This window comes from Jaculus jaculus, chromosome 18 (genome assembly GCF_020740685.1).
Source record: "Jaculus jaculus isolate mJacJac1 chromosome 18, mJacJac1.mat.Y.cur, whole genome shotgun sequence".
NCBI lineage: Eukaryota > Metazoa > Chordata > Mammalia > Rodentia > Dipodidae > Jaculus > Jaculus jaculus.
Genome location: NC_059119.1, coordinates 3,696,464 through 3,768,552, shown reverse-complemented (window position 1 = coordinate 3,768,552; position 72,089 = coordinate 3,696,464). Strand labels below are relative to the sequence as shown.

Genomic DNA, 72,089 nt, shown 5'->3' with positions numbered 1-72,089 from the left:
GTTTGGTGTTATCTGTCACCTTAATTCTAATAGTGTTTTTTTGATGAATTTGGAAGCCCCATGATAGGTGCATATATGTTTAGGATTGTAATGTCATCCTGTTGGGATGTTCCTTTAATCAATACAAAAAGGACCTTCCTTATCTTTTTTAACTAATGTTATTTTGAAGTCTACCCTGTCAGATATTAGGATAGTGACCCCTGCTTGTTTTCTAGGCCCATCTGCTTGAAATACCATTTTCCAACTTTTCACCCTAAGATAATAGTGTCCATCTTTTGCGGAAAGGTGAGTTTCTCAGAGGTAACAAATAGAATGGTCCTGCTTTTTAACCCAGTCTGTCTTTTGGTTGGGGCATTGAGGCTGTTGATGTTGAGTTATTATTGAAAGGTGTGCATTTATTCTTTCTATTCTTCTATTATTTGAGAATGTTTTGTTTTTTCCATGTTTCTTGTGTGTGTGTTTTTCTTTCTCTTCAGTATGGAGGATCCTTTCGAGTATTTTCTGTAGAGCTAGTTTAGTTGTCATATATTCCTTTAGCCTGACTTTGTTGTGAAATGTCCTTATTTCTCTATCAATTTGGATGGGTAGCTTTGCAGTATAAAGTAATCTTGGTTGACAATGTTATCTTTTAGAATTTGGAATATATCTTTCCAAGCCCTTCAGGTTTTTAAAGTTTGTGTTGAGAAATCTGCTGTAATCCTGATGGGCTTGCCTTTGTATGTGACTTGATTTTTCTCTGTAACTGCTTTCAATATATTTTCTTTGGTTTGTGTGTTTCGTAGTTTAATATGGTGGTGAGAGGTTCTTTCCAGATTTTGTCTGTTTGGCATTCTAAAGGCTTTCTGTATGTGCATTGACATCATTTTCTCTATTTGGGGGAAGTTTTATTCTATGATTTTGTTGAAAATACATGCTATGTCTTTGGGGTGAAAATTTTTTCCCTCTACTTTACCCTGAGTACCAAATGTCTTGAAATTCCCATTCATACCTTCCTATTACCTTATCTTTCTCTTTGTTGGACGGTATTAGATCTGCCACCTGGTCTTCTAGTTTAGATATTCTGTCCTCTGCTTGATCCATTCTATTGGTGAGACTTTCTACAGACCTTCTATTTGACTTACTCTGCTTATCATTTCTAGTATTTCTGATTGGCATTTTTTCATTATTTCCTTTTCCTTATTCATCTCTTGTATTGACCTCCTTATTTCATTAAGTTGCTTTCCTGTGTTTTCTTGGGATTCTTTCAAGAGTTATTTTTCCTTCCTTGATTACTTTGATTTCTTTGAGCATAGATATAGTCATTTTTCTGAGATATTTTTCAGACATTTCATCTGAAGTAGTCTCACTGGAGGTCATTTCTGATGGATTTATAACTTTTGATGCGATTGTATTGTCTTGATTTTTATGTGTGTTTCTTGTATCATAATGTAGCTATGTTTGCAACATGAGTTAGTTTGATGCTTGGGTTTTCTAATTATCTGAAGTGCTCTTAGCTATGTGAATCCAACTTTATATATCTTCAGGGTAAGAGTTTAAGGTGCCACGTGTGGCTCTTATACACCAAGAGAAACAATAGAAGTGACCCTAGGTGTTGAGTCTGCCTGCTATTCATGTATTCTGGTAGAGTGGGTGGAATAAATTACTGGCAAACTCTAAAATTCAACTGAGCTGTACACACATGCACTCAAAACCAGCACAGAGTATTTATGTAAGAATGGGGATTAAAACAAACAGATAACCTTAAAAAGCCCTAGCCCCTAAGGGTGTGTATTATCTACACCTTCAATCCTGTCAACTGGGAGGTTGAGATTTCTAGTCTGAAATGGGTTCTAGGTCAGCCTGGGGCCAAGTAAGACCCTGCCCCAATAATTACAGATGAAAAAGACAAAAGCCCTATAAATCAGGAAACATCAAAGGCAACAATAGTCAACACCAAAATACATCTTATTTGAGAATGGTAATGCAATCCATGCAAGGTGACATTAGCACTTCCAGTGCAGGCCTATGTACTTGTCTTTGTGGAAGTAGGCCTTGTTACCTTTTGAGATGGCTTTGAATCTCACCAATGCTGTGTGCACACCTCGATCCCTCTTTTGTGCTGTATTTTGTTAGGCTGCTTGGGTCGCTGGATCTGGTGTTCTGATAGGCTGTGATAGATGCTGTGTAGCCAGGAATGAATGAGTACTCCAGTGGTTTATACTACCAGGTGTTGGGGGATGGGAGGATGGAAAGGATGCTTGGAGTTGTACTGAAGCTGCTCAGCTGTTTCTGTTCATGTTAACCTTCAGCAGCTGCTCAGCTGGTTTCTGCTGTCTTCCTCTTCAGGTTTCTTGACTTTATGAGGAGGCTGATGTAAGTGGAAAATCCTTTCACCTGGCTTCTACTCCTACAGCTCTGTGCTGGCCAGGCAGGTGGGCACGTGGATTGGGGCTACCAGAGCCTTGTTAGGATTCTTGCTGGTCTCTTTCTTTCTAGAAGATCTGAGTTTCTCCTGCTTCTCTGTTATGCTTGATAATAACTTATACCTTCACTTCTTGGTAGAAGGTGTATTTTGCTGTTTTGCTGGTTATTTCCCTCCCTAGGCTACATTGGAGTGGCTACTATGCCACTATCTTACCTGGAAGTCAAAGATATTCTTATTTATCTATTTACAAGCAGAGAGAGAGAGAGAGAGAGAGAGAGAGAGAGAGAAGGGGATATGGGTGCATCAGGGCCTCCAGCCACTGCAAATGAACTCTAGATGCATGCACCACTATATCTGGCTTTACATGGGTACTGGAGAATTGAACCTGGGTCATTAGACTTTGCAGGCAAGTAACCACCAAGCAATCTCTCCAGATCAAGGACAAATAAATTACTTTTAAATATCTAGAGAAGAATGAAGACCAGTCATCATATGATTGTTTTGTTAGTATCTGAGATTACAGTGACAAAAGCCTTGTAGCTGAAAGGAATTAATACAAGGATCAAAGGGGAGAAAAATTATCCATGGTCCTGTGCCCAATCTTACCTAGTGTGAGCACTATTGGCACGAAGTTGATGCCTACACACAGAAAGGCACATACTACTACAACCCAGCTCTATCTACAGTTTACCAAATAGTTTAATATGAATGCTAGTCTAGCCAGTACATAGGAGAAAATGAAACATGGTGGGAGTGTCTCTCTGTCCCTCATAGTAACCATTGGACTGACTTCAAGGCAGCCATGACAGCTAATCTTGATCTTCAACTTGACGGGATGTAAGATCATCTAAGAAGCATGCATTGGAGCATTTCTGGGGTGGGTGTTTTAAGAGAGGTTTTACTGAGGGAGGAAGGCCCATCCTGAGGGTGACCAGCAACATCCTATGCGCTAGGGTTCTGGACTAAACGAGCAAGAGAAAGCAAGCTGACCATTGGCATTCATCCCTCTCTTCTTCCTGACTGCAGATGCAATGACCAGCTGCCTCACATGCCGGCTTCCATGCCTTCACCATGACAAACCATGCCCTTCAGACCATGGACCAAAGTAAACCCTTCCTTCCTTAAGTCGTTTTTGTCAGGTGTTTGTTACATACACAAGAAGAGTGACTAAACAGTTTCCAGTTCCCTTCTTCTCTAATGATTTACCTTTAACACCACTGCCACCCACATATATACTTCAGAAAGTTCTACTACCAAACTACCAACACCATGTGTTTTCTTTTGTAACTTGCTTTTGAAAGTTCAACGTTCTCTTCATCAGGTGCATCCTGTTTTTGTTTGTAGCTGTACTTTGATTTTCTTTGTTGTGCAGATATATGATAATGCCACCATGTACCTGTGTCTCCTGGGTGTTCATGAAGAGCATTATGATGTATGCTCTGCCTCAGGAAGCCAGGGTGAGTGCACGGAGGGTCACACATAGAGTTGTAATCATATCTAGGCATCTTTTCTAAGTGATGTTTTCATAACTGAGTATTTGTCATAACTATCATTTTAATAGATAAATTATACACCATCTATGGCTGAACTATGGCATACTGATGAGTCACATTATTTTCATTTTTCCTGTAATGAACATGATACAGTGGTCCTACTGGTAGTTTATGTATATGTACTTATTTTGTAAAAGTATTCTTAAATCTGTGATTTATTTCCCAATGACTTTTACTTATTCACTTGTGAATTACCTACTATTTTATGTGTATGATACACAGATTCCTAGACCAGAATTCTCATGTCCAAATCTGGAAATTTCTGAGCACCAACCTGACCCATGCATGGAAAATCCCACATCTGGTGCTGGTGAGATAGGCTAAAGTAAAAAATGCACACTAAACACATTGTATAAAACTCCCTTCAGACAATGTTTACAAGGTTTATACATTGAATCACAAATGAACTTTGTGTTTAACTTGGAGCCTACACCCAAGATATTTCATTGTGTATATGTTAAAAGAGGTTCCAAATGCTGAAGGAAAAAAATCAGAAATTGGAAACACTCTGGCTCCTGTCATTTTGGACAGGGGACACTGAACCTGTCCAAAACAAGCATCTTACCAGAGAAACAAGATGCAGTGATAGGATTAGGGCAAAGAAAAACGACAGTGACTACTTCTGACCTATCTCTGTATTTAAACAAGTATCATTAGCAAAAAGTGTGCAAAGGAGTACTATTAAGGGTGTAGCAGCCATGGTTTACTGTCCATTTTCTTTATGTTGTTGTGGATATAAATCCACTTCTCCATTTATATAGTAAGTGACACAAAACCTTGAAACTTGTTAGAGTTAAAACTCAAATGTGTAGTCGCACAAGTCATGATCACTCACTGGAGAAGGGTTCTTAGTGTGAGTCATTTTCTCATAAAAGTATTAATGCATTTGTTGAAAAAATTTTGATGGAATTGTTTCTTTTTTTATGGCTTACCATTGTGTTTTTTTCTCAATTTTTAATAATGTTTTCCATAATTATAAAAAATATCCCATGGTAATACTCTCCCTTCCCCGCTCCTTTCCCCTTTGAAATTCCGTTGTCCATCATGCCCCCTCCCCATCTCAATCAGTCTGTCTTTTATTTTGATGTCATGATCTTTTCCTCCTCTTATGATGGTCTTGTGCAGGTAGTGTCAGGCACTATGAGGTCATGGATATCCAGGCCATTTTATGTCTGGAGGGAGCACGTTGTAAGGAGGGAATTGTTTTTTTAATAAAAGGTGTTGATAGGTTGGGGAGACAGCTTACCAGATAAAACACAGGAGTGAGGACATGAGTTCAGAGCCCCGAGCTCCAAAACCCATGTATAAGCGGGACAGTGAGATGGGAGGCAGAGTGAGGAGAAGTGCCTGGAAGCTTGAGGGCCAACTAGCCTGGTGAATACAGCAGTGAACAGCTAAAGACCCTGCTTCAAACAAAATGGAATGCAAGGACATACCTGCGGTTGTCTTATGACTACCACATGTTATGTGTGCGTACACACACACACACATGATTAATGTTTGCTCTACCAAGAAAATAGAGAATTCAGCTTAATCTTTTATTTATTTATTTAGAGACAGAGAAAGAGATAGAGAAACACAGACAGGGCCTCTAGCCACTGCAAGCAAACTCCAGGTGCATGAGCCACTTTGTACCTCTGGCTTTATGTAGTAGGTACTGGGGAATTGAACCTGGGTCTTTAGGCTTTGCATGCAAGCCTCTCCAGACCATAAATTTTTTTTCTTTTTTTGAGGAGGTAGGGTCTCATTCTAGCCCAGGCTGACAGGGAATTTCACTATGTAGTTTCAGGCTGGCCTCAAATTTACAAAGATATCCTCCTACTTGAGCCTTCTGAGAGCTGGGATTAAAGGCATACACCACCACACCCAGCTCAGCTTAATCTTTCTGTTAAGTTTTCAGTTTTCAGCCATATGATTCTGTCTTAAAATGTTGTGTTTTCCAAAGTCCTCTCTTCAACATCTCTTTCCTGTCATTGTGGAAGTAACAGAAGAGTTTCTCTGTGCAGGCTCTGCTTGCTACATTACCTAGCAATCCAATTAAACCTTTCTATGTGCTTTGATTCAGGAACTGAGGTTGCCAAGAGACCACCTGTACCTAAGAACTTTGGTCAAGCAAGAGCAGAGTAAGAAACTCCTGAGGAGCTGTTACTAACTCCTGGGAAGAGTCTCCGACAGCTGTTTGGTTCTCCCTCCCACTTCACTGCATTGGGAGAGATAGAAAGGTACCTCAAATTCCCTGACTTTCCGAGGGGAAAGCTGACCTCCAAGAGGGAGAAAAGTCACTTGACAAACCTGTGTATTTTTCTTATTCATATGGTTGGGATACAAAGGATGGCAAAAGAAAGCACTGGCTGAGGGGTGACTTCCTGGTGCCTACTTTGCCTGTGACTGCCGCGTATCTAGAGGAAGCCGTTCCCTTCTTTCATAAAGGAGATGCCTCCAAACAGGAGGAGACATGAATATACTTCTCTCTCTCTCTCTTCAATGTGCCTTTCTGGGCTAACGTGGAAATAGAAATGAACTTTTTTACTGTTCCAGTCTTTCCACCGATGCTCCCTATAGTCTGCACTGAGCATCGCGGAAGACTTTGGAAAGGTCTTACTTGCTAACCCCCCACCTGACATTCAGTAAAAGCATTCATGCAGAATAGAAAACAGACCATAAATTAATGCATTTTAAGATTTCCACTGCTAAAAAAAAAAAATACTTGTTTTCATAACGCAGAACTACAGAGAAAATTAAACATTTGGTGTTTTATTTAGTGACCAAAACACATAAGAAAGGATCTTGAGGAAAGATCAGGGAAATAAACAGAACCCTTTGTTATTTATTTTGAAAAGAAATTGTTGCTACCCGCTTTTCCCATTCTTTTCCCATTCTTCCTTCTTGGAAACCCCAGTTGTGCGGGTTAGAGAACATGGAAAGAGAATGATCACTGTGAAAGTTTCTTGACTTTTTTTTATAGAAAGAAAGGCAATTTGATATACAGCAGAAGCTGTGACTGTGATGTGAAGTCACAAAACGCGTGGGAGTGAAAGTATGTTAGGTCACTGGTTGACGACAAGTAGGTGCAAAGTACTGCCTGGAAGGAGGCGCATCTTCACCTGAGAAAACCAGAAATGTGCGTGCGTCATTTGAGAACATTTTCCTCTTCCTTTTTTTCCTCTTTAGGGAGGAGAATCCAGGATATGACTGGTAAAGACTGGATATTAATTTCTACTACTACCCCACAAAGTCTGGAAGATGAAATTCTGGGAAGACTTCTGAAAATTCTGTTTGTTTTATTTGTTGACTTAATGTCTGCTGTATATGTCATTGTAACTTCATAGAAACATGACTTCTTTTTCTCTTCATGTATATTTCAGATCTAATTTCAGTGAATAAAATTTGTATTCTAATATTATGAGTGATTTTAACACAACTTCATCAACTTATTCTACAAACCAACAAGATGTTATGATAAGAAACATGGTATATTCCTTAGTTCTTTTTATTTTTATTCATTTATTTATGACAGAGAAATAGGGAGGAAGAGAGAGAATGGGCATACTAGGGCCTCTAGCCACTGAAAACAAAGGCCAGACTCATGTGCCACTATGTGCATCTGGCTTATGTAGGTTTTAGGGAGTTGAACATAAGTCCTTAGGTTTCACATGCAAGTGCCTTAACCACTAAGTCATCTCTTCAGCCCTTCTTTATTTCTTTAAAAAAGTATCCATTTTTCATCTGTCTATTATTTGTTTATGCATGTGGACACACGTGCCACTACACATATATGGAGGTCAGAGGACAACTTCAAGGTGTCTGTGCTTCATGTTCCTTGAGATGATTTCTTTTGTGCTGCAAATGAACTTCCAGGCTGCTAATGACCATCAGACTAGCTGGCCCACCAGCTTCAGATCTCCTGTTTCCACATCCTATTGCCATAGGTGCACTGGGATCACAGATGCATGTACCACTTTGTATTTGGCTTTACATGGGTATTGGGAAATTGAAAGCATGTCATCAAGCTTTGCAAGCAAGGACATTTAACTGCTGAGCCATCTGCCCAGTTCCTACCCTTTACTTCATTATGGTTTGCATATAATATTTATATAAATTGAAGTGGACTTTCTTTTTCTAAAACATCTATGTTGTTAAGTAAAAAAATTCTTGAGTTTAACATTGTTGTTATTTAGAGTACTGATACTTGAAATTTGTAGGTGAAAGTATGAGTGAAACTGATAAGGATCTGTTTAAGGATATATACCTATGTAAAACTTTATAACATTTGAGTGTGTGTGTGTGTGTGTGTGTGTGTGGTGCATGCACATCTTTTGCCCTTGTGGCGCACCATGCACTCCTGTGGCAGGGGACGCTCGTCTGCAATGGTTGCAGAAGAACTTTGGGGTCCTGCTGCACCTCTCTCCCACCTGTTCTGATTTGAACCAGAGTTTTACCAATCCTGGAATTTGCTGTTTTCATGAGCCTGGATGGTTCCCTTGTGTCTGCTCCTCTTCGCAGGACTGGGGCTACAAGTGCAAGGGGCATGTCCAGCTGCCCATGTGGGTTCTGGAGATTCCAACTCAGGACCTCATGCTTGTACAGGAAGCACACTTGACCACTGAACCACTTCTCCAGCCCATATCATTCTATCTTTAAGACAAAGCTTAGCATCCAAAGGCTTTATACACTATAATAGTAGTCTAAATCCACATTTTCTTAGATTTACATAATTTTCAATTTGTAGCAGGATAGTTTTTCTTTACTGATAGCAATTAGAGAAGAGAAATCTTTCTACCAACAATGATTTAAGAAGTAGGAACCGAAATATTTAAGATAAATTATTTTAGGAAAATAGAATTTATAAGAAAAAAAGGAAATTGGACAGACCTGTTACTTCCTATTTGAAATTAAATGCTCACTGTATGTTATTTAACATAAAGCTTTTAATAATTTGAAGAGACAGGTGTGTGTTGTCCACATTTATATTCATCCAGTGAAGAACCAGAATCTTGCAGGAATTATGCCAGCTTCAGACCATGACTAGGAGGTGGCAAGTCTAGGTCTTAATTCATAATATATTCCCTGTAAAGGCAAATATTAGCCTAGCAGTGCTATAGTGAGCTCCATGTTGCTGGGATGAATTGCCAAAGAGACAGTTTATGAGAGGAAGGGATTTGTTTGAAGCCTGCAGGTCCAGGGGAAGTTCCATAATGGTGGAAGAAGCTGGCCCCTTTCACAGATTCAAGCAGAGAGACACCACCAAATAGCCAGCATCACAAGCAAACACAAAACTGACAGCAAACAGCATGCTTTGCATATCTTCAGGCTGGAATTAGATTCACCTCCAAATGCACTTCTTCCAGCCAGACAGCTAGAAATCCAAGTTACAAGCTTTAATAAAACATCTGAGTCTACTGGGGGACATACGTTCAAACTCCCACAACTAGTAAGGTAAGTGTAGTTTAAAGCAAATCTGTAGAAGTAAATTTGAAAAAAATTCTAATGTTGGGGCTGAGGAGATGGCTCAACAGTTACAGCCACTTGCTCTGCAAAGCTGCTAACCTCATTCAGTTCCTAGAGCCAGACAGAAATTAGCACGTGTATCTGTAATCCCAACACACGTATGGCAATGGAAGCCTGAGCCAGAGGATTCCAAAGCTCACAGGACAGCTAGGCTAGTCTCTCCGGTGGCAAAACAACAAGAAAGACCCTTTCTCAAGGAAGGTAGTGGGAGAGACAGACAGCCTGAGGTTGTGATGTGACCTCCACATGTGGGCCATGGCAATGCACACAAATGAAGAACACCCAGTAATGCTCGGCTCAGGTCCACGATGCCGCATGTAGCATAGCCCCCACTTTGATTTTCTCATTCTATATCTTAAAATCTTTCATAAAGAAAGATTAAGTTTACCCTTTTCCAAACCTGACAAGATGTTCTCTTTCCCTGTATTCCTCGTTCACTCATTTACTGATAGCTAGTGTTAAAATATAAGTGTTGAACCACTTTTTAAGCTTTGGAAAAATAGAGGTCTCTGTCATTTAGATGCTTTGTGTTTTTATGTAAGACACAAACAAAATTTACTTATTTGACAAAATTCTTATTTCTTCCAGGTGGTAGCTATCTCCTCAAATTTGTCTCAATCATTCATGCATAGTTTCATAAGCGACCCAATGAAGTGTGGAAGGAATTGGACCTTTGAGACATCTTCCTTAACAGACTCTTACCTAAGCTTTCTGAGATGTTGGATGTTTAACCAGAAACCAAATAGAGTCAAACTGAGCATTAATTGAAACCTGGAACAGAAAGTCCTGCTCTTTCCCAACACAATATTTTCAAACCCTCCCTTTCACATGGAAGGGCCACCTCCTGTGGATAGGATATGTTTCTCCTTAACCCACTCTGACGGGTTTCCCAGGGCCTGTAATCAGGGCAGAGACAGAGCAACAAAGTCACTGCCATGTTCAGGCTGGGCCACTGTTCCCCGGAGCTTCCATGTCATGGGAACCAGGGTGCAGGCACGAGGACCCGAGTTTGATCCTGAGAGCCCTTGTACAAGGACCGGGTGTGGGATAAGGCCTGTGATCCCAGCCACGGGAAGGTAGAAGCGAGGGTTCCAGGGCTTGAGGGCCAGCCAGGCCAGCCTAGTCGGTGAACTACAGGACAGTGAGAGACCCTGTTCATAAAGATGGACAGCACCTGAGCGCACCTTATCCTTTGGGCACCTAATGAACACACATATGCACGCAAATAATGAAAAGAAAGAAAAAGGGGGCTGGAGGGACAGCTTATTGGTTAACGCATTTACCTGCACAGTCAAAGGACCGAGGATTGATTCCTCAGGACCCATGTTATCCAAATGCACAAGGGGGTGTCTGGAGTTCATGTGCAGTGGCTTGAGGCCCTGGCGCACCCATTCACTCTGTCCCTGTCTCTGTCTCTCTAAATCTGTCTCTGCCTTGCTCTCTCTCTCCCTCTTTCTCTGTCAAATAACACTGTCAAATAAAAAAATAAAAATAAATATTAAAAAAAAACTTAAAGAAAAAGGGCACCTGAAGTTAGAGTGCATAGGTTCATGCCCTGGCTTCAGCTCTTGCTTGATGATGCCATGGAGAAGCTCATTCCCTCATGAGCAAGTAAGTACCTGCATCCCAGGTGGGCAGACAATGTGAGGTGGGCAGGTGAGAAGTGAAGTGCTCAGTGCAGAGGTTGGCACATAGCAATCTCTAGTTGTGTTTATAGGTTGTTGTGACTATCCTCAAATGAGAAGGGACTCAAACATATGCTTCTGAGTTCGGTCACCCAGCCTAGTCTACACTAACCCCTCATGCAGAATGCCCCCCTACCTGTGATCCTGGAGCTTGTCTCCTGTCTAGTCTACACTACCCCTTCATGCAGAATGACCCCCTAACCCATGATCCTGGAGCTTGTCCCTGTCTAGTCTACACTACCCCTTCATGCAGAATGACCCCTAACCCATGATCCTGGAGCTTGTCACCTGTCTAGTCTACACTACCCCTTCATGCAGAATGACCCCTAGCCCATGATCCTGGAGCTTGTCCCTGTCTAGTCTACACTACCCCTCCATGCAGAATGACCCCCCTAACCCATGCTACTGGATCTTGGTCACCTGTCTAGTGTACACTAGCCCTTCATGCAGAATGACATCGCCCTAATCCGTACTACTGGACCAAGGCCCTGACTGATATACGCTGGACATGATTCTCCTTGCAGTGCAATTCCTCACTGGCTGATTGGAGAACTTCATTGTTGTTATTTTTGGACCTAACCGTTACAATGGGCATCACCATGTGACTTGAGAGAAGAAAACAAAAGCATGATAAGCATCCTTTCCCAGCCAGCAATGCATCATATTATGGAAGCACCGTGTCTTTGTGACTGTGGACAGATATGCTTCCTTCATTCTTCAAACATAGCCCATCTCTTTTATGGCTTCGTGCAACCCAGTCAAAGAAACACCGCATTTTTCCTTTTGTCATGGGGTCCGCAGTGGAGGGGAGTAAATAAATGAATGTCAAATGGAGCCACTATGAGTGGGCACTATTGGGAAGGGCATGCTGGGGATTGATGAAGAACCCGTGAGGGATGATCTCAGCCTCTTCTGGAAGCACTTACACACCTACGACCCCTGCACCACGAGACCTCCTGCCTCCCCTGTGTGCACTGTAGCTGCACCTGCCGCGAGCCTCGTGCATTCTTGGAAGGACACATACTAGATGTTCTGCTGTCTCGTTGCTCTGGCCACTGGGCAGCTATGTGACCTTTGGGAAAGTTGTTTAACTTCTCTGGGTCTGCAACTTGTATGTTGTATCTTCCAGAAATATTGTGGCTACTAAGATAAACCCGTTTGTGTTGAGACTTGTATGAAAATACATCACTGGACACATCGGTCAATCAAGTTGTTGATGAGATGACAAGAGTAGATCCAGGAGGAAAGGCACCGATGCTCTCTTCAGAAGAACTGGAAAAGGACTGTCTTCAGGAAATGTACTGATACTTACAGGATATATGCAAGTGAAAGCCTGACTAGGAAACTTGTTTTTCCTGGTGGACATTTCTGTGGCATTTCATAGGACTTGATGTCCCTCTGTGTTCCCATAATCAAGTCATTACTCAAGAAGACAGTGTTCCCTAACTTGCCACAGTTAAGAATGAATTACCTGGCCATACGTTAGCAGGGAACTTGCATGCTCATACCATAATCTCTTATCAAGTCAAGGACCTTGGAGGCTTCATAGCCCTGTGATCTCTGCAAAACAACATCCAGAATTTGAGAAGATAGGGCAGAAACATGCCCGTCAGAATCCTGGTTAATTACAAATGTCACTCTCTAACACTGAACTGCACTGTGCTGTGTGTTTTGCATAACTGATGAGATTTAATCTGCACTAATAAGCTGGTGAGGTATTTCCAGTTCATGACTGAGGAAACCCAGATCCAAAGGAATTAAGTCAAAAGCTAAGCTCATACCACCCTTTCTGGTCGTGCAGCCAGAAGATGAGTGTGCCAAGAGTCCTAACTCCAGACCACATGGCCCTCTCATGATGCAGCCTCCCATGAAACCAGAGACTTCCATTCCCTTACTGTTGTCTCCTTTAGAAGATAAGAGGTTGTGGTGATAATAAGGGACTCAATCCTGAACTGAAGTATGCAGTGAGTGAACCTGGAACATGCTGACTAGCTACTGGACAGATCATGCTGTGCTGCCCTGAGGCTAATGCTTATTGGTAGTAAAATGACCCGTGTGCTCTCTAGTCATCAAGCAGCATTGCCTTGTGGGAGCAAATATGAGGAAGGGACCTTACAAGCAGGGATTTCTGGTCTGCAGTCAGCATAGAAAGAAATTCAAGTAGCCATAAATTACTTTTGATGTGAATTTTTAAATACAATTGAAAAGTCTCACCTACTGTTCTTTTCTTGTGGGGGGGATGTGTATGTGTGTATGTGATTGTGGTCTACATGTGTGTATGTGTGTTGATACACAGGTGGGTACAAGTGTGGGTGCTGGTGTTTGTGCATTGTTGTACACATGCATGTGGAAGCCAGAGGTTGATGTTAAATATCCTCTTCAGTTGCTCTCCATCTTATTTTTTGAAACAGGGCTTCTCACTGAACCTAGAGCTCACTGATTTGGCTAACCTATCTAGTCAGCAAGCCTTAGGGATCTGCCTGTCTCAGCCTCCCCAGGGCTGAGATTATAAGCACCTGCACCATGCCCAGCATTTTATGTGGGTCCTGGAGGATCCACACTTAGGTCCTTGTGCTTATGTGGCAAGCACTTTACCCACTTAGATACCTCCACAGCCACTAGGTACTATTCAGAGCAAGTTGTTTCCCAAGATTTCACAGGTGACACCTTGGTGCACACACCACTCTCTGGGACTGCGGAAGCTCCTGAGGGCTAGCTCAAAGCCATGAGGTTCTCAGTGGCAGCATAGTAAATGGCCTCACTCAAGCGTCTACTGGGAATGTCCCCAAGCAAAGAAAGCCACAGAGGCATCCCAGTAAACACAGACAATTCCAAATCCTGGGTGTGTCTGGGATTAACTACTCCATAAGACTGGGAACCACGGTTTTTTTTTTTGGGGGGGGGAAGACCCTGTTATTGTTCTGGGTTGTTCTCTTATGGCTGTTTGCTGGTCTAACCAGAAGCAGTCCTTCCAACTAAGAGACAGTAGGCAACATGCCATATAGGCCAAGCCCAGACTTATTTATAAACCACAGGAAAGGCCCCAAGTGTGCTCTGTCACCTGATGCAGGGCTGGGGTGAGGGGAGGTTAGTGTAAAGGCCTGGGAAGCCCTTGGTGGCCAACTAGGTTTCCAGTGTGAGCCACTTGCCCTTCTGCCCAGGAGGTGGCTGAAAACAGAGCTGTGATGTGTCAGTGTCCAGACTCTGCAAAGGTGTGCTCTCCAGACAGAGTGACCAGTTTATGAAGTCTATTATGACTCTGTCCATGGTGGCTTGCATGCATGTATGTCCCCATAGTCTCAGGGAGTTTGGATTAAGGCTAACCTTCCTACTTAAGTCTCCAGCAGCCTGCTGGAGGAGGTGTCATTGGGGGCGGCTCTTGTAGTCGATCCTCAAGATGTGTTCAGAGCCAGTTTGGAGCCCTGGTTACTGGTTTGTGCTGGCTATCTGATGTGGTCTCTCTGCTATGAATCTGGGAAAGTGAGCCAGTTTCTTCTGCCACTGATGGTGTTTCCCTTGGATCACGTAAGCCTGAAATATATACGTGTATAAGTGTATAAGCTGTTTGTGGCCAGGTGTTTGTTCAGCAATGAGAAGGAAACTGCAACAGCCATGGAGATCATTGCGCCAGTAAGTTCTGCCTGTGCCACACTATAGAAGCTTTAGTCACAGACTGGAGAATGAAACAAGCAGGCTCACTGTCCACATGGAATAGGATTTCTGATAAGGAAGACCGTAGGCTGATAAGCACGTGAGAATTTTATGTGCTATGTGGAAACAAAAAAGCACGGGAAGCAGAGGTTTCTGTGGGAGAAAACTATTTTAGCTAGAGGGACTAAAGAAACCTTTCCTGAGAAAATAACGCTGGAGTGGAGATTTGATTTGATAAAATACTGGCCAGATAGAGCTTGAAGGAAGAGTGAGGGCTCAAAAAGCCTAGCAGGTACAAAGATGCAGAGGTAGGTACAACCCATCGAAATATTAGGGCAATATGGTTACAGCTTAGTGACTGAATGAGGAGTTAATGTTTCTGGATTGAGAAAAATGAGCTTATGTAAGTTCTCTGGTATCTCTCCTACAACCAAGCTAGGAGATGTTTCCCTGGCAGGAGGTAGAATGAGCATGAATTCTATGTGGTGGTGTATGTCCTTTGTGCCAACAGACATTACAAGTCAAGTTAAATGGTGAACATTTTTCCAAGGGTGGCAATTTGTCCATGGTTACAAGGGTTACCATCTCTGGCCTCTGATTTGGCACTGCATTAGGCAGCTTTGTTATTCTGGAATATGAGTTAAAAGCATGAATTACAGTACCTTCCTGACAGCCATAAGCGTAGCTGGAATTACTTCTGCCACAGTTCCTTAAATAATAGCTGTACTGAGGTATATAACTCATATACCTTCAATGAGCACATGACTGACATGTAATTTAAAGTACAGTTGTACAGCTGCCACCACAATCAGTTTGAGAATACGTCATCACCCCACTAGGAACTTTGTATATGAGTACCCATTAGGGTTAGTTCCTGTCCTCTCCCAGCCTGCCTCCTTCCCTAGCCCTACAAAACCACTAATTTGCCTGCCCCATGTACCTGCCAACTTTGGGATATTTCATTTGAATGGGATGATGTTATATGTAGTCTTTTCTGCCTGGTCTCTCTTAGCATAACATTTGCAAAGTCTACACATAATGCAGCATGTGTCAACATTTTCTTATGGAAGAATAATATTCATTGGTGGGTATGACATATTTTATTTATTTAATCATCAGCCAATATCATTTGGGTTGTTCCACTGTTGGCTATTTTGAATACCTCTATGAACATCTTATGCAACTTTATGGAAAGGAATATGTTTTTCTTTCTCTTGGTAAGTATTTAGGAGAGTAATTGCTGGGTCATATGGTCCCTCTACCTTTAAGCTTTTGAGAAACTGCTAGACTTTTATAAAACAGCTGCTCCATATCTATAGTTTTTAATTTTTTTCTCCTGATTTTTATGGGAAAGGGACATTTGTGACACTCTAATAAACCTTAGGACTGCAAATGCTAAATAGGGAGATTTTGCAGTACACTGTGAAGATTCATGCATTTACCTTCTTATTTAAAATATATATTTTTTTATTTAAGAGAGAAAGACAGAAGAGAGAATGGGTGTGCCAGGGCCTCTAGATACTTCAAATGAGCTCCAGACGCATGTAACACCACATGCATCTGGCTTATGTGGGTTCTGGGGAATCAAATCTGGGTCCTTAGGCTTCACACACAACCTCCTTAATTGCTAAGCCATCATTTCAGCACTGCCTTCTTTTTAATTCAGTTTGAATTCTAAAACTTTCAGCTGTTGTCTCTGAATCTCTAGTTTATGACATCCAGAAATTATTTCTTCTTATTATTTGTGTTCCTCATTTCCCATGTCATGGTGACCAGTTGATTATGTAAGACATTCTCACATTTCCTTCAAGTGATTGGGTCAGGTGATGTTGTCATAAGATTGTTTTCCTCAGATGACGTTCAGGTTCTTGATCTAATGGTCACTGGGTTCTGTTGTGCCATAACTTCTTTCTGGATAAAATATCCCACCTAGAAGGAGCCAGAAGCTCATGAATTTCATAAAGTTATAGAAACTTACAAAAAAATTAGGAGTCAGTAAATTTGAATTCCTTTCCCAATGTCCTATGTGCAGAAACAATGGCTGGTCGTGGAGTTTCTTTGGTGGAACTACCTGTAAGTTGTGCAAGGAGCTCGCATGATGCATTGGTCATGAAAGGCCCCCTATGCTGGGATGGAGTACCTGAGCTGCCTGTGTTCCTGCACTCAGCGCCTCGCCATGCTCCCAGGGATCATGCTCAGCCAGCTAGACTCAGTGAGATAATTTCTTTGGTCTTTCATCAACGCCATATCCAGGGTGACTAGACACTTGTTCATGTCTAAAGAAAAGTCACGTCACACAACAGGTACCTCATCTGGCATGTGTGATGCATTGGTCATTTTTCTTGCCATTTTCTTGTTTAAGTGGCTCATATCATTAGTTGTGTGCTTAGAAAAATATTATTTCCTGCAAACAGCTCCTATAAGAAGATATCATGCATATTGACTTTTTGGCTTTTAGTAGTCACTAAACTTCCCCATGTAAACTATACTGTTAAGCCTCACTTTATAAATAAAGTATATCTCATATTATATTATTGTTAGCATCACAAGAACTCCACTAGGCATGTCTTTTCCTCCCCCATAGCAATGTTCTTTTCTTAATTTATTTTGTGGATATGGTTACACTGTTGGATAGAGGACCTAATGAAAAATAATCCTGACCAGCCAAAGAAAAGTTGAAGTACAAGGCTTTCCCAGGATTACATCTAGAGTCAGAACCCATGAAGACCATAGTTGACAGAGCATGTACTGAGTTGTAGGAAATACTAGTGCAGTGTGGAATTAGGGTGATACCTGAGGAGTAATTCAGGTCTACTTGAATCACTATCTTTAAGACACTGATGGAGTCTGAAGGCCTGGGTTTGATTCCCCACTACCCATTTAAAGTCAGATGCACTACAGTGGTGCCTGCATCTGGCAGTCACTAGAGATGACAAGAAATCCCGGTGCTCCCATTCATGTGCATGCACTCATGTACACACGCTCTCTCACTCTCTCTCTCTCTCTCTCTCTCTTACACATAAGTAAGTAAAAAAAATGGGGGTTGAGAGATGGCTTAGTGGTTAATGTGCTTGCCTGCAAAGCCTAATGATCCGGGTTTGATTCCCTAGCACCCATGTAAAGCCAGATGCAGAAAGTGGTGCACGCATCTAGAGTTCACCGCAGCTGGAGGTCCTGGTGTGCCCATTCTCTTGGTCTGTTTCTCTCCTCGCTATCTCAATCTGCTTGCAAATAAATTTTTTAAAAAATTAAAAAAATTTTTGAAAGTGAAAACTTCAGACTGCCATACGTGCTTGATACCACAGAAATTTATGGTGTTGAGGATTCATGTTAAAGGATGATTTAGACAACATCCATCTATAGTCATTGGAAATGTATTGTATGAATTGTATGAAACAATTCCTTTTTTTTTGTACAGAAAAAGTAGAGCAGAGCCCAAGTTCTTTGGTATGTGCATGAAAGCAAGAGCTTCTTGTATTTCCTGTGTGCCAGGTTAAGGTAAGCACCTTTCCTACACAATTCATGCCCTATCTCCCCCTTTGCAGATGAAGAAGCACACAGACAACAGGAGACCTCGTGAAGGGCACAAAGCCAGCAGGCAGTTTTGGCCTCTGCATCTGGGCTCCTGTCCTCTACACCTCTGTTCTTCAAGTTCTTGGTATTTCAGTTTCCTCACCTAAAAAGTTAACAGATTAGGGGCTGGAGAAATGGCTTAGTGGTTAAGGCACTTGCCTACAAACCCTAAGCACTCAGGTTTGATCTCCAGATTCCCCATAAGCCAGATGCACATGGTGGCACATGCATCTCTAGTTCATGTGCAGTGGCTACAGGCCCTGGTGCACCCATTCTCTCCTGGCCCCCATGTGTGTCCAGTAAACAAACAAAAGAGCAGATTAAATCCTTCTTCGGGTGTGACATTGTGCCTGCTAAACTCCAAGTTTCTGGTTCAAATCTGGTGTCTGAAAATAAAGGAAGAAAGCCAAGTGTGGCAGCATATACTGGCATACTAGCAATCTCAGCAGTTGGCGAGCTGAGGCAGGAGGATCAAGAGTTTGAGGCCAGCATGGGTTGTATCAGGAGACCCTGTATGGAAGAAGGAGGAAGAGGAGGAGGAAGAAGAGAAGGAGGAGATGGAAAAAGAGAGGGAGAAGGAGGAGGAGAAGAATCAAGGTACAAAAGATCCTGGGAATTGAAGTAGCTAGAAGTGGCCTCATGGAGCTTCCAGAGGTTGCAGTGGGCAGGTTCAATGGAGTGAGGCGCCTCTACTTACTTTGTTCGTGAGGTTGATGGTTCATTCAGGCTTCACTTGGTGGGTACCAGAATCTGTGTGATTGATACAGGTGTTTGTACCACTCTGTAGATTGAGAAATGTGGTCATTTTTTAAAAAAATCTAGGTCCTAGTGGTGGATTTGTTTGAAGGTTAAAAGGCTGTTGGCAGACTTCTTTCCGAGCTGGCTGTACATCTGGGGTTTGGTAGATGTCTGCTTATTACTACTGCCAAAAGACAGCACTCTGGTTTTTAAAAGGCTTCTTTAGCTTGATCATCAGCTCTTGAGCGTTCCTGGCTAGGACAGACTTGTTTCCAGAAACCCCTTAGCATTTTGTTTGTCGGGCACCATTTTCACTGTCCTGGAATCTGGTTAAGTTTCGCCACCTTTCTTTCTGCTGCACATGCTCAGTGCTTGGTTTAAACGGCAATGCAGGAAAACTAAGTCTGTTGAGAGAATTTGTACCACCTTCAGCTGCAGAACAAATCTGGAGTATTTTTAGATTTAGTAATGCTGAATTCGGCTTCTTAAAAGTTTTTATGCCTTGCTGGAACAATGAGAAACAGTATTATTAGCTGAGCCTTGTCTCAAATGGCTTGCAGCTGTGAAGCATGCCTGCTTACTTGGCCAGAAGCACTTTGTGAATTTTTACGGACACCCAGAAGCTGGCCTCCACTTGGTGCCCCGCATACAAGTCTCTGCTTCCTGGCTGCAGACGGAATGTGACCAGCTGCTTCATGCTTCGGCTCCCATGTCTTCCCCACCATACACGACTGTATCCCCTGGAACTATAAGCCAAAAATAAACTTTTTCTTCCTTAAGTTTCCTCTTGTCAAGTGTTTGTTTTAGCAACAAGGGGATTAAGTAATACAGTAAATAGTTTAAATAGTATTTTTAGAGGATCTTGGTTAAATAGTGTTACAGTGAACAGCAAAGAATCTGGAGCCAGCCAACCAAAATGGATTTAAATTCTCCACTTCTGTTTTCCCATCTGCAGCATGGGGAAATCGTACGATCTCATAAGGTTGTTGCTATAAAACTGTAAGGATAGGGTGCATATGAAATACATAGCTCAGCACCTGCTGGTTCTGCGCATGACCCATTTTCCACACCCCGTCACCGAAATCCACTATGAGCCCTTCTCTGTCTCTGTCCCTTCTGGGAGGGGACCCCTGAGGGCAGCAGTCCCTAGGTTCCCTCAGTGTCTAGCTGCTGTTTGGATCTGTCCAGTGGTGGGTGCTATCAAGAGATCTGAGAGCTGGGGAGATGGCTTAGTGTTTAAAGGCACTGGCTTGCCAAGCCTGCTGGCCTGAATTCAAGAGTTTGATTCTCCAGCCAAATTCTAAAGCCACATTCAAAGTGGCACATATGTCTGTAATCCTAACATGCCAAAGGCAATGGGAGGTTGGGCTAGGAGAAGCCAAAGTTCTCAGGCCAGCTATACTGGCACACATGAAGCAGTAAAAAGAAAATAAAGGAAAGAAAAATAAAACCAAGAGAAACCCTGTCTCAAGCAAAGTAGAAGTAGAGTACAAACATCCCGAGGTTGTCCCCAGATCTCCACACACGTACTGTGGCATGAACGCGCGCGCGCGCACACACACACACACACGCACACACACATGCACACACACACACATCCCTCAAACACATCCTTTAAAAGAAGATAGATTTGGGCTGGAGAGATGGCTTAGCAGTTAAGTGCTTGCCTGTGAAGCCTAAGGACCCCAGTTCAAGGCTCGATTCCTCAGGACCCACGTTAGCCAGATGCACAAGGGGGTGCATGCGTCTGGAGTTCGTTTGCACTGGCTGGAGGCCCTGGCATGCCCATTCTCTTTCTCTCTCTCTTTCTGCCTCTTCCTCTCTCTGACACTGTTAAATAAATAAACAAAAAAATTTTTTTTAAAAAGAAGATAGACTTGAAGGCAGAAAGACAGATAAGAATTCCATCCCACAACCACCTGGCACTCCATCTTGGCATTTCTTTCCAGGTCCAACTCCCTTCTGTCCTTCTGTTGGTCCATCTTTTGTAAGTGATGATTTATTTTATTTTAATTTTTTTTTTTTTTTTTTGGTTTTCTGAGGTAGGGTGTCAATCTAGCCCAGACTGATCTGGAATTCACTATATAGTCTCAGGTTGGCCTTGAACTCATGGTGATCCTCCTACCTCTGCCTCCCAAGTGCTGGGATTATAGGCGTGCACCACCATGCCCGGCATAAATGCTGATTTCTTAAGGGCTGGGAACACTAGGTCTACCCTTTGGCACTTTAGACCCAGGAGTACTTGCAGCGCTCGTTTGCCCAGATAACTCGGCCCCCACCTCTAGAAATAGTTTTTTCCCTTAAACTTCCTTGTTTTGCCTGTCTAGGACAAATTCTGTTTCCTGCTTGGATTCTGACACTATGCTTAATAGTTGCTTAAAGACATAAGTGATTAACATTATTATTACACCCAATATTTAAATAATTCAGATATTAAAATAAATAGACATTATTAATGATAAATATGAATACTGGATAGAAAAACAAGATCCGTCAAAGAAGGGTCCATTTCATGGCTACAGAGTACTGTTTTACCTACAGTTTGGGATAACTTTGAAGTACAGTGATGGGAACTTAATAATCCCCAGTGTGGTAAGTATAAGGACAGAGGTGAGAAGATCATTTGATGTAAACACAGCCGGTGGTGGGTGGATAAGGGATAATTCACTCATTACTTTTCTTTGCAACAACTATTTACTTATTTGCCTGGATGGGTGTGTGTGTATTCATTAAGGTCTCTTGCTGCTGTGGATGGATGTCCATCAAATTTGTGTGTCTGAGAAATTGATCCCGGGCCAGCAGACTTCGCAAGTAAGTATCTTTAACCACCGAGGCTCTTCCCAGCTCAGAGACCCTCTCCACCGGTTCTGTCTGCATCAACTCAGTTTGTATTCAAACTGTTACAGAACAGCTGCACTCTGTTCCCACCTTTTCATTTCACGAGGCATCTGCCATTCAGACATCTATAGCCCATGTTCACATGCTGCTGAGAACAATTATGAAGGTGGCCCAGCACACAATTATAAACTTATTCAAAATATTATAAGAGGTTTTTGTATGTGATTGCTTTTGTCACTCAACTGTGGTTCTAGAGTGTGAACTTTATAGGTGATGACATTGTGCTACAATGTCAAAAGGTAGCCACTGGCAGATTACCTATTCTCTAGTAAATAACCTCTACTCATGTAGGAGTGATTCTAATGAATCAGTAAATATTATTTACTATAATAAATAAGTAGACAAGGCATGAAATCAGGATGGGGATGCAAGGATAAAGATTTAGGGGGAGGGGGAGAGGAAAGAGAGAGTAATGGGATCAAATACATTGTATATATGTACAAAAATGTCAAAAATAAACAGGAAGAAAAGCAGGATATGCATGAATCATACCCAAGAAGTTAAGATCACAGCATGTTGGATAGCTCTAAGGTGACCACATTTTCCAAGTAAGAAATATTTGCTCAATGAAATGCTGGAACAGGTCTTTGAATCAGCCATAGATGGGCTTATATGGACCATGTATGTAGAGTACAGGTCATGTACTTTATCTTACTTATATCATATCATGAAGAAACTAAGGTTAAAATTGACATTTTGAAAAATTATTTGAGTTGTCTAAAGCTTGTTATATGATACTTATAAGGTTGATAATTAGTGGAGACATTAAAAGAAATGGATATGTTTCATAGAAAGATCCAATTCAAACTCATTGGCCATATGTTTATTTTTAAAGACTGTTCATCTATTCCACTAGTATTTTCCCAAGAAGAAATTGAACTCGAAAACCTGCCTCTGAGAGTAAGCCCTTCCTTTCTGGTCTGTTATCTAACACAACTATACTGTCAGCCAAATGTGTACTGTCCTTGAATTAATGAGTGAATCTAAACTGTGGGACATGACCTTGGACTATTCTAGAGATGTGAAGGAATTTTCTACTCCCCTCCTCCAATGCACTTATGAGAAACTACTATGTGCTTAGCACTGGACCCTGGGGTAATGTGAACAAATGTCTACCTATCCCATGGAGCACCAATGGCTGAAACACAGAACCCTTTCACCCACATCTAGCTTGATGAACCAGTGAGCTTACCTGGCGCATGGACAACCCCAATATAGCCATATCACTGAATAGTCTCACCTAAGCATGGATGACAACTTCTATTTTAATTAATTTTTTAAGAGAGTAAGAGATAAAGAGGCAGACAGAGGGAGAGCAAGGGAGATACAGAGAGAGAGAATGGGCATGCCAGGGCATCCAGCCACTGCAAACGAGTTCCAGTAGCATGCACCACCTTGTGCATATAGCTTATTGGGATCTGAATAGTTGAACTTGGGTCCTTAGGCTTTGTAGGCAACTTCCTTCATCGCTAAGCCATCTCTCCAGCCCCTGGATGATGACTTTCTAGATAGTATGATGAAAGACAAAGGTAGAAAAAGATGAAATGACACTCTGGAGAACTGCAAGTAAAAATTTGGTATCTTTTATCCTTAAAATTATATGTAACAATTATTTTCATTTTAAACAAATGCTATACATGGACAAAAGAGAATGACTTGTCAATTTTTATCATTTCTAAACTTTGTTAAAATGTAAAGCATGGAGTGGTATCTACTGAACAATTTATGGATCTCTGAGCTAACTGCAGAGCCCCGAGTATACTGAATTTTCTTTATTTTTTTGTTTTGAAGAGCAGTGCTTTGCTGTACTGCTGCTGCCATTCATGAGCAGGGAAGACAAGTGCGGCTAAAGAGACTGGCTCTTGTGTGGTCAGTTGGGAATGTGAGCTTGGTCAGCAGGGCAAGTGCTGGCCAGTGTGGCAGGGTCATGTAGGTTCCAGTTCTGATCCACACACACCTTCTCATCCTTCCTTGATGGCCTGAGAACTGAGGAGGGACAGTTTTAGGCCAATGTTTCCACCTTATTCTCTCAAGGACTGAGGTGGCAAATAGCCCAGAAGAGGGGCACTTATAATAGTCACCAGGTTCTTCCATTCTTCCTAAATGCTTCACAGCAATGGAACACAGAGCAAGGAACGAGCCCTTGGTTCAGAGTCACCTCTGGACTATTTTCTTTAAAGCCTTTGTCTTGGGTGTCTCTTCTAGCCAGCACAGCTTCATTTCAGTCCAGCTTCTCTACCAGCCTGCCTTTTTCTTTTTCTCGCTCTCAGTTTGGTGGAAAGTACACTGTCCTCTGGGGAGAGAGAGCCAGATGCTGCCTAGAGCCCTACAGCCAGCAATGCTTAACTTCTTGCCAGCAGGTCTTGCATTTTCACCACTGGGGGTGAAAACTGGGGGGCATAGGGAGGGAGGGGGTTTCAGTCTTCTCTCTGCCCCTCCCCCTCCTTGGAATGGTAAGGGAGAACTTCCCAGACTTCTTTGGGTCAAGTTCCATTTTCAGGTACAATGGTAGGGCTGGACTAGATCTCCAAGTTCTTCTGCTTTCTCAGGGCTCTGCGGCACTGACAGGATGGTGAGCCTTCCACCTTGGCAGCAGTCTTGAACCAGGCAGCCCTTTGGAGCGCTAAGGGTCCACCTTCTTTAAGTTCTCCAGTCTGCCTTCTGGCCACTTCACTGGTGGAACAAGGCTGGCCTGCAGATGTGTGAGTCGCTGGCCCCACGCTTGGGCCTTACTCTGAAGCTGGGCCCTTGCCTGTGTGTGGTCAAGTTCAGTTGCAGTTCTGCACTGAAGGGTGCGACTGGCCCGAGCAGAAATGGGAGCACTAGCTACGTTCTTCCTGGACAAGAAGTCCTGGAAAATTTGTGGCAGTTTCATAAAGTGGCACATGATAGATACGGCTTTCTCAAGCAGGGTCTGCTTGCTTCTTTCCAAGATATAACTCCGCAGACATTGATTGGTTTGACCCACCATTAAGATGGCATGTGTTCGGATGATTAGGACCCATACGAATTAGAGGAAGACCTTTCCTCTTATTGCATGTCAGTGTGGTATGTGTGTGTGTTCATACACGTGTGAGCACACGGCGTGTATGGAGACCAGAAGTGGATACTGGTTGTCGTTCTCAGTTGCCTTCTACCTTATTGTTTGAGACAAGGTCTCTCCCACTGAACATCGAACTCAGGGATTCAGCCAGACTAGCTGGAGGAAGCCTTAGGAACCTGCCTGTCTGCCCCCCTCCTGTGGGGTTATTTTATATGGGCGCCAGGAATTGAACATAGGTCCTGATGTGCAAGATTTTGCCCACTTAGCCATCTCCTAGCTTCAAATAAAAACTTTCTAAAAGATCTTTTACTGAGGTATAGAGAGAAAAGAACACACATCATCAGTCAGTTCATTGTCACAGCAAATATGCGAAGCAACCACAGCCGTACAAGAGGGAACACAACAGGGAGGCGCGGTTCTTTTCATTAGAAGTTTTAGGGTGTTGACAGCACTGTCTCCATTTTACACAGACACACAGACACACACACACACACACACACACACACACGAACACAGCATGAGCACACCACTGTAAGGGTGGCCCACATATCTGCTTAGTACCCAGTGGCTGGCCTCGGCGAGGTGGAGTGACTGTGGGGGCGCAGTGCAGGTCACGGTTCCTTTTCAGGGAGGTAGCCGGCTCAACTGCAGGAAAAGCCTGACCTCAACTCAACCTGTCCTTCCCTCCTGCGCACTGGGTGCCCTGCGGGACTTCCTCCTGTCCCGCAGAGCTGTCACAAAAGGACAGGCCTTGGCATCTTGACTCCCCACTGCCCAGGAACGCCTTCAACAAAGTTCTGGGGCCCTTTTGTCTGGGATCACTGCCAGCTGGCCATACAGCTCGGGCCAGGAGGGCGCCTAGAAGACAAGGGGTCCCTGGCATTGGTGTGCACACTCGGGCTCCTCAAGACTCTCGCGGTGATCTGCGTGCAGCGGGCGCGCGAGTGGAGCGTCGCGAGAGCTGGTGCCCACCTCGCCGCGGCCCTGGCGACCCGGCCCCGAACCGCGGTAGCGGTCGCAGCGCCCCTACCGCCCGCCTCTCCGCCTCCATCTCCTCCTCCTCCTCCTCCCCCCAGCCAGAGCGCAGTCACAACCGGTTCAGACTGGCCGGGGTGCTGGCCGGGCGGCGCGGCGCGGCGCGGGGCGGGGCGGGGCGGGGGCGAGCGGCCCGGGCGCCGTAACTTCCCCGGGAAGGAGAGGTGGAGCCGGGGCCGGGCCGGGCCGGGGGCGGGAGCCCCGCTCCATGTGGACCCGTCGCCCCACGCCGCGGCCAGGGCCGGGCCGGGAGAAGGAGCCGCGGCCCGAGCTGCCCGGGACAGCGGCGCCCCCACGACCCGCGCCCCGGAGCCCGCGCCGAGGCCCGTCCCAGGTAAAGCGCCGGGGTTGGCGGGAGGGTCTCAGGTCACTCCCGGGCTCCGGGCTCCGGGCGGCGCCGGCGACCGGCTTTGGGTCGCAGCGTCTGCTCCCGTGGCTGTGTGTCCGCGGTGCTCCCGAAGGTGCCGCCCGACACGACACTCCGCTTTGGATGGAATGCCTCTCGGGAGTACGGAGAGAGGAAGGAAGGGTTCCCGGACGAGTGGAGGAGGGCAGGGGGATTTGTCCCTGGACTCCCGGGATAGTTTCTAGGGGTGCGGCCCGGATGGTCCCCATCTCCCCAAGGCCGTGGGCCTGCGCTGCGTGGCGGGGCGCTAGTGCGCGCAGGGCGTCAGGTTGGGGCGCCTGGCTCCGCTCAGAACACCTCGGGGACGCGTGGATCCACTGAGCCATCCTAGGCCACCTGGACGGAGCACACCTTGGATGGAGTACACCTTGGGGGGTCTGGGCGCTTATGCTCCAGCTGTGGCTCGCCCAGGTAACTCGCCAAGGCTTTTCGGAGAGTAGTCAACTGTTGAACTTGGCCATCAACAAGAGAGTCAGCGATTTTTACCTCATTCCCGGAATGCAGATCTATACAGCACAAAACATCCCAGAAGGCTGGGCAGCGTTTACACTACATATATTATTTATGTAGTAGGTTGCTCGATAGAACTTTATTTATTTGTTTATTTGAGGGGGGGAGGCAGATACACAGAGAGAATGGACACACCAGGGCCTCGGGCCGCTGCAAACGAACTCCAGACGCATGCACTACCTTGTGCATCTGGCTTTACGTGGGATCTGGGTCCTTAGGCTTCTTAGGCCAGCGCCTTAACCGTTGAGCCATCCCTCTAGCCCCTCGATAGAACTTCTTGAGGATCAATTTACTGGGCTACGTTTTTGTTTTATTTGTTTGTTTGCTTTTAAATCTTAAATTTCTTAGATGGTAGTTAGATTGCAGGTGGATTGCAACCCTCCATCCTAGGGTAAAGCAGAATTCTCCAGGCTGGTCCAGGCAAGAGACATAAAACTAGAGAAAGACAGAATATGCATTTTGATTACAGCCTTTCAAATACTATGTGAGTGTGGACAACAGGGTTAGAACCCCCACTCCTACCAGAAAATGAACCCCACAAGGTTGTCAGAGCGGGCGAGAGGGATGGCCTGGACTCAGGAGGGCGGGCCAGGGTAAGTGCTGCAGGAGCGGCCAGCAAGCCCTGACTGCCTGGCTGTGGGCAGTGTGGTGTCTGCGTGTCTGGTCTGTCAGGACCGGCTGCAGTGCTTTTGGAACATAAAACTGGAGCCAGAGGGTGACACGCAGGTAGGGTTTCCAAGTTGTACTTCTTCACCTGCAACTTTGGGACCCACGGGTTTTTTTTCTTCTATATTAAAATATCTCTCCAGGTTTTTCATAGAATGCAATTAGTATAGAAGGCCTGGGGGAAGGTGAAAAAAGGTCTTGCCAGAGGAAAAACAGCTTTCCATGGAAGCATCACCTTCAATTTTAATTAAAGATGGAGAAAAGTGTATCGTGAGCTAGCTATTTTCTCCAGGAGGTTCTTTTTAGACACCCAAGTGTTCTCTGGATGAAGGGTTAAACTGCAGGTTATGGTTGAGTTTGAGGAAAAAGGCAGACTCCTCGGGGAAGTTCCATCTACCAGAGAGAAGGATGGGGATGCTCAGTGCAGACCGCACAGGGCGGCACACAGGAGAGGACCGTGACCTCAGTGGCGTGCTACTGCATGACAAAGGACAGGGTCAGTCAAGGTTACACACAGAAAAGACTTGCGGTGGGTGCAGGGGTTCAGCTGGACTTGAGAGGACAAGGATTGTCCTGAAAGGAAAGGCAACACACCATCCAAGAGCCCAGCACAGAGGACTGAAGGCAGCTGTGCTCCAGGAAGCTCGGAGAGTAGCTGGAGTCTGGAGCTTAACATCTATGGGGCTGGGGGGATTCTGGAACATGTGACAAGTCATGCTGAGAATTAAAGTTTGGTCAGTATTATTGTTAGAGTTATACCAACAATGTCAGTCACCTTTAAGTTCAGCTTTGAGTTTCCCCCCTAAAAATAAGTAAATGATTCAAATCTCAGTGACATTTGCTTCCTGTCAATGTCGCTATAAAAGACCACCATGTTCCCAATAACCTCCAGTGCTTTATTCGAATCCAGCAGTATTTTTGTCCTGATTTGCCATCTATGGTAGAATAGAGCTCAGCAAGACTCAGATGCTGGGGAGGAAAACACCTTCCTGGGCCAGTGTACAGAGCAAGCACTTTCTGTTCTGTTTCACTTGTTAATAATAGTAGTAGCCATTAGTGTTTATTAAAGATGAATGCCAAGAGAGCCCCAGGGAGGCATAATTTTGATAAGTTCATGCAACTGAAATAATGATAGAAGCAGAAGTTGAACCCACGCCATCTACCTTGAGAGTGGTTATGCCATCACACTCTACGTATAGGTGTATTCCTCTCTTCTCTGCACCCTCATTCCCGTCATTCAGATTGATTTCACTCTGCACGCTCAGTGATAGGGCACATCTCAACACCTTCACTACACTGACACTATTATATGAAGCTGGAAGGGGCGGGTGGTCCACAGCTCTAATCTCAGCACTCAAGGGGATGAGGCAGGAGAATTGTGCACTGGGGCCAGTCTGGGCTATATAAAGAGAACCTGTCCCAAAATGGATAGACACAACTCTATTATATGAATTTCTGCTTTAATGACCCACTCAAAAGCTCTTTTTGAGAAGAGACAGGCTATATGAAATGTATAACAGCCTTCAATGTGAAGGTGAGACTAGCCAGGCTTTGACGGAGTGTCAGTTTCCAATGTTCTTTTCAACCCAGAGTCTCCCCAAATGGCCTGGATGATTTTGTGTTTCAGCATGTCATATACATTTCTGTGTATCTTGCTTTTCTATCCTGAAGTCTCGAGATATATACTGTTTGTACATGGCACACAGGATTATGTATTCAAGACATCAGCATGGATCCCACACAATTATTTATGGATTGTGCTAAGCACATATGAATCAGCAAAGCATGCTGGTGACCCAAGCATTGCCATAATTTCTGCACTAGAATCGCACTCCTGGGCCAGACTTTGGATAAGGCTGTGTGGAATCCTGGTGAGCAAGAGCCTGGTGAGGCAGGAACTATGATGCAAATTAGTAGTTACATGTGGAGCAAGTATGGTGGCTGTTTGCCTGTTTAACTCAGAACTCACTAGATACTTCAATTTCTTTCTGACACCAAGTACTTAACACACCCTACTTTCTTCTCTGAGCTGGGGACTGAGCTGAGGAGGGGACTCAGATGTCTACTCATGGGCTTGGTAAGGAAGGACTTGTGTTACTGTTCTCTCAGCTCTCCTGGCCCCAGCTTCTTCATGCTTAAGTTGAAGAGTTCACAAGCTTTATCCAGTTCACAAGGCTCACTCAGATGAGACGAGTGTCATAAGTGAGCAGAAATGACTGGTGAAGGCTGGGGAATTGGGAGCAAGCACAGGTTGAACACTACGTGTAGTTAGCTGTGCTCTACGCTCAGGGACATGTTGGAGAATAGAAGTAGACACACTATGTGCAGCCAATAAGGGCCAAAGTTAAATCAGGCCCAGCTAATGGTTAAACTGAGTTTCCAATGTTGTCAGAATTTTTCTTTTTTTTTGAGGGAATCCTGAAATTCAGATTTCTTTGTAGAAATGGTAACTGTTCCAGTTTTAAAGAATATGCAATACATTCAGATTTGCTAAAAATGAAACAAAAGTGAGGTAACAGTGGACAGGTGAAATGAAGCACCTCTGGAGAGTGGACTTGACCTCAGCACAGGAAGTGTGGCAGTCAGTGATTTCCAGGTCCCTGCTGGCATTCGCCTCTAGGACTTTAGATTACACACTTTGACTCCTTTACTAGAACCATCTTTCTGCTCCCTATATGCAAACGATAGCTTTGGAAGGGCTCTGGGCAAGTGCTTGCCTGTGCTGAAGGTGAAGGTCAAAGGATATCCGCTGCCCATGATCAGGCTGTTGATCGGAGAGGGACAATGAGAGTAGCTGGTTCCGGGAACCAGAGATACTTCTCTGAACGTTTCCTTTCCCATTATTCTGCCCTGCCCCTATGTTAAATAATAAACTGTCAAGTGAGTGATTCTAGTTTCACTTGCACAGAGTGTACTTAAGAGTTCTGGCTTATGGTCCTCAAAGAAATCTTCATTGCCTTTACTCTTGCAAGATGTTACCTACCACGTGTCTCCCTTCTTCTTAAATGTAGAACTTTGGGATTTGGCTTTTGTGAGTTGTTATAGCAGCTTAGAATTTTGAAAATTCTGTTTTGTAAATTTATTTTTATATTTACTTGTTTGTGTGCACACACCAGTGCCTCTTGCCACTGCAAAAAATATCAGACACTTGCACCACTTTTTGCATTTTGCTTATATGGATGGCTTGAGAATTGAACCTGGGCTTTCAAGCTTCATATGTAAGTCCATTTAATTACTGAGTCATCTTTTCAGGCCCAGCAGTTTAGATTTTTAAGCATGTTTGTATGGTTCCAAAAAACACAAAGTAAAACAAAATCATGGATTTCCACATGATTCCAAACCTAGAGTATCCACAATAATGGGCTCCTAGAAGAGCCATGCAATGGACTTAAGTGAATTGTATTTTCAAATGTGGTGTCATGGATTTGATGGGTTGGGATGGCAGTGGGGTATTCAATAAACAAGTGGGCAGACTAACTTCAGAGCAGATGTTGATAATGGGAAGGAAGTGTCAGAGCAAATAAGTCAAGAATGGCATATTCAGAGTAGCCACGCTGGAGCTGACCTGGGAGGGTGCACAGAAGGCTTGGAATGCCAGTGTAGGGTCATGGGTTGTCCTTGTCCCAGCCCCGTATACTAACGAGTCAGTCCTCTCTAGCATTTTAATGAGTATGTAGCCATCACTAAGTAATGGGGCATTTTTTTAGAGACATACTACTTTCAAGCATTTATTTGAAATATTTATTTATTTATTTATTTGAGAGACACAGGCAGAGAGAGAAAGAGGCAATGAAAGAGAGAGAGAGAATGGGCGTGCCAGGCTCTCCAGCTACTGCAAACGAACTCCAGACATGTGCGCCCCCTTGTGCGTGTGGCTAACATGGGTCCTGGGGAATCGAGCCTCAAACTGAGATCCTTAGGCTTCACAGGCAAGCGCTTAACCACTAAGCCATCTCTCCAGCCCTATTTGAAAATTTTAATTGGCATAATATTTGTTCTTATATGGAGTGTAGTATGATAGCTCAGTACATGTGCATACACTGTGTAGTGATCAAGTCAGGGCAATTAGCATTTCTGTCTTCTCAAATATGTATCAGTATTATGTGTTGGGAACCTGTGAACTTATCTCTTCTAGTTACTGTAAGATATGTAATACATGATTATGGACTATACATATCCCACCGTGCTAAAGAACATTAGAATTCCTCCTATTTTATGATTTGCTATTTTTCCACCTCTGTCTCTCTTCCTCCCCCTCACCTTTCCTAGCTTCTGGTCTCTGTTCTACCCTCTTCTCTAATGTGCTGAACTTTTTAGCATCTACTTATGAGAACATGTGGTATTTGTGTCATGGGCCTGGCTTCTACTTCACATAACACTTTCCATTTCTATCCCTATTGTTGTAGTTGACAGGATTTCGTTTTTTTTGTTTAATGGCTAATACTGAATGTTTAATTAAATCTGAAGAATCAGGTTATTGTCCCATCTTCAAGGCTGTGTCATGCACCTCCACGAGGATGGACTGGACCTTCAAACTGTGAGCCACATCGCCCCTCCCTCTGGTTGTGTTTTGTCACAGCCAGAAGTGACTAGCAGAGGAGACTGTGCTTGGGCTTAATGGAAATGTGGTGTCACTGGACTGCACATTAAATTCAGCAAGAGGAACTGTGGATATGTTGAGTTTCAGGGACCCAAAAACATCCAGCTGAGAATGTGGCATGAAGAAACACTGAGAGATTGGTTAGAAGTGTGGATCTGGAGTGTTCTGGAGAAGTTAAGGGTGGAAATGGAGACAATGAACTGCTCACCTTCCATGATGAGGAATGAAGCTAGGCAAAGCTGCAGAGGGTCTCTTGAGAGAAAGGGGTAGTGGTTTACACAAAAGATGTAAAAGGGTGTTGGACTGATGACTAATAGTGTTGGGGGCACCGCAGTGAGAACATCTTTCTTACTCGGATGCATTAACAGCCATAAAACAGTTGATGAGGAGTGTTCGCTGGGAGAGTACTCATTCAAGCTTTTCTGTGAACCCTTTAACAATGCAGTAACAATGCAGTAGCAATGATCACTCTATGCCAGGCACCATGCTAGGCCCATCATGCTGGGCTTGAAATCCCTTGCAGCCAGCCAGGCTTTGATGGTTATCGCAGACAGGCTTGGAAGGAGATGGCTTTGAGGTGGAGTCTGTCACCTGCTTTCTCATGCACACTGGATTGCTACTTCTGCTAAGTGATGATGATCCTGGTCACCTTTGGAAGAAGAAAGGTGTCCCTGAACTGGGGAAAGAGCAGAACATGAGCTGGAAGAATGCAAAGACAAACTGACTGTGTGGTGATGAAGAGACAAAGTAGCTGGGACAGTCACGTGCAGCTGTTGTTCTTTCTTGTCTTCGTTCTTTCAGTGGACCCTCTTAACTGTCCAGGAGCATCCAAAGGAGGGAAGCAAGGAGAAGAAAGAGAGGGAGGGAAGGAGAAAGGGCGTGAAAGTAAACCTGGTTGGACTTCAGTTCCTCATTTCTCAAATCCTGAAAGCAATCCATCATTATTGTCACACGGTCTTTCCTCACCAAGACTTCCTGTCCCCATTTGCTGAGTTTTCTTTCTGTCAAGGAATTATGCTGGGGGATGTTGAGGTTTTCATTTTCATGTATGGGAAGGGCTGTGATAGTAACCATGTTTTTAGTATGTTTTTAGTACAGGTGTATGTAAGAGTTTGAAAACCTAGACCTAGACTGGGGTGATAGCACAATGGTTAAAGGCACTTGCTTTCTTGTAAACCTAGACCCAGGTGTCTACTAAAAGATGTACTATTATGTCAAGGAAGGAAAGGTGTGGAGGACATTCTAGCCAGTTGGGTTTATGGACTCAATGTAGCCATATTTTAGAGTAAGCTATGCCAGGATTGAAAAAGTTATTTTGTAAACTGATTAGGTTTAAAGGCATAAAAATTAATGATAAGGGGAATGGAGAGATGGCCCAGTGGTTAAGGTGCTTGTCTGTGACATCTAAGGACCTAGGTTCAATTCCCTAGTAGCAATGTAAGCCAGATGCACAAGGTGGCACATGTGTGTGGAGTTTGCTTGTACTGGCTAGAGGCCCTGGCATGCCCATTTTCTCTATCTGCCTCTTCCTCTCTTTCTCTCTCAAATAAATAAATCAAATAAAAAATATTCAAGCAAAAGAATTGATGAGATGGGTAGAGTGGGGCATTCCTCTTATCCCAGTACTCGGAGGCTGAGGCAGAAGAATCTTGAGTTTGATGACAGTCTGGGCTACACAGCAAAGCACTGTCTTATAAACAAGAAAATAAAAGTGTTGATTCATGTTAAGATTACTATGTGCCAGGTGCCATGATAATGTGTTATGTAAAGTAATTCACAGTTACTAAGATAGTCTGAGGAAGACAACACTACCATCTCCACTATGCAGATGAAGCAGGCAAGACATGGAGGTTATACCTGAGTGTCTTGCTGAGTCACACTCTTGCCTGGTACCAGAGCTGGGCTAATGTAGCCACACACCACCCCCCACACCAGCCTGTCTCTTGCTCTAGATACAGGTGTCTGTGTGTGCACGTGTATGAAACTAGAGAAACTGAAATAAGAAAAAGTGAAGCTGGGTGTGATGTGGTGTGGTAGGCTTGGGTGGTTGAGGCAGGGGGACTGAGTTCCAGGCCAGTGTGGGCTACATAGCAACACCTTACTCAGAGAGGTAAAGAGTTGGAAATTCTATTGGCCATTCTTAAGGACTACATACACCATTACTGGAAGAGCACCCTTCTCTGCCAATGCCTTTTCTCGGCTAATAGGGTTGTTTTGCTAATGTGAACAAATCCATAGGTGACTCTGGCATTGTGTTGATGACCAAATTGTAATTCTCTTCCTTAGAAACACTACCATCATGCCATCATTGAAATCTGCAGGTGACCCTGACATTGTGTTGACGACCATATTACAATTTTGTTCTGTAGGAACACTGCCACCATGCCATCATTGAAATTCATAGCTGACCCTGGCATTTTGTTGGTGACCATATTCTGTCCCTTAGGAACACTGCCTCTATGCCATCATTGAAAGAACCTTCTCTAGGCTTTCCCTGACACACTCTGCTTTGTTGGGGAATGGGAGGTGGCTGCAGAGTATGGCATGGACCCAGAGAGTTAGACTGAAGATTTTGGCTACTGGGGGACTCTCAGGTCTTTGCCTTGGTGTTTTGAAACAGAAAGGCGTCACTGTGGATGGCTGAGCCTATGGTGGGTGGTTTGGGGCAATGGGACAGTTAGGAATGCTGTCCTCTGGCTGGCCATGGTGTGGGGTGGCTCTTCAAGGGTGAAGCCAGGCTCATGGTATTGAAGCTATCACTGGTGGGGACAGAGACAGATGACCCAAGTGAAGAGGGAGCAGCTGATGGCTGTGTCCTTGTTCTCCATCTGAAAACTCCAGCACTCTTTGGGAAAAGGTCCAGTTCTTCTCTTTTATTTTGTCATGTTTTGGTTCTAGACAGTGAGCTGGTTACATCTCTATAATCACACAGTTCACTCAGACACAGCACCCTGGGTTTCATCCCCAGCAACTCGTAAGCTAGGTGCAGTAATCCCATGCCTGTAATCCCAGCACTTGGGAGGTGGAGGCAGAAAGATTGTGATATAACCCAGGCTGGCCCTGAACGTCTCGTGCTCCTACCTCCACCTCCCAAGGGCTGGGATAACAGATATGCGCTGGCACAGCCAGCTAAATGCACTTACAGAATGACTGTTGTCCTGTGAGGTCAGGTGGGGAATTTTACATTTATGACATCATGTTGTCATCCTAAACGTCTTAGATTTTGGAAACTTTGAGATTTGGATTTTTTGAGAGGGGCTCTCCCTCTCTAGTAAACCTCATTTTTGAATTTTTGCCAACTACAACTTTTTAGTGTCTGGATCTTGCCCTGAATGTCCCAAGGAGTAAGGACGAACTAATGGGAAAGAGATCTTCCCAGGTTTCCTGGTCCACACGGTCGTCTCCATGATCCAGGAAGTGACTGCTCTGGACTCTGGGAGAGTGACTAGTGAGCACGCTTAGACGTGGCCAAGGAAATACAGGAAATATGTTAACATGACGGGATTATCAGGCAACGGTGACATGCTAAATTTCCCACAGTATGATCCAGATTTGCATTCTCAACACAATGTCATCCCATTTGACACATGAGAAAACTGAGGCTCAGGGCTGGGCAAAGACCTCAGTGGATACTGCTTGCTGTGCAAGCATGAGAAACTTAGTTTGGATCTACACATATAAGCCTGACATCCCAGCCCTGGGGAAGTGGAGACAGGAGGAGCCATGGTGTGGGCTGCTCAGCTATTCTAGCTGAATCAATGAGCTTTACATTCAGTGAGAGAACATGCCTAAAAAAATGGGGTGTCTCTTATTTTGATTGGGGAAGATACAGGATGTAGAGCTCTGGCCTCAACATGCAGGTGCACACATGTGCACATTTACACCCACATGTGTGCCCATACACATATGAACATGCCCTCGTACCACAGACATGTAAAAAACAGGCTGAGCAATTATCTCAAACGCACACACTGAGTAAGAGACTCTGAACGGAGCTGCAGACGTCACACTTATGGACAGAGCCGTGGCGTTAGCCACTGCCCAGGTGCTGTCACGCTGGGATGAGATATTGGACAAATCCCCTCTCTCGACATCGGCTCCATGGGAAAGTGGCAACGACTGCAGCCGGCTGCACACGGCAAACACTGCCTGCTTATTTTTACTTCTTCTTTTGCCTCTGCTTCTATATGTGCGTACAGCAACCAAAGGTCACTGCTATTTACTTTTGTAACTTTGAATTTATGTTTTGTTTCACTGCTTGATTCTTCCTGTGTTATGTTTATTCCTTCCTGTGTGTGGGAACAGCTGTGCCCGTTTGTCCCTTTGAAGAGGGACAAAGCCCATAAAATAAGCAACAAAGAGTTTTCTGATTTTACTGTTCCAGTAAACTGTTTGTGGTCAAAAATGTGTGTGTGTGTGTGTAAGTGCATTTGCATGTATGTGTGTGCGTGTGCTGGTGAGGGGTGTGCATGTGGATGTGCACAAGGTCACATGCAGGAAGTTTCATGTAAATACTATTGAATTTCACTCCAACTCAGGCCACATATGGTCACTGGAACCTTGTATGGGCTTATAATATTAATTGTTTTCCTTTTTAAGTATCAGCCTTATTGAAGTATGATTTATAACAATAAAACCAAACAATTAAAAATGTATAGTACAAGTTTTGAAAAATGTGAATGCTTGAGGTATACATTAATTTTTTAAAGATCGGTTTTATGTAAGCTATAATTCACATACCATACCATTTACCTATTAAAAATGTGCAGTTTGAGGAGTCTTAGTACACTTGGGGTTAGTAGAAAGTGACAAATTGATAATAGTGACTACCACTTTTAAAGGACTAATGTTAATGTGACCATTTTCACTAATTCATCATCACCTAATAAGTACAGTTGAGATTTATGTCTTTGACATTAAAGAAACTTACATTAAAGTACAATGCTATTTATTGTAATAAAAATCAGTGGCAAGGGTGCTAACCCTTGTATCTTGGGACTACCGGTTCTGTTCATATTTCCAGGCCAATGCTGCACATTCACAGGGCTTAAAACACATGAAAAGGGGCCTAGGCGACGGCTCAGTGGGAAGAGTGCTTGCTGAGCATAAGCTCCTCAGAGAGCCTGATCTGCTTGAGCTCGTTCCTCAGCAGCACATGAGAAGCTGAGCACGGCCATGCATGCCTGCAGCCCCAGTCCCAGGGGGAGTGAAGACTGGAGAATTGCTGGGGCTTACTGGTCAACTCTTCTCCCCAAAAGCAGCAGCTCCCAGCTCAGTGATTCCATCTCAAGGAAACACATGGATAAGGGATAGATAGAGGAGGACATCTGCTATCCTCCATACCTGTGTGCATTGGGCATGCATCTGTATGTGTGTGTGTGTGCGCGCGCACACACACGCACACACACACACACACGTTCATACCATGTACATACCTCAGCACATGTACTACAAACATGCGTGCATGCACAAGAAGTGGCAGTGGCATAAATGTAGCTGAGGGCAGGTCAAGGAACTCAGTATGGATTCTTTTAGACATTTTTATTTTTATTTATTTATTAAAGACAGAGATAGGGAAGGAGAGATAGAGAGAGAGGGAGAATGGGTGTACCAGGGCCTCTAGCCACTGCAAACGAACTCCAGACACATGCGCAACCATAAGCATCTGGCTTACGTGGGACCTGGATAATTGAACCTGGGCCCTTAGGCTTTGTAGGCAAGCACCTTAACCACTAAGCCATCTCTCCAGCCCAGTATGAATTCTTGTTTTGTTGTTGTTGTTCTTACTGCATAGCCTAAGCTGGGTTCAAACTTGAGATCCCCCTGCCTCCACCTCTGAAGTGCTGGGATCACCCGTGTGCCACCATTCTGAATCACAGATAACCAGGTCAAGACAAAATGAAACTGGAGTCAATCCTTTCTCCCCAGGACTCTACAGAATCATGCAATTCTAGCTTCTCAAAATAAGTGTGCCTGGGCTGGAGAGATGGCTTAGCGGTTAAGCGCTTGCCTGTGAAGCCTAAGGACCCTGGTTTGAGGCTCGGTTCCCCAGGTCCCATGTTAGCCAGATGCACAAGGGGGCGCACGCGTCTGGAGTTCGTTTGCAGAGGCTGGAAGCCCTGGCACGCCCATTCTCTCTCTCTCCCTCTATCCGTCTTTCTCTCTATGTCTGTCGCTCTCAAATAAATAAATTAAAAAAAATAAATAAATAAGTGTGCCAGCACTGGGCCTTTTGGATTGTGCTTGAGTTTCATGTTAAAATTTTTGGATTTTTACCTCTGCCTACTTCAAGTGAAAAATGCATTTGTGAAGCTTTAGTGACATATTTATAAATAATGGTCAGAAAGAAATTGTTAGGAGAAGATGATTATGAGAAGGGACATAGGTAAGAGGGAGCTTTCAGTGCAAATAAGATTCAATAATTATAAACCACTGTGTATTTGGGGAAAAAATTAGTATAGTACACATGTACATTTCAGGGACAGAAAAGTTCCATGTCAATACAGACACCAAATAGGCAATTCTGAAAGCTCCTCTCCTGGACAGCAAACCCCCAGGAGTGGAGAGAGCTGACGCAATGGAGGCCCTGAACATAGCCTAGTGAGGCTGGAGTTTACAGGTCACCACAGTCAGAGACTTTTTTCAATTGTCCTTTGCCTTTTCTGGAGGAGTGATTGGAATGTGCCACTTCACCTTCCCTTCTACAAAACGAACTCCAGCATCAGGAGCCATGCTATTCCTCCTGCCATGTTAAGTGGTGATATCTGCTTATGGTTAGTTTGATTTCAAGTTCTTTTCTCCATGGGAGGTCCAAAATACATGACATATGCTTAAATTTTAGGTTACAAATCACACAGAATAATAAGTGATATGTTACTAGACCTTGTTGTTGGATCAAACTTCCCTAACACAGTACTTTTCATGTGGTCTTCTCAAATAATTTAGACTTCTGGTTTATTAATACTCTATTTAAAAAGATATCAACTTCTCAAAGAATTTACTAGAATATATAATGTGTACCTTTTGTATAAGCATATTTTCATACAAATGTATGGAAGAGATATATCCAAATTTTGAATATACTCATGGATCATTATTCCAAATAATATAGTACCTTCTGTATTTGTAGATCTTGTTAATTTCTAGGGGAAAATCCATCACTTGGATTATATAGGTGGTTGATTAATGTTAGGATTCATTATGTGTGATGGTTAATTTTCATTATCTTCATGGCAACACTGCTCTGGGTGTGTCTATGAAGCCACTTCTAGAGAGTTTTCATTGAATGTGGGCAGCGCCATCCCACGGGCTGAGGTCCTCTCTGGACTGAATGACAAGGAGAAGGCGAGCAGAGCATCAACACCCACCTTCTGCTTCCTGACTGCAGCTGCCCTGTGACCGGCTACCTCAGCCTGCTGCCAGGCCTCTTCCTCCATGAAGGGCCACCTCCGTCAAACCACGGGCCAGAAAAGCCCTTCTTCCCGTGAGTTGCCTTCTGTCACACCAGCACAAAACACTCATGTGCCACGAAGTGTAGAAAGAGTCTCATTCTGGATATGAACCCAGGTACACATTGTTCTTACATGGCGCCCGAGGGTGGTATGCCGTATTTATCACCTTGCGTCCCACTGTTAGCCCAGTGAGACCTGCCCTCTTCACCCGCACCCGGCCCTGGCCATACTGCTTCAGCACCAGGGCTCATGCCTGGGTTGCCCTACCATGAATCCCTCCCTCCCTCCCTCTTTCTTTCTTTCTTTTTGTTTTGTTTTTAGATGTAGGGTTTCACTCTATCCCAGGCTGACCTGGACCTTACTATGTAGTCTAAGGGTGGCCTCGAACTCAAGGCGATCCTCCTACCTGTACCTCCCAAGTGCTGGGATGAAAGGCGTGCACCCCCATGCCCAGCCAGGCCAAGAATATTTTTTAATCTCCAAGAATTAAAGGGGGTATAAGCACAAGTCATCTTAATGGACAAATGCTCTGTTTTACTCCCCAATCCAGTGTGATAATGGGTAGGGAATTCTTTAAGATTTATAAAGCAGTTTACAAGCAGGACACCTAAGGCTAAGACTATATTGTTTTATTTTGTTTTGTTTTTCTCAAGGTAGGCTCTCACTCTAGCCCAGGCTGACCTAGAACCCATAGCTATCTTTCCACCTCAGCCTCCCAAGGGCTAGGATTCAGATCTCTCTTTAAGACCAACCTAGTTAATGAGGCTTTCTACTGCTTCTGCCTTGGTTGCTTCCAGTCCCTTCAGCTCTGGAGCAGTTCCTGCCTTGTCCACCCCTTGTTTCGTGTGAGCATCTGCTTTTCCTTCATTAATGGGCCACAAGACTTTCACAGGACCAGGACATGCCACTCCTCATTTGTAGAACCAAATGCAATATAATTTAAATTGCAGATGCTCAAAAATCATTTTGAATCAAAATTGCTTTTGTCATGCTGTATTTCTGTGATTATCAAGGATGAGTGGATTTGGGGTTTCTACTAGAAAGAAAGCCAGATAAGATTTATCATGTGGAATCAGAAGTTATGAAGAAAGGGGATAATAAGAAATTTTCAGGAAAAAAATGCTATGTGCTACTCATCCTCTCTCTCTCTCTCTCTCTCTCTCTCTCTTAACTGCAACAAATCCTTAACAGAGTCAGTTTATAAAAAGAAAAGGTTCATTTTGGCTCACAGTTTGGAAGGTTTCAGCTCACAACTGTTGCTTTTGGTATGTGGCGGCCCAAAATGAAGCAAAACGACTCTTCTCATGGCCAAGCTGCAAGACAGAGAAAGATGAGGAGCTGGGGTTCACTATCCCTTCACGGACATGCCCAAATACCTTCCCACGAGGCCCACATCTTAATGTTTCTACCACCTTCCAATAGCACCAAGCTGGGAATGAGCCCTTTCACCTGGCTCTCTTGGGATAGTTATGTATAAACTGTAGCAGCATCTCCACATGTGCTGACTACACTGACGGTTCTTCTCAGCTTTACCTTGTGACCGAATGGGATTAAGTGGGGTGTGCTTGGTTAAAATACCTAGAGCTTATTGAATGCTCACAATACATTTATTCTTTTGCAAGTAAAGACATGAATACCAAGTAACCTAACAAAATAATGTATTAGGTTTGCTTAAAGAAATTGAAGGTTAGCAAAGCCAGCTTGGCGATCCTGGTGTGATCAGTAGCAGGGCTTAAGGAGTCTACTTGTTTGGGCAGTGATCAGATCCACATTCTTCTCTTTCTTTCTGGCCTTTCCCTCGAGATTTGGCAGGTTTTACTGGCCTTTCTTGGGCTATATGCCACTTTATTGAGCACGATCATGAACCCCTGCTGTCCAACTCTCTACCTGCAGGGCACAACTATGTCCTCTAAAGAAAACTGTTATCACTACAAAAAGCGGGAAACAGACATGCTTTGGTTTGACCATGAAGCATTCTCCACAGGCTCACGCATTGGGACTTGGTTGCCAGGCTACTGGGACGTGAGAGGATCCTGAGGGCTCGGACCTGATCGATGGATTAATTCCCTGATGGGATCATGATATGATGGCATTATTGAAAGGTGGTAAAAAGTAGAACCCAGGGCCTACCTGGAGGAAGCAGCTCACTGGGGGTGTGCCTTTGACGTTTGTGTTAGGAGCCTGACCACCTTCTCACTCGCCTTGTTTTGTGGCCACTGTAAGGTGAACAGCTCCACCATGATGCTCATGTCTCAGTGTTCCTTTTAAAGTCTATTTCCATGTATGTATGTATGTATGTGTTTGGGTGCACCAGAACCGCTTGCCACAGCAAATGAATGCTAGATGCTGCACCACTTTGCCTCTAGCTTCCATGGGTCCCGGCTGGCTTTGCAAAGCAGCACATGTAACTATTGAGCCATCTTCCCCACCGATGCTCCCGTCACGGTGTTCTGCCTTGCCTCAGACCCACAGTAATGGAGCCAGTGATCATGGACACAAACCTCTGAGACAGTGAAGCAAAAATAAGTCACTGCCTTCTGCTCATTTCCTCAAGTATTTATCATGGTGCTGGGGCACTTAGTTCTGAAACTGCCTTAGAGAGCACAGCAGGTGGGAGGTACTGAAGCAATCGAGGCACCGGCAGGGGCGAGCTGTGAACGAGTTACTACACGGTACTTACATCATTACTATGTTCTGTTAAGATGATGTGTGCCTAAGCCAGAGATGGTAACCAATCAGGAGGTGTTAGCTGAGTTCAACAAACAGGTCTTCCCAGGCCAAGTTTACGTCCTTGTGCATTTCCTGTCCGAAAGGGTCACTCCTGACTTTCTGGTGAGAAGGACTGCTGTGCTCCCAGGATTTGTGTGGAAATAGCACCCAAGGCAAGGTAGGGTTGCGTCAGGGGATTTGGAAGAGAGATAAATTTCTGCCTCACTACATTTGCAAACTCCCAGGGAGGTAATCTTCCTTGCCATCACCTCCTTAAAAATTCAGATTTCTCCACAATTCTGCCTCTCTGCTGTGTCCATGTGCACTTCTCCCAAATGCTATAATTTGAGGCTTGTCACTTTAAGAAAATATTTTTATTTTTTATTTGCAAGGAAGAGAGAAAGAGAGAGGGAGAGATATTGGGCATGCCAGGGCCTCTAGCCACCGCAAATGAACTCCAGATGCATTCACTACTTTGTGCATATGGCTTTACTAGGGAATTGAACCTGGCCATTAGACTTTGCAGGCAAGCACCTTAACTGTGTGCCATCTCTCTAGCCATTATTTGAGTATTTAAATAAAGCATGACCCGTCTTTACACAACCACTTAGTTTCATTGGTTATCCCTACCACATAGCATCTAGTTTTGGGAATTAGGACTATATTTTCCTTAAGGGCGATTTTGAACAGTAATTTCAAGTGCCACTAAAAGGGCCAATATTATATTGTTCACTTTTATTCCTCTCTCTCTCTCTCTCTCTCTCTCTCTCTCTCTCTCTCTCTCTCTCCCTCTCTCTCTCTCTGTGTGTGTGTGTGTAAGAGAGAGAGAGGGAGACAGAGACAGAGAGGGGCATGTATGTACATGGAGCATGGTGGGTATCAGAGGACAGCCCCAGGCATCACTCCTCTCTGTTGACGTTTGCCCAGGGTCTCTTGCTCATTGCTGTGTGTGTCAGGGTAGCTGGTCTCCGAGGACTCTCCTGCCTCCACCTCCCACGTACCACAGGAGCACTGGGAATGCAGGCATACCTACGCAGAAGGTGCTTTACCCACTGAGCTATCTCCCCAGCCCAGGAGTGTTCACTTTTACTGTAGAATAGCTACAAGAAAAAGTAGCTTTGTCTTGCTACTGTTCTTTTTTTTTTTTTTTTTTTGAGATAAGGTTACACTTAGTAGCACATGCTGACCTAGAACACACCAGGTAGCCCAGGCTAGAATTGAACCTATGTCTACTCTTCTTCCTAAACCTCCAAAGTGCTGGAATTACAGGCATGAGCCACCACACCTGGCTGAAATCAGATTTCTAAAGGGTGGATATATGTGATTATTTCTGAAGGCTTCCATACCTGGAGGTTTGAATCATTCTGTCTAGAAACACAGTTTTGTTTGAGGTTCTGAATTTCAATTTGTAAAATTTGTGCACAAATTCTCATATCTTGGTTTTCAGTTATTAAATAGCAAAAGTTAATTTGTAAAGAGGCCTATGTTGGTGATGATGTGAGTTTTGCACAGTGTTGTGAGTTGGAAGTGAAAGCTCTTCTCGACACAGTACTTGATGGGCACAACTCTGGCACTTGGAGGCTCAGTGTGCCGTCACCTAGTGCAGTAAGTGCATGCGTGAGTGAGCGATCGTTCTGCAGTCTTTGCCTGCTCCCTGGTGAGTAGCTTGGCCAAACCCATAGGCCAAGAACCCTGCTGAATGCTACTACAAGCTCTGTGTGATGAAGACGCACTGAAGGTTTCGGTTAAGTCGATGGTCCTGCTGGGGACAAGGAGGTCAGGATTTGGTTCTTCAAATCTATTACAGTGCAAGCTGTCTTAGAGCTTACAAAAAGAAGAACTTTGAGGGCTGGGGACAGTTGTTGTGCAAGCATAAGAACCTTTATTTGATCCCTAGCACCCGTGTAAACAGCTGGGCGTGGCCACACGGGCTTGTAACCTCAGTTCAGAAGGGGGAACAGACAGGAGGAGCACAGGCTCACATGTCAGCCAGTCTAACCAAAACACAGGGAGCTTTGAGTTCCGTGACAGACCATCTCATGGAATTAAAGCAGACAAGCAGTAGAGGTGGACACCATCTGACATCCTCTGACTTCCACACATGTTCTTACAGGGCACACACATCTGCGCGCACACACACACAAACATACACACATATGGTAATTGAAAAACTTTAACCTTTAAAAACTATCATTTGGAAACTAAAATGTAGTAAAGGAAAAATAATTAAAGACAACAAAAGAGGGCTGAGGAGATGGCTCAGTGGATAAAGGCATTTTCTTGAAAAGCCTGCAAGCCTGGGGCTGGATTCCCTAGTACCCATGTAAAGCCAGATGCACAAAGTGGCACATGGGTCTGCAACTGTTTGTAGCAGCAAGAGGCCCTGGTGTACTCCTCTCTCTTTCAAATAAAAATATTTTTTAAAAAATGGAAAAAAGAGCCGGGCGTGGTGGTGCAAATCTTTAATCCCAGCACTCGGAAGGCAGAGGTAGGAGGATTGTCTTGAGTTTGAGGCCACCCTGAGACTACATAGTGAATTCCAGGTCAGCCTGAGCTAGAGTGAAACCCTACCTCGAAAAACCAAAAAAAAAAAAAAAAAAAAAGGAAGTTATTTAATTTTAAAATTCCTCTCCTCAAAGTACTGACCAGGGAAGATTTAATCCAATGAGTGACAATGACTTTAGTAGTAAAGTCTGGAGGTGAATCATTTTATCTTTTTCCTGTTCATGACAAATATATTTGATTAACATAAAACCATTCTTTGCAATAACACTCAAGTGGAGAAATACAAATGCTCTCTTAATTTTGTAAAATAAATCTACTCCCCAGAGAAAGGCCCATGTATCAGAAGGCATTTCTATTCAAGTTAGGAAATAGATAAAAAGGTCTGTTCTAGAGGGAGAAAACCAGAAGGAAATTAGAAGTCTAGAAAGTCAAAATAAGGCAAAACCATCACTGTATTTTATTATATATGATATAAACCCAAGAAAATCATCTGACATTCTGCTGTAAGTAGAAGAATTGAGTAAGATGTGGGATAAGATTTAGCATTCAGTTATCAATAGCTTTCACAAAGATATGACGCCCAATTACAAGATTAGCAAATAAAATAAAATAAGGCAAAATACAGACACAGTAAAAATGATGCTCACAAGAGGAGACTTGAGCAAATATATAACAATCCACATTCTCAGACAGACTCAACACCAAGAAAGGATCATTGCTTCTTAAACTTGCTGCTAATTTCATTGAATCTGAATGAAAGCACTTGGGTTTCCTTTGCAACCAGGTAGCTTGATTCTGAGGTTCACATAAAAGAATAAACATGCTTAAATAGCTTCAAAACTATTGAAACAATGGATGGAGAGAGAAGGAACCTTGTCCCACTAGAGACTGAAGCATATCTTTAAGAAATTTGAAGAAGACTTAGTAATAAGACTAAAATGGCTAAGGTCTGTGGCTCAGCAGAACAATGGAACAGGATAGAAAATTATTGAAATAGGTCCAGGTCCCAAGGATCAGGGAGGAATTTCAGAGGGCATTTTGCACACAAATGCCACATCATTCATGCTGTGAGAAGGGCAGGTTAAGATTACAATGAAATACTGTCTTAAAGCCGACAAGTCACCAAAAATTCAGGTTTCACAACACTCACCATCTCTGGGACTTGTACAAATTGGTTTGATCTCTTTGAAGACAATTTGGTAATACCAGTTAGCATCATAAACATCCCTTCCCTTTGACTCAGCAATTCCTCCTTCGGGTTTTACCCAACAGCTATGCACATAATAAAAAAAAAGGTGTGTGCATATGCAGGTTTATTCACTGCAGTACTGGCTTTTGTTGGCAGTTACAGAGGTTAGGCACGTTTGGAGAGCAACCTGTACTGGAGTCAAATAGTGAAAGTAAAGGTCGGAGTGTGGACAGTGGTGGGGGTCACTGGAAAGACCTTCAGATTATGCTTCAGATGAGGAAAAACAAGGCGGGCACCAATGGGCACACTGCATCATTTTATGTAAAAACAAAGGAAACTGAGTTCGCTTGTGTGTGTAAAGAAACCATGGGGAATGGTTGGGGAGATGATTTGGTGGTCAAAGGCCCTTGCTTGCATTGCCTTCTAGCCCGGGTTTGATTCCCCAGCACCTACATAAAGCCAGATGCACAAAGTGGCACATGAATCTGGAGTTTGTTTGCAGAGGCGAGGGGCTCTGGTAAGCCCATATTCATTCTATTCCTTCTCGTCTCTCTCCTTGCAAATATATACATCAAAATAAAATAGTAAAATAAAGAAGTGCCAGGGGAAGATGCCCAAGAAACAAGTCTCAGTTATCAGTGGAGAAAAGGGAGATTAGGTGCAAAAAAGTGGATAAGGGAAGGTACAAATTCTGTGCCTTTTATTTTTTAATCATTGCACATGTTTTCCCTACTTGATAAGTAAGTAAATGGGAATAACCATATGATGAGCTAATGTGTACTGACTAAAATAGACTAAGGATAGGGAAAACTCCCCAAGATGTTAATTAAGTGAATGAATCTATGTCCTGAATGTAATGTAGAAATGCTTCTTGGGGCTAAGAGGGAACTGAGAGTGTTTGATAGGACAGACTTGGCTTGGCCCCCTGTGAAGGGTGCTTGAGTCAGGGGAGGCTGTGATATGCTGCCAGCACCACTCCGAGTCTCCTTCAGGCGTGAGACTGCCCCTGCTCCAGCTGCTGGCAGTGCAGCTAGCGCTGGACTTCAGCTGCAGGTGACTGTGCTGGCACTGTTGAAGGCAGCTGTGGCACTTGAGGTCACCCAGGTCATTCCCTTCCTGGAGTGATCAGGAATGGTCACCATTAGGGTTGTGAAGACCAGCCACAGGCCCATGATGAACAGTTCCAAGTGTCTGATCCTCTTCCCTTTAACTGCATGGAGGTCATCTGCTCACCCCACCTCTGACATCTCAGTGGGAAATGGCCCAAGAATGCTCTACTAAGTCCCCTTCTTGCTAACCTGCATTTTGGAAAGCCTCACAACTCTAAAATTTAAAAGCAAAAATCAATGGCTCCTTGTGGCAAGGAAAAAAAATGGAAGCCTAGTGAAGGGGGTTAGGTTGGGAAGCAGACATTTTGTTGTTGTTTTGTTTTGTTTTTTGAGGTAGGGTTTCACTCTAGTCCAGGCTGACCTGGAATTCACTCTGCTCTCAGGGTGGTCTTGAACTCACAGTGCTCCTCCTACCTCTGCCTCCGGAGTGCTGGATTAAAGGCGTGTGCCACCACGCCTGCCCGGCAGAAGCAGACATTTTACTTTGTCTTTCTATAGTTAAAAATGTGCTTGTACTGGTGGAAGCATGATTGTGGCAAGCTAGAAATGAAAATGGCTAATGACATGGCAGTGTATTTGTGGTTGTCTATGTTAGGGTAGTGTTTAGATATGTTTAAGCTTAGAAGGAGATATTTTAATCTTGCGTCCAGTGTCCACTACTGTTCTTTTCCTTTGTTTTTCAGTACCTGGCAAGAAGCACCGTCGTGGTTCCATCCTACGATGGCATTTCAGAAGTCACCGGATGGCGGATGGGGCTGGGTGATCGTGCTAGTCTCCTTCTTCACTCAGTTTCTGTGTTACGGATCCCCGCTGGCTGTTGGAGTCTTGTACATTGAATGGTTGGATCTCTTCGGAGAAGGAAAAGGGAAAACAGCCTTGGTAGGATCCCTGGCAAGCGGAGTTGGCTTGCTTGCAAGTAAGTGGGTGAATTTCTGCCTTCTCTGACTCTAATCAGTGAATTACACTTGCTCCATTGCCTCCACTGCACGAGGCATACCAGGCTGTACAAAGTTAATATGTGGAAAGTACAGGGCCACTCTTTAATGCAATACATCTTGTGCAGGACTCCCGTATGCTTGTCTTTCATTTCATCAACTATTTCTTTGTTACTGTGTGCCAGTCAGGGTGCTGGACACTGGAAATGAAAAGATGAACCACAAACACATGGTCCTGCCCCTAAGAAGCTCCTGCTGTAGCAAGGGAGGGGCACACAGACTTTCAAGAGTACAAATGAGCTAGGTGACAGCAGTATGTCCAGAGCGTGCTGGTGGCCAAAGGACCACGTGATGCTCTTGATTCCTCTCTGACTCAGCTACACCAGCATCAGTTTCACATCCATAACTCTTAGCAGCTCCATCAGAAAAACATGACACAGCAAAGCATGGTCCTATCTCACAGTGATGACATTATTGAGGCATTTCATTTGGACACATGTAAGATCTATGTGCTACATGTTGAGTGTTTGTAAAAGTAATATTTTGGTAAACTATTGTATAGTGTAAACTATTGTATAGTACACACTAATGACTTCATCTTTAAAGAGAATAGTGGAGGTGTTGTATTTCCCTTGTTATCATTAGCATCATATGCTGTTTGAATCTGGAGTAAATAGTTTGAACTCTGCAGTAATTCTGAACGACCATCGCTCGAGCTTACCCAGCAGAGGGTAAGCACACATGGGTGAAGGCAGGGTATACATGGGATCATTAGTCCTGGAGTCTCTTCCTGTGTGCTGTGAACTTGCCATGGTGCACAGAGGAACACACAGCCTCCATTCTTGTGGAGAAAAAAGGAACATTGAATGTTGTGACTTGTAAAGATCTTTTTGATCTCCAAAATGGACTTATGAATAAAGTTCATTGGTCATTTCTTCTTTTAAATGTGTCGTGCCTCTTGGATATTAAGGTGATTGCTATGGGAAAAGCAATTACTTCCAGTTATCAAATTAAAAATAACCTGGGTGTGGTGGCACACACCTTTAATCCCAGCCCCCAGGAGTCAGAGGTAGAGGATTACCATGAGTTCAAGGCCACCCTGAGACTACACAGTGAATCCAGGTCAGCCTGGGGCTAGAGTGAGACCCTACCTCAAAAAACAAAAGTTAAAAGAAAAAAAAAAGTAAAAACAAGATATACATAGGACTCGGCAAACAATGCTGTCATATCCCACTGTCAGATGAATAAGCATAACTAAACACATGAAGTCAGGCTGCCATGACAGACATGGAGGTTCACTCACTATTTGTCTGAAAGGGTTTTCAAAGTAGGAATTCCTTATGAGTATAAGCAGATTGCAGTTTGATCCATTAATAAAAGGATCTGAATGTATGGCTTTTTAGAAAAAAAAACCTGCTATGGAGAGAATTGTTTAAATGTTTTCTAGTAGGTGGCCATTTCTATTAGTAAATACTTGCACCAAAATATAATGACCCTGTAACTACCCAGCAGGGGCTGAAGGGTAATTGAAGTGCTATCGTGCTTGGTACATGGTTGGAGGTCAAGGCTTGTCACAGAGTCAGTTCAGGTAGAAGGTGAGGGCTCAGGGCAGCTGAGAGGTGGAGGATGGGGCACTGCTGTCAGAGCTGGGTTTACTTTGCCTGGAAGCTGCTCTGCAGCTCTACACTGTCTCCATGTTCCTAGGCACACATGTCTCAGGGCCAGAGGCAGCCCCCTCAGTTTTAGGCAGGACTGGCTCTGGAACTTGTGGGCCTCAGTGCAAAATGAAACCACAGATCCTTGCTTTAAAACAACTGGGGTTTTCAAGACCATGATAATAGCACCTAGCATCATGGAGGACTGGGCACTGTGCCATGACTTAGATCACAAGTTTAAGAAACCAGCCTGGCTCAAAGGGCTGGAGAGACAGAGAGCCTAGCCAGAATTCTAGGAGGAAACCAGTCCTCAAAGGACCCTGGGGTGAAGTGGGAGGTGAACACACATCTGTTCTGCATCACCTGTTAGCTAGGTCACCTTGGCAAGTCATTTAACTACTCTAGGTCTGATGCCATCTACCAGATGAAGATGCACTTGGACTTGCTATTCATGGTAAAAGCAGAATTGAGAATTCAAAAATGGAGGTAGAGATTTAAAAATAAAATGGCAGAAAAGCCAACACTTCAGGGAGTGTGTGAGTATGTGCACCTAAGACACTGTGGTCAGTTTCAAACATAGCTGCCTCTACTGACCATGTCCAGTGTTGGTCTCCCTTAGTCCTTTGTAGCACACGTGTAGAGACAGATCCTGAGAGCTGTGGCTGGGTCATGTCAATGAGCAGTACCTAGCAGGATGCACGTGCCACACCCCATTCTTCTTGATGAGTTTGTGCTGGGGAAATGGGGAATCAGTTCTACTGTTGGTGGTGACAAAGGCTGGGGAGGTCTCAAATAGAGAGACCAAACAAACCTCGTGTTTCCTGGTTGTTACTATCAGAGAATTCAGAGATGAGATGCAGTCAGGAATTGGGAGGAAGTTTTTTAAAACTTTTTTTATAGTTTTATTTTTATTTATTTATTTGAGAGAAAGGGGCAGGGGAGAGAGAGAGCGAGAGCGAGCATCAGGGCCTCCAGCCACTGCAAACAAACTCCAGAAGCATGTGCCCCCTTGTGCATTCTGGGGAATTGAACCAAAGTCCTTTGGCTTTGTAGGCAAGTGCTTTAACCGCTAAGCCCAAGGGAGGAGGTTATTACAGAGAGAAAGTACAAACTTATGAGAGAGGGTGGACTTCTCAAAAGAGAGTGGTACTTTACACACTTCTCCTGGGCTCTCTGCTAAGTCTGGGAGATGCGGTGAGAGGCTCCGTGGCTGTTTGGCTGGGATGAGATGACAGAGCAACTCATTTCTCGGTTACCCCAGGACGCAGGTCGGGGCCTGGCATGGAGCCTGCAGTTGGAGCTGTTTTCTCTTTCAGCACAAATCCTAGCTTGGCAGCTACTGATCGACCCCATGTCTAGATGTTGTATGTTTTATAAGTTTCTGATTTTTGACATCCCTTTCTTGTTTTTCTTTAAGTTCTTTCCTTTGGTTCTTCCTTGCTTGTTGATCAATCACCATTTCACTACCTTGGCATCAGGATAAGTGCATCTGTTTCTTTGTATGCTTTTTTATTGAGAAATTCAGTACATGAACATACTGTAATTTGGTTATATTCCTGTCCAGTTATCCTCTTTTGTCCCCTCTTTCCAACCCTTATCCACTGAGGACCCTCCTTTTCTAAGCAGTCCTTCCTCTGTAATGATGTCTCATTCAATTTGTCCTCATTCATCCTCCACATGTAAATGTTGATGGACTCAGAACAGTGATGGTCTTGTGTGTACCAGCAACCACCGTGGGGTCATGAATGCATTGGTCAGTTCATGTTGGAGGATAATGCCCCAAAATACAAAGGATAAGTATATTTCATATTTGTGACTCAAATGGCTATTAGTAGTCTTTAAGTAGGGAGATAATTAGAATCATTTACAGAAAACATTAACCATAATTTCCTGTATTTTGCCCCTTAGACCTTCATTCAGATGTTCTGTGACAAGGCTCTTCTCTCTCTCACTCACTTTCTTTCTCTTTCCTTTCTGATGGGGGATTCAGCCTGGAGCCCTGTGTGCACTAAGCTGGCCACATCTGTGACCACTCTCGCACTGAACCGCATCTGTAGCACATAGATTCCCCCCACCCCCCGAAGTCTCACAAGTGATTTTTAGTTGGGAACTGTCCCTGGTCTAAGACTTCTCTATTGAGATTTCAATTTTGCATGGTTTGTCCAACTAACATATCATGTGCTTTGACTTTTTTTTTTTTCGAGGTAGGGTCTCACTCTGGTCCAGGCTGACCTGGAATTAACTCTGTCATCTCAGGGTGGCCTTGAACTCATGGCAATCCTCCTACCTCTGCCTCCCGAGTGCTTGGATTGAAGGCGTGCGCCACCACACCCTGCTGCTTTGACATTTTTATATATGTAACTGTAAGTTTCTTCTGGGGAGTGGCACTGCCTATGCAATGTAAATCATGGAAACTAAATCATGTGTCCAGTGATTCTGGTTCTGGTCAGCCTCTTGTGAAAAAAAAATTATATACGTAGACATCTTCACATTCTTTTTAGTAAAAGTTGAATTTATTCATGTGTACTATATTAAAATAAATCTTTTTCTGTAGGACAGTCTGCAATACATTCATATGGACATTTAGTCTTAAATTTAGATATATGTATGAACTGTTGTTATCCTGCCCGCCAGTCAGTAAGGGATAGGATGGACGTGCCAAGTAGAGGGTTCCAGTAATCTGTATTTTAACTAGCTTTCCAATTGGCGTATGATATGGAAGACTATACTATATCTGAGAAACATTTATTTTATGTAGGTCTGGAATATGCATCATTCTTGACCAATTCTATCATCATCTGACTTCTAGCATTTCACAAGTGTCCAGGCACAACAGAAAAAGGATATTTGCTAAGAAAAAATACAGAATTTGCTTTTCATTTGCTTCCCCCCTCTGTTCTCAAAGCACTACTTGTGTGCCAGGTCCAGCACCAGCTACTTTGATTTAACTTCCTTTACTTGACTCTCACTACAGAGCTGAAGGGGCGCGCCAAGACACCTCCCGCGGGAAGAGTGTCACTGTGATCAGGTCTTTCTAACCTAACCAGTTTGTCACTTTATCTTAAATTTGAGATGACAGAAGTAGCTACCATGGATGACTGTTGTAAAGAATAATTGAGGACTGGAGAGATGGCTTAGCACTTAAGGCACTTTGCCTGCAAAGCTTAAGGACCCAGGGTTGATTCCCTAGTACCCACGTAAACCAGATGTGCATGGTGGCGCATGCATCTAGAGTTGATTTGCAGTGGCTTGAGACCCTCATGTGCCCATTCGCTCTCTCTAATAAATAAATTTTAAAAATAAAATATTCAAAAAGAATAACTGAGATGATGCTTGGCATATAGTAAGTGGCCAATGGATATTATTATTAAAGAATTCATTCACAAATAAAAGCTGCTATTCTAGACACTTCAAATGAAATGGTAGAGCTTACAAAATAAAGTAACTTTTCAGGGTGAAAGGCAAAGATGTAGCCCTGATGTCCTGCAATAAAGGGCAGGAGAGAGAACTGGAACTCTGTCAAGGCTGTGGTCAGGCGCCTGAAACTTAAAGTCCACCCGCGGTCTCTAATGGTGGCTTGCATCATGGCTCTCAATAGCATGACAGAATTGTGAAAAGATAATGCAGTTAGGAACTCTGCACAGCCTTGGCTGTATTAGTAACTTTCCTTTGAAACTTGAATGATTGCTTAAGGAGAAAAATGCTTCAACGTGTCTTAATCATTTGTCTGAATGATTGTTGGGATGAATCAAGCTGACTACAGAGAGTCCTCCCATCTAGGGATATACACGACAGATAATCTCACTATGGCGACATATGGCATAGGGTCTCTGTGCTAAGGATGCTGTAAGTGAGCTGGGTCAAAAACAAAGGCAGACATGTTGGGTTCTTCCATAATATCAGAAGTCAGTGAATAACAATACTTTCACAAGCTACATGAATTGCATGGGCTTTAATTCTCTAAGTATGGCAGACTTCACTTAGTGGTCACTGCTGTTTGCAATTACTGGTTCTTTTATTCTAGCCTTAGTTATGCTGCATTAACTCTCAGATCACACATCACACTTCACATGATGATCTGTATCTGTACCAGAATGGCTACAAAGGGGAAAGAGGCTACAGACTTCAAGGAGGCCTTCATGTGTTAGTTATGAAGAGCAGAGACCTGAGGCACATGCAGCCACTGCAGGTGGGTAGACAAGGGCATATGAGCCCTGTCCCAGGCATTCTTAGACTGCAGAGCTAGTTCTGAGCGCAGAGGTAGTTCAAAGTACGCAGCTGGTTGGAGGTGCAAAGCTGGGCAGGGTAAGGAGGGTGCACCAAGCTCATGCTGAACTGAGGGCGCAGGGAAGGAGCCAAGAGCCCTCCCATGATGGTGTCCCTGCTGCATTGATGACAGGTCAGGGTGACACTGTGCCTCACCGATTGGTGTCCTTCCTTTTACATGATGCAGGCAAGGGGGTGCATCTCATGTGGCTGACGAGCTGATACCCTGGCTTATTCCATGTGTCCATGTGTCCTGATTCAACAGGATGGAGAACACTGGGAAGTAGAACCAACATCTACCCCGTCATCAAACCTGGAGCCTCCAGGTACACGGGGAACAGGCCATCAGAATCCTGCAGGTGATAGGTGTTCAGTCCTCTGCAGAGGAGGAAGGATGCCTGGTGCTCAAGGCAAATCCTGAAATCCAATTCTCAGCACTCTCAAGGGCCCAGCCAGTAGAGCTGCCCACACAGACTCAGTGTGTTAACCTGTAGGAAAGTCTACCCACTTATATTAGCAGTTTGAAGGCTGGAGGAATCAAGGACAAAAAGTGGGCAAAGGGCAAGTATTAAATCTGCTTTAGGTTCAAAACTAAAGTACAAAAGATTTTCCTGTTGTTTCTGCAACTGGGTTGTCTAAAAAGTGACTCCAGCCCTCCTTGAATTTGAAGAAAGTCATCTGGCTCCAAGGTGCTTCAGCCTTAACATCCCGCCAGGCCACACGTCCTCTCGGCGCCTGTCCTCACAGCTCCTGTGCCTGCCAGGGTCAACCACAGAAACAAAGCCAGCAGCAAACACAAATGAAGACATTTATCGCAAAGGGTCAGTTTAGGCAGTGGGCCACGTGATACTTGCCTAGGTAGGCGAGTTCAGGAGGGGAAGGGCAGGCAGCCGGGAAGGGGCAAGGCTGTAGTCCTCAGGCAACTTTCTTCTATGAAAGCTCACTCCTGCTCTTAAGGCCTTGCAACAGACGGGCAAGGTCCACACAGATGACCTGGGATAGACTCTCTTGGAAAATTACATACTTTATTCATGTCTTTAAAATTCCTTCATATCAGGCCTTATTTCCAGGAGGTATCCCATTTGGTAAAGTGCTGTTAAGCATGAAGACCTGAGTTCAAGGCCCAGAATCCACATTGACATAAAGCCAGGAGTGATGGCACACACTTATGATCCCAAAACTGGGGAAGCAGAGACAGCAGTGCCCTTGGTGCTTTCAGGCCAACCAGTCTAGCCTACTTAGCAAGCTCCAGGCCGATGAGAGCCTTGTCTCAAAAGGTGGATAGTGTCCCCAAGGACATGTGAAGTTGTCCAATGGCATGAACATGTATGTGTACATGCACCCACGTGTGTGTGTATGCACGTGTGTGCACACACACAGTACCTTCACATCAGTACCTGGATTACTGTAAGCGCAATCAGGGAGTGAATGTAGCCTGGCCAGATGGACCCACAGAATGATCACACCTCCCAATGCAATCTCACTTCTCTGGCCAAATGGAACAGAACATGTCATATTCTTAGCCTGTGAAGATAGGGGCTCTGCATGGCCTTCCATACCTGCCTGTCCCCCACCCCCATGATGACCCATCCTCCTATGTAGCCCACTGCTAATGATCTCTAGCAGGTCAGTCAAGCAGAAGTGATGCAGGCTCAGGCACTGGAAGTGAAGTTGGGAGACCACAGTTAATCAGACCTCTGGGGTGCCTGTCACAGCTGACCCTGTGAACTGAGCTGCAGACATACCCACTCCTGCATGCCAACTGCTGTACAATGCAGATCTTCTGTACAATAAGCTCCTTCCCCACAAACTACCCAGAGTATGAGACTGTAGCTAATTCCTTTCTTTTAAGACAGTTTAACTTCCTTCAGTACCAGTCATAGAGCCTGATGCGCAAGTTATACGATTTCTAACCTCTGCAATTTTAAGCCACAAACATGGCTGCCATTTTGGAAATCCCCCAGGGCACGGTTTCAAGGCTGTTTGAATCCATGAAATCTCACTCGCTAAACTGTTTCTATGCTTGAAGTCAGGAAGTGCTTTTCTTTAGACACACAGATAGCTCAACCGGCACTTTTTTGTTTCTTTATTTTTATTTATTTATTTATTTGAGAGTGACAGAGAGAAGGAGGCACAGAGAGAGAGAATGGGTGCACCAGGGCTTCCAGCCACTGCAAATGAACTCCAGATGCATGTACCCCTTGTGCATCTGGCTAACGTGGATCCTGGGGAGTCAAGCCTCGAACCAGGGTCCTTAGGCTTCACAGGCAAGCACTTAACCACTAAGCTATCTCTCCAGCCCACAACCAGCACTTTTAAAAGTACATTTTTCCATTTAAAACACTGGTCTAGAACATTCCCTCTGTATTTATTAGCCTGCTCCTTGGCACTGGCTCACACAAGAGGACTGGAGAATGGCAGATGCCAGCTCATGGCCCAGAGCAATGTGGGAGAGCCACCAGTCTTGGGAGCGAGGAGGAAATGACCTCTGTGGACATAATTTGTTCTCACACCTATGCTTAAGGAATTTCTAGTACTGGGGAGGATGAAGGGCTTAGGGCTGTACCTCCTACCATCAGCGAGACTGCAGAAGCCCCTTCTACAAAGGGGCGATTCCCTCTAAGAGAAGAGAGGCTTACAGAAGAGTGCCACAAGGGTGAAGCTCTGAGGATTTTCATGAACGGAACCCACCTGTGCCCTCACTCACATCAACACCCTGAGCAGAAGCCACACTGGAGGCTCAGCTGTACTGGCGGCTCCACACACGAGGAAACAGTCCTCACAGGAACGATTATCTGCTTTTGTACTTTAATGACTGGAGTTGTGTGGTTTGTGCATTGTCGTGGTGGATGTCTGTCACCCGACATACGCCTGTGAGATTACACCTGTCTTGTCTTATATGACTGCAGACAGATCTCATCCTCATCACCATGCAATAGGCCATCGTGTGAACAGACTGGAGGTTACTCAAACTGCCGACGCACATATCTTGCTTTTAGCTGTTATCCATAGTTCTGCTGTGGGCATTTATGTAGACCTGGTATAGACATGTATTTTGGTGTAGCATTTCTCTTGAGTATGTGCATGATATTAGATTCAACTTTAGTAGATAATGCTAGCAGAAAATGAGAATTCTTTTGCCCAGAATTTAGTATTGTATATTTTTAGGCATGAGGAAGGTATAGTTTGTGAATGTTGGAGGCCATCATTTGAATCTAGGACCCTTTTGAGTCCAGGGATGATGTACTGCTATCGATCTGAATGCCTTCTGGGAGCTTCACTTCCTTCTGTGTAAAATGACAGTGGTGTACCAAACAACCCCAGCGATCTTTCTGGTCCACTTAGCTCTAACTCAGAGTGCTTCATGGGTACAGGCTGTCCGGAAAGGCCTCGCTGCCCAGCCCCAGTGAATGAGCAGCGGCCTCCTGCCTCCTGCACACAGAGCAAATCCAGGTGGCATTCAGTGCTGCCGGCCGGTACACAGTGCACGGCATGGCCTCGAGCTGGCTGTGGTTACTACTAAGTCAGACTCTTTTCTCTATCCAGCATACAGTCTTAATGCCTTTGCTTCTTTATCAGCCCCTGGGAATGATGAGGCTGGGGAGATGGCTCGGTTGATAAAGTGCTTGCTGTGCAAGCATGGGAACCTGAATTCAGACTCCTCAGATAAAGCTGGGTGCCATAGTGTGTGCTCGCGTATGAAGGGGAGACAGAAAGTTGCTGGGGCTTGCTTGCTGGTCAAATCAGTGAGTTCCAGGTTCAGTGAGACCTGTCTCTAAAATCAAGGATCATGTGGATCACTTGATTATGAGAAAGTCAGCACTGTTGCCTAAGTGAAGGACAGCAACTGAGAAAGACATCTCATATTGACCTCTGGGCTCCACACATGTCCAACATGCACAGGCATACATGTATGCCCACACCCATATATGCATACACACACATGCACATCACATACACATATACACACAACGAAAAGTGAGACTAGCAATACCTACTCTCCAGGTCTGCAGTAAGAAAGACTACAATGAAGAGAGATTATTCATAAAAGTACCTGCCAACATCCAGCACAAGCAGATACTGAGACTCGCAGTGTTCCCTTGGTTGTGGTTTTAGAATGGAGAGAATTGCCTTGAACTTATGACAGATGTCTCACGTGAGTATGAGAAAGGCATTAGTGTTGTTGAAGTGACGGATTCAATTTCCTCTAGGTCCCGTCTGCAGTCTCTGTGTCTCGTCTTTTGGAGCCAGACCCGTCACCATCTTCAGTGGTTTCATGGTGGCTGGAGGCTTGATGCTGAGCAGTTTTGCCCCCAATATCTACTTCCTGCTTTTTTCCTATGGCATTGTTGTAGGTAAGGACCCTGGTCTCTATGGATTTTCCAACTCCAAGTTACACTTCATCATACCAATGTCAAGCTTGTCATTCAGCTAATACAAGGAGTGAAAATGTTGACTAATTATTTTCTTTTAATGACCACTTCTCTAGTAATTTCTGCTTTAGAAAATGTATTCCCAGTGAATCAACACTTGTGAAGAGACAAGCACATTTTATTTTTCTACATTAATTTATTGTATTTATTATCAAGTTCAAATACAAATAAATTTCAGGGCTTGGAAGATGCTCAGTGAGCTAAGTGCTCACTGTATAAGCATCAGGACCTGAATTCAGATCCCAAGTAGCTTGCACCTACAATCCCAGCACTGGGGAGGCAGAGTCAGAAGGGTCTCAGGAGCTTGCTGGCTAGCTTATCTAGCTGAGTTGGTGAGTCATATTCAATGAGAGAGCCTGTCTCAAAACATGAGGAGGAACATGACAGAAGAAGACAACCATTGTTGAGCTCTGGCCTTCACACATGCACACACAATGGCACACATACACCAACACTCATACATAGCACATACACACACATATGAAAAACACTTCATTTTTTGTGCTTTTGTTTATGTTTTTTGATTCATTCTTCATTTTACCTTCCAAAATATTGTGTACTGCACTTAAGACAATGAAATATTGCTCACCATCACAGATAATGAACTTGGGCATTCATCCGCAGCCACCCACATCCTTGTTATACACAACTGTAGTCCTAGGGGCTCTTTAGAGTCACCTTCGATGGAAAACCTTGGAAAATGTTTGTTACAGTGCTCTTCATGCATCTTCAAACACACAGGCTTTGTTGTCCCTGGAAATGCTTGACAACCCAGCTGGGCCTCTGCTGCCCATGATGAGTGCTGCCCACCCCATCAGCACATGGTAAACACCTGCAGTGTGTCTCCTAGAAGTAGGGGCTTTATCTCAACACTTGCTCTACATAGCACAGAGAAGGGACAGTAAGGAAGGAGGAACGTGAAACTTAGCTGTCCCCAACATCTGCCACTTCTCCCTGCTTCCTTCTGGGTGCTCACAGTTGGCTATGCTCCACAGTGCCTGAAGCCAGCACCCAAAAGTAGATTTTAAATCACTTAATGTTATTTTTCTAGATAAGGCATGAGGTTGAAAAAAATGGAATAATGGCAATTAATGACAGAGGTCTCACTGAAAAAAGAGGAGAGTAGAGCTCAGGCCTGGACCACTGACAGCTGTGGAGAAAAGGCCTTGTTGTAATGTACCGTGTTAAGTGTATTTGATATTAAAAAATCAACAGTCGATATATTCCATAGCAGTTAGCAAAGGGAAACAATGACCTTCTTAAAGTTTCATGTTCACATCTGATTATCTAATTTTGCTGACTACCACTATTCCTATTCCCTGGAGTATTTTTCCATGATGAAACATGAAGTGAGAACCATTAATCTTGAGCACTTCCTGTGTGCTGGGGACTGTGTTGAGTGCTTTCCTGGAGCTCATACTCATTGTCACAAGAACCCATTTACAGGAAAGGAGACTGAGGTTCAGTGAACTGAAATTCACGGATGTGGACTAGGGGAGCTGATAGTGGCTCCACTGTATCTGACCTTTAGAGCTGACCTCTTTTTTGTTTCTATAATTATTTTTGGTGATCTTAGAATTTCGAAGTTTAAATTTAACTATGTTCTTTAAGACTGCTCCGACCTTATGTTAAATAGTCACCTGTCATTTGTTAGTTCTTTTTCAGTGGTTATAATCGGTGACAACGTTATGCACACTACCTAGTAAAGCATAATTATTCATTTTGTGACCCTGGGCAATTGTCCATTCTCTTTTGTTCCCTTTTTCATTTTATAAAATGACTCATGACTTCACAGACACTTTGTTTGTTTGTGAGATTATGTATATAAAGACGCACAGTTGAGAGCTAGAGAGATGGCTTATTGGTTAAGGTGCTTGTCTACAAAGCCAAAGGACCCAAGTTCAATTCTCCAGGACCCACATAAGCCACGTGCACAAAGTGGCACATGCATCTGGAGTTGATTTGCAGTGGCTAGAGGCCATGGCACACCCATTCTCTCTCTGCCTCTCCCTCTCTGTGCCTCTTACTCTGTCTCTCTCAAATAAATAAATAATAAAAATTACTTTTTAAAAGAGACACACATATATATTCGTATATAAACATACAAAATAATTTCCACATTATCTATAAATAAATTTATATATAAAAATACAAATTGGGCTGGAGAGATGGCTTTGCAGTTAAGCACTCGCCTATGGAGCCTAAGGACCCCGGTTCGAGGCTCGATTCCCCAGGACCCACGTTAGCCAGATGCATAAGGGGGCACATGTGTCTGGAGTTTGCAGTGGCTGGAGGCCTTGGCGCCCCCGTTCTCTCTCTCTCTCTCTGCCTCTTTCTCTCTCTGTCTCTCTCAAATAAAATAAATAAAAAGTTAACAAAAAAATTTAAAAAAATACAAATCAATATTTTTTTGTTATTTATTTGTTTGCTTTTGGTCTTTTGAGACAGGTTGTCATCATGCTGGGTTTGAATTGTGACCCTCTGCTCTCTGTCTGAATGCTGGGATTGCAGGTCTAAGCCACCATATGCGGCTCTGGAGTTCTTTCTGGTGTCTTAGTTCAAGATCACAACAGCAGGGAATGGCTGGAAACTGAAGAGTCTAGTGACTCGGAAATATTCGTGTAGCAGAACAAAGAGCGCAGGGAAAGCAGTAAGCCTATGCTATATTAGATGTTGGGTTATGAAATTTCCAAACAATACAAAAGAATTTTAATTAACTCAATTCTGTTTTACCAGTCATTTGCTCTTTTAAAAATATCATCTTAAGCCAGGGATAGTGGTGCACAGTAATCTTAGCACTTATGAAGCAGAGACAAGAGGCCAGCCACAAGTTTGAGGCTAGCCTGATCTATACAGTAAGTTCCAGGCCAACAAGAGCTTCACAATGAGATCTTGCCTATGAAATATCACCTTAAATCTATCTTGTTTTGTTTAGGTTTCTGTATCTTAAGTAAAAAGACAGCTGTGAGTTTTCAAGTGTCCTTGAGCCACACAGGCAAATCTGGGAATCTAGGCTCCTATCTTCTCAGGGACTTGACTAAGTAAGGCAGGGGAAAGACCTTGAGGTGAGGGACTGGGGTTGGCACAGACGAGGCTTCACTCCTAGGAAATGGGCACTTAATAAGATGCTCTAAAAAGTTCTTTCTTTTCCTGGCAATTCCTCACATTTTGCTTTCTGCAGAACATGAGGTTGCTTTAATACTCGATTCTAGTTTTCTGAATTCTGTATGACCTACTGACATGGGTGAAAAATGAGGCTGCCCGACAAGTTCACTGGGTGATAACAGTAACATAAAAGAGGTCTAGGCACCCATGTTCTGAATTTCAGCCAGCTTGTCACACAGAGTCCCCTGGAGGTCACTGATTGTTCTGTTCTCTTCTGCATTGAAATGATACATTGTCTTGATACATGCCATGCCTTCTGCTTAGGTCTCGGGTGTGGTTTGTTGTACACTGCGACGGTGACCGTCACCTGCCAGTACTTTGACAGCCGCCGAGGTCTTGCACTTGGCCTGATTTCAACAGGTAAAGTACTGTACACACACACACACACACACACACACACACACACACACACACATACACACACACGAGGAGGAGGGAGAGAAGAAAACAGAGAGAATGTAGGTTAAAACACTTGTCAAGATCTCCCATGTGTGTGTGCAAGGGAGTGTGAAAGTGGGTATGAAAACTCCAAGAGCAAAGGTCTTACCTTTATTATTTTGTGTGTCTGTGCATATGTGGGGAGGGGGAGGTACATAGCACAGGTATACAATGAGTGTGGGGGCAGACAGCAACCTCAAGTGGTGCTCCTCAGGCATTACCCACCTTTTTTGGAGACAGGACATCTCACTGGTTTGGAACTCAACAATTGGGTGAGACTGGCTGGCCAGTAAGCCCCAGGAATGCTCCTGTCTGTGCCTCCCTAGTGTGCCACTACACCGTTGTGTGTGTGCGTGTGTGTGTTTGTGTGTATAAGGAGCTAAAAAACATGGAATTACTAGACACACCCTTGAGTCAAACTGCCTGGTTATGAACCCTGCTTCCATCACTTATGGGCTGTCTGGTGGACAGGACACTTCACTGTTCTGTGCCTCAGTTTTCTGGGCTATAAACTTAGGGTCACAACACCAGTCCCACCCTGGGTTATTGAGACAATGAAGGCATATGGAAGGGCCGAGGAGGTTGAGGCCGAGGTCTCCCTTGTGTCTAAATTCACCTGTGTGGAAGTTTTGGGAAGTGTGTGCTGTGACACGGGCACTCAGCCTACAGAAAAGGGCCCAGGCACAGCACTGTAGCCCAAAGAATCACAAATGTATCATGAGCAGGCAATTGAGCTTTGAAGTTTTTGGCATAAACTTGCTGGGTTGATCCCTGGAGGTGAGGTGAATGAGAGATGGGCATGAACCCATTTGCAGTGAAAATGGTTACAAGCAAATCAAAGCCATAACAGAATTTAAAGACAGAAATCTTCAGTAAGTTTCTTGAAACATGAGGACTTGGAATGGAGAAATGCAAGCATATAATATAGGCTTTTAGCTGGATGTGGTGGTGCATGTACACCATCCCAACACTCTGGAGGCCATGGCAGGGTATTGTGAGTTGGAGACCAGTGTGGTGTGCATAGGGAGACCCCGTGTCAAACAGCAGTAACAGTTGCTTAAAAAGGTTTGGGGGTTACCATCTCCCTCCATGGTGAACTGTTGTAAACTGCAACCTCTGGAAGAAAGAGGTTACTGTCCGATTCTGAACATCCCACAAGAATGTTTCCTATTTCTCTTTTTAAAAAGTCAAAAGACAAATATTTCATGATGTGACAATTATATGAAATTGAGTAGTGATACATGGTTTTATTGGAGCACAGCCATGCTGGATGTATCTGGCTGTCTCCATGTTTCTTGGGGACAGTTTATTCTAAAATCCACAGTGCCTTAAGTGTTTACTCTTGGGTCCTTTACAGATGAAATTTATTGACCCTTGGTATTGATGAGCATGATGGTAGCTCTTCCTATGTGAGGTTTCCTAAGCACCTGTTAATGCTTTCTATCATGGTAGTTGTACAATCTAGACATGGATGAAGGCACAGTGTTTTCTCTCACCCTGTGTTTTAGCTTGATGACTTTTCAATTAAGATATTCTTTTAGACAATTAAAAGTTACACTTCATAGTTTCACAGGAAAACTCGAACTACTTCTCGTCATGCAGGGCTAAGTTTTGCATCTTTCTCAGGCACTGTCATATTCTCACAGGCTATATGAATGATTTCACTGGACCTCCATACAGTCAACCTACTGCAGCCATTCAGTAGACATCTGTTGAGTTGATTTGGCATACCGCCTGTGTTTCATGTTACTGACAGTTAACTTGATAGGTGAACAAAGTGAATATTATTTATTTTCTCAACTTAAGATCAAGACTTCCAAAACATCAAGAACTGATGATCTGCCACCTTGTTAGTACTGGTACAAAAATATGGTGTTAATGAAAGCCACAAATGACTCCATGGGTGAGGACACAGAATAGTAGTCATGAGGTGTCCATATTGTCCTTGATTTCTTATTTCCTGGAGTGTTTTTAACTGCTGAAGCAAATACCAGTTCTACAAAAATAAGGAGGGGTTGAGTTTGTCTATTATCACTTCTTAATAACCAGAAAAGAGAGTCATGTGCTCCCAGAAGCCACCCTGGGTACGGTCTTAGGTGCCATGTGTTATCATGATACATTCAAGTTTTATTTTCCTTTGGGAATAGAGGACATACCTGAAGGAGATTAAGAAGAGACAACTGAAGCCCTTGAGAGAAACCTTTCCTTACTTACAACTCTAGGTCAGAGAGACATCAGGTTATTTATAAGCACTTTTTTTAAAAATATTTTTTTAAATTTTTTTTTTAAATTTATTTATTTGAGAGTGACAGACACAGAGAGAAAGACAGATAGAGGGAGAGAGAGAATGGGCGCGCCAGGGCTTCCAGCCTCTGCAAACGAACTCCAGATGCGTGTGCCCCCTTGTGCATCTGGCTAACGTGGGACCTTGGGAACCGAGCCTCGAACCGGGGTCCTTAGGCTTCACAGGCAAGCGCTTAACCGCTAAGCCATCTCTCCAGCCCTTATAAGCACTTTTTATGAGATGGGTTTTTATAGCAAACGTGTTATGATTCATTTAGAATGTTTTAAAGGTATTTTATTTAGTTATTAGAGAGAGAGAGAGAGAGAGAGAGAGAGAGATAATAGTCAAGCCAGGGCCTCTAGCCACTCTCAACAAACTCTAGATGCATGCACTACCTATGCATCTGGCTTTAGGTAAGTACTGGGGAATCAAACTCAGGTCGTTAGGCTTTGGAGGCAAGCACCTGAACTACTGGGATATCTCTCTAGCCTTAGAATAAAAAAAAAGTAATGATTTTTGCCTGATGTTTCATATGATATTTAAAATTTAAAAATGTTAAATTTTTAGAATAAATCAGAACAAGCAAGTTAAATGGGTGGCCATCGCTTGGCACTGTAGTGTTTAATGCCACACATCTGAAAAGGAGGTACTGCTACCATGCTGCATGATGCATAGACCAGCACACTTTGTAACAAAAGCTCTATGAAATCCAACTTCTCCCTTCTCATAATCTTACTAATGCATTAAAACTATGAAGCACTCATTGTAGTGATTCAGCAATGGTTGAATTATCAAACCATCATAAATACCCTAAAACTAAGCTGTGGGATTCACCTTAAAAATAAAATGCTTTCCCAAAGGCGGTAAGTGCATACACCATGAAGCCTGGCACATCATAGATGCTCCCAGAGTCCGCTGACTGGATGTCTGTCCTGCTTTTGTTAGATATGGCTTTGGTCTATTAAAAATTCCTCACGCTTCCTTGCCCATGGTTACTTCATTCATGAATTGGAAATAAGGACACATAGTCAATAGAACCATTAAAAGTCATAGGGGCCTGAGGAGATGGCTCAGTGGTTAAAGGCTCTTGCTTACAAATCTGCTATCCCCCAAGACCCACATAAAGCCATATGCAAAAAGTGGACCATGCTTCTTAAGTTTGTTTTATTTGCAGGAAGCTCTGGCATTACAATTCTCTCTTTCCCTACTTCTCTCTCTCTCTCCTTTCAATTAACTAAAAATATTTTTTTTAAAAAAAGAGAATAGTAAAAGTCATAAGGAAGATCATGCCTTGGTAAAGTACACAACAGGATCTTAACTAAGAGGAATATTCTTTCATTCTTGCTATCCCTGTTGTTATCTTCATTGTCCTTGTGACTTTGACATGAAGGTGCTACTGAATGATAGTGTAAACAGTAACTTGAATTGTGATACTGGCGCTAAGAACCTACAATTTTCAATATTAAATGGCTCCCATTCCCTGTGTAGGTTCAAGCGTTGGCCTTTTCATCTATGCTGCTCTGCAAAGGGTGCTGATCGAGTTCTACGGTCTGGATGGGTGCCTGCTGATTGTGGGTGCCTTAGCTTTAAACATACTTGCCTGCGGCAGTCTGATGAGACCCCTGCAGGTTTCTAACTGCACTTTACCTGAAAAGACAGCTCCTGAGAATGTACCAGATAGATACTGCATGTACAACGAAAAAGAAAAGAATTTAGAAGAAAACATAAAGATCCTTGACAAGAGCTACAGTCATGAAGAGAAATGCAAGAGTGCCTTGGCCAGTGGTGACTGTGGACAGGAGAACCCACTGCATAAAATCCCCACCACCATGATGCATGCAAAGGAACCTGAACCATACAAAAAGAAAGTGGCAAAGCAGACCTACTTTTGCAAACAGCTTGCCAAGAGGAAGTGGCAATTATACAAAAACTACTGTGATGAGACGGTGTCTCTTTTTAAAAACAAAGTCTTTTCAGCCCTTTTTATTGCTATCTTACTTTTTGACATTGGAGGGTTCCCACCATCATTACTTATGGAAGATGTGGCGAGAAGTTCCAATGTAAAGGAAGAGGAGTTTGTTATGCCTCTTATTTCCATCATAGGCATTATGACAGCTGTGGGGAAACTCCTGTTAGGGATACTGGCTGACTTCAAGTGGATTAATACCTTGTATCTTTATGTAGTTACCCTGATTGTCACGGGCCTGGCCTTGTGTGCAATTCCTTTTGCCAAGAGCTATGTCACTTTGGCAATACTTTCTGGGATCCTAGGGTTTCTTACAGGTAATTGGTCCATCTTCCCTTATGTGACCACGAAGACTGTGGGAATTGACAGATTAGGCCATGCTTATGGAATACTAATGTTCTTTGCTGGACTTGGAAACAGCCTTGGACCTCCAATTGTTGGTAAGATATTCATCTTCGGTCCACTCATTTTACTACTCTTCTACATTTCCAGATATAGAAACTCAAATCATAATAATAGCATAGATTTGCACAAAATAAACTAGCTGGGACTCACTTGTGATAATTTACCCAGGATTGTGTTGATATAGTTGAGAAAGCTGATATACTTTCTCTGACTTGTGCTCATTAAAAAAAATAGAGACTGAATAAAATTGACAAAACTGGGAGAGGCTGGAATGTTGGTATTTCTATGGAACTCACTTCTTTTCACTGTCCTTTCAGGTTGGTTTTATGACTGGACCCAGACCTACGACACTGCGTTTTACTTCAGTGGTGCGTGTGTCCTTCTGGGAGGTTTTACTCTGCTGCTGGCGGCCTTACCCTGTTGGGATACGTGTGACAGGAAACCCCCTAAGCAAACCCCAACAACGTTTTTGTACAAAGTTGCCTCTAATGTTTAGAGGAATATTAAAAGGCATTATTTTCTCCATTTTGTACCATATAGCAAAAAATATTTTAAAAAATTTTTAAACAAATTCTTTAGTTAAGACTGTTTTCTCATAGCCAAATATCTATGGCAGATTCTGAATGAAAAACAATTTTTTACATATCTACCTTTGTATATGTGTATATATGGCCTCTGTTCCTTGTATTTGTCCCCAAGAAGTGGGACAATTCTGTCTTACTGTTGTTTATCAGTTTATAACATAAACTTTTAACTGGTCTTGGAAAGTGTTTTCTGGGTAAAGAAGTATACATTCTCTGCTTTCTCCATTAGTTCTACTGTAAAACACCTCAAGGGGTCTTTCTCTTTGAAAACATGCAAGCCTTATGATGGGATATGTGTGAAGGCCACTGGGGAGTAAGTCACTCTCTTCTCTGACAGCCCTGCTAGTTCAGAGAAGACTTCAAGCCAGTTCATGTCAGGAAATGAACATGGTTACAAAACTGCAAAGACCTGCAGGAGGGCAACCTGATAAGATACCCCAGTCATGAGTGTTCATCTCTCTGTATCTGCTGTGACAAAGCACCTCATGCACGGGTGTCTGCTGCACAGGAGCAGCTGGGATTCCTGCCACAGCCTTTCTTTGCGGTTCATCAGAGCCTCACTCCTTTGAGTGGGTCAGTGTCCACTCAGCTGAGGGCTTGCGGGAAGTGTTGACTTTACCCACGTCCAAGTTGTAGATGTACACTGCAGCCATTCTTTCTGGTAGGTGGGAAACACCTGTTTGCTTGGAGCACAGTGGGGATGGCTTATGGGTCCTTGTTTATCTTGCTGATAAAGCATGTGTTTGTTACAGCTTTTACCACTATTAAATTTTAATACAAGAGCACAGCTTAATAAATGGGGTGAGTGTGTGTGTGTGTATGTGTGTGTGTACATATGCATGTTATGAGTCAGTATGAAACATGGGAAAGAAAAAGGGACAATAAAAAATAGATCCCCTTATCTAACCTCACTTAATAATGCTTGGGAATGAAAAGAATGTTTAATAAATTGACTCTTTTTTTCTCTAAGGAAATGGGTTAAAACTTTGGTGTGCCTCAGAATTCCTTACAGTTCCTTTAAAAATGTAAGTGCCTGGGTGCCATGCTTAAAGATTTTAATTCTGGGTAAAGCATGACAAGATATTGGCAACAGAAGGGGTTGCAGATGTAGTCCAGTGGTAGAGCTCTGGCTTAGCATTGTGAGAAGCGCTGAGTTCGTATCCCCAGCACTACAATAAACAAAAAATAATAATAAGATTGGCAATTGTGAAATATTTATTCTCTTGAATAAAGAAAAAGGTTATACTATAACCTAGAGGTTTTAAATAGCCAAGTGTTCTTGGATAAGGACTCCCTTCCCATTGTGCCAAAATTGTCTCTTCTTTTCTTTTGAAATACCTGGGATTGTTTCATGCTACTATGTTGCCTTTCAAAGGTGCCTGAAGCACTTTGTTAGCATGTTCCCTTATAATGCCTCTGTGAGGTGGGTAGCCAACACTCTTTCCTGTGTAGTAAACCAGGAGTAGGGAGAATTTTATAATGGATTCAGTCCTGCTCAATAATGTAATAATGGGACTCCAAGGTACCTTAGACATCTGTTCTGTCCTCAGACTTCTGGAAAGTTCTCTATAAATCATTCTTTGTCATTATCAAAGTTAGTAAATAAAATTAGTGACATTTAAAAGAAGGAAAAAAAAAACCTTATGTGCTTTTGTATTGAGAGTGTTTTGTGGCCAATATTATGTTCAAGTTATCTAATAATGTTAAAAATTTGACTTTGATGACATCTGCATTCACTAATGTTGATAATCATCCAGATATCTTTTCTGTGTTCTCTAATATCACCCAGTGTGTGCATTACCCATTGTCTAGGGAATTAATTATAAATTACAATAAAATACTTTTGTTTTGCATTCATTGTATTGCTTTCTTTTCTCTTAGTTTTCTTTCCAATTACAGTAACACTGTATGTGGTGAATGTCAACATCAATTATACTGCAGAATCTGGTGACTGTCAGGAGCATATCAGAGGGGAGGTGGCTCAGCGGGCCAAGTGCTTACCTTACAAGCACAGGACCTGAGCGGAGGTCCCAAGCACCCATGTGAGAAGCAAAAGGATAAAATCAGGATGTAAAAAGGTGCAGAGTGATTGAAGATGTCTGACATTGACTTTTGGTCTTCTCATGCATGTGCATACATGCACCTGCACATACATGTGTGCCCACATGCACATACACATGCAAAAAAATCAATTTACTACTTTGCTCATTGTTTTCTAGGATGCTAGTATGTCAGAGCTGCAGGATGTGTTTGAGGAAAAGAGCACAGATTCCGAAATTCTTATTGATGATCTCACCAATCATGTAAAGCGTTTTTTTTTTTTTTGTTTTGTTTTTTTTGAGTCAGGGTCTCACTGTGTTTTTCAGGCTGGTATTAAACTGCTGGGCTCAAGTGATTCCCTTGCTTTTGCCTCTCTAGTAGCTAAGATGAAAGGTAAGATTCACCATGTCTAGCTTAATTATTTACAGAATTATTAATCATTTATACAATGTTCCACATTTATATATTCTCTCATAATAACCCTTCATTTTATAATGCAAAATATAAATGTCATAATATGATCACCTTTCTATAAACATGCAAGTAATTTCCAAAAGCAAAATGAGAACTATTTTTCTTTGTAGAACTCAAAGTAGCCCCTTTGATTTCTCACATGGCTAGGAAGTGGGGCCTAGCTGGGAGAATTCCTGCGAAACCATTTTTTTCTTTAGGGCAGAAGTCCTATTATATCAATAACAATAAAGTCTTACCCATTTCCCATAATTTACAACATACCTTATACAACTACATGGATCGTAAGATATTCTGTCTTTTGTGACTAGAAAAATACTCCTGGACACTGGCCACATGGTGGGCTTAGTTCTAGGAAAGGTATGGAGTGGGGATACTTGTCTAGAACACCTCTCCCTGATGTTTCATCATGTGTGTGTGTGTGTGTGTGTGTGTGTGTGCACGCGCATGCATGTCAGGGTATTGTTGCATGTGCCACTTTTCATGTGGCTTTACATGGGTGCTGGGGTCAAGCCTAGATCTTCAGACTTACAAGCAAGTAAGTGACTCCACCTGCTCCATCATCCCCCAGCCCCTCCCTGACTTTCAGCCTTTCTGCCTCCTGTTCCTCTCTTGAACTCAGGAAGAACCAGGTGGTGATCTAATTCTCTCCAGAGAATTGTTTCATCAGGAGGGAAGGTTCAGCCACCAACTTTTAAATGCCTCATGAGGAACAATTCCCTAGAAGCAGTAGATCCCATGCTGGGAGGTCATGACTGTGTGGCATGTGCTAATGGAGAAGTCCCATGACCTCACATAGGCTCCAGTGCCCCTGTCAGTGTAGAATCATTCACACTGAGAACAATATGAGAAATGAAGGAGAGAATGTCAGCAATGGCAGGGTTTTCTTTTCCTTTTTTTTTTGCCTGAAATGCTGGGCATCATACCATGTCTGTGCATATGCTAGACAAGCAGTCTGCCACTGAGCTACCCCAATAGCTGTTTTTTCAATGTTCTTTTATTCCCTAACAGTTTGACCCTTGGCTCCTAATTACTAATGACTCCTAATAAACAAATGAACGTAAGAGCAGAGTCTTGGGCTGTCTCCTTAGTTCCTAAGCAATGAAGGAGAGAATGTCTTATTTATACTTAGGATGAGCACTGTATTGAATGTACAATACACAATTAACATTAGTAGTACACGTTCTCCTCCTTAATCACAGTCTTGAGCATTTTGCTGTATAGTCAGCTATGCCTGAATGGAGTTGCTGGATTCTTCTGTGAGGAAAGAATGAGCCATACAGCCAGTTAAAGATCTGTGAGAAATGCTTGGGGTTGTAGTTTACATCCTCATTAAGGTTGATTCCACAGGCAGATGGCCTGAGCTGATTCCAGCTCAGTCCCTGGGGCTGAGTCACTGGGAACCGATTCTTAGTTTCTCAAAGTGCCACCTACCTCTCTTGTGAACCATCCACAGGGCTGTCATGGGGATTAGGTAAGAGACCATGGAGGGAGGGGTGAGTAGCATAGTATAAACACCCATGGATGTCAGCTATTATTATACCTGCTGCCCTATTCCCTAGAGTGTGGTTTCTTACACTCATGGGAGGCATCCTGTGTCCCTGGACACAGGTGAGGGTAAATGGATGCCCTGCAGGGTTTTGCTTAGATGAATAATAATGAGCCTGCTGTTATCCCCACCTTGTATGACTGTCACAGCTCTAGCTCTCCTCTAAGTGTGTTCTTGTCAAAATACGGCATCCTGAGGATTCATGACTCGGCACATTTTTTGAGTTGCCAGTCAGACGCTCTGACACAAAACAAAAAACCAAAACAGAACCCAGGCTGTTCTTCCATGAATTATACTGAATCCACTGTGTTAGCTGAATTGCTATGGGAACTTGAACTTTTACTTTTTTGTTCCCCACAAGCTCTCAAGCCAGTGGCTCTGAAGGTGGGCCTGAAATTGGACAGAAAGCAAAATGATCTGGTATGTTTACTGAACACTAATTGGATCTCCTTCTGCCCTTCACCCCTCTGCCTTTCCAGGACACCTGTGAGATTTACTCTACAGGGAATGAAAGTCCTTGCCATGTCTGGCATCCAATTCCTCAGAGACATCAGCTACATTACTCATTGAAAAGTGACCGTAGGGTGTTCAACACAGTGAGCCATCTCTATCACACCCTCCAAGGCTCAATATGGAAGAGGTGGTGGAAAGAATGTAAAAACCTG

The 72,089-nt window shown here is 43.6% G+C and overlaps 2 protein-coding genes across 3 annotated transcripts in view; both read left to right on the top strand.

Annotated features, from left to right (window-relative positions):
- The window catches only part of Mrln (myoregulin), a 16,244-nt gene extending 8,955 nt beyond the window's left edge, over positions 1-7,289 (top strand). The window contains exons 2-4 of the mRNA XM_012948676.2: positions 3,777-3,861; positions 6,023-6,179; positions 7,129-7,289. Of these exons, the coding sequence (XP_012804130.1) occupies positions 7,146-7,286 (141 nt within the window). The 5' untranslated portion in view covers positions 3,777-3,861; positions 6,023-6,179; positions 7,129-7,145 and the 3' untranslated portion in view covers positions 7,287-7,289. The remainder of the gene's footprint in view (positions 1-3,776; positions 3,862-6,022; positions 6,180-7,128) is intronic.
- Positions 7,290-26,335: 19,046 nt separating this feature from the next.
- Positions 26,336-69,217, top strand: Slc16a9 (solute carrier family 16 member 9). Of its 2 annotated transcripts, XM_045137721.1 has the most exons (6): positions 26,336-26,422; positions 47,917-48,149; positions 58,301-58,444; positions 61,952-62,047; positions 65,898-66,815; positions 67,098-69,217. In XM_045137721.1, exons 2-6 carry the CDS (start codon positions 47,954-47,956, stop codon positions 67,274-67,276), a joined length of 1,533 nt encoding a protein of 510 aa, XP_044993656.1. In that variant the 5' UTR covers positions 26,336-26,422; positions 47,917-47,953; the 3' UTR covers positions 67,277-69,217. The 2 variants fall into 2 exon arrangements, with proteins under 2 accessions (XP_044993656.1, XP_044993657.1); XM_045137722.1 differs by lacking the exon at positions 58,301-58,444.
- Positions 69,218-72,089: the final 2,872 nt, after the last annotated feature.

What these genes read in the sequence shown, in the direction of transcription:
- Slc16a9 (XM_045137721.1), top strand. Translation starts at nt 47,954, where the DNA reads ATGGCATTTCAGAAGTCACCGGATGGCGGATGGGGCTGGGTGATCGTG. An exon ending in ACTTGGCCTGATTTCAACAG is followed by an intron (nt 62,048 to 65,897) that starts GTAAAGTACTGT and finishes TTCCCTGTGTAG; the next exon opens with GTTCAAGCGTTGGCCTTTTC. An exon ending in CCTTGGACCTCCAATTGTTG is followed by an intron (nt 66,816 to 67,097) that starts GTAAGATATTCA and finishes CTGTCCTTTCAG; the next exon opens with GTTGGTTTTATGACTGGACC.